The 72,089-nt window shown below is 43.0% G+C and overlaps 1 long non-coding RNA gene across 2 annotated transcripts; it reads right to left on the bottom strand.

The window, feature by feature from the left end:
• Nucleotides 1–29,569: 29,569 nt before the first annotated feature.
• LOC132378319 (uncharacterized) lies at nt 29,570–55,338 on the bottom strand. 2 transcript variants are annotated; one of them, XR_009506967.1, is made up of 4 exons: nt 55,186–55,338; nt 46,421–46,559; nt 44,027–44,200; nt 29,570–35,401 (listed from the first exon to the last, which is right to left on the bottom strand). It is a non-coding gene; the product is annotated as an uncharacterized LOC132378319 (long non-coding RNA). The 2 variants fall into 2 exon arrangements; XR_009506968.1 differs by lacking the exon at nt 44,027–44,200.
• Nucleotides 55,339–72,089: the final 16,751 nt, after the last annotated feature.

Below are 72,089 nucleotides of genomic sequence, written 5' to 3'. Positions count from 1 at the left end.
CACAACTTAGGTTTGTTATGCTACAGATTTCTCTACAGAAGTCTCTATGGAAATTGTATCTATTCTAGTATTAGATCAGCACCGGGCTCAGCCCAGTCAAACCGAGTAGAATCAGAATCAAGTTTATTGCATTGACATAAATCATGAAATTTGTAGTTTTGTAGCAGAAGTACAATGCTGCCATAACAAACCCTTCGTTATATATTTTTAAAAAGTAGTGCAGAAAAAGAATAGTGAAGCAGTGTTCATGAGTTCATGGTCCATTCAGAAATCCAATGATAGAAAGGAAGAAGCTGTTCCCAACACATTGATTGTGGGTCTTCAGGCTCTAGTGCAGAACGTGCTGAAATTGGAGAGGATTCAAAGGAGGTTCATGAAAATGATGTCAGGATTGAACAGCTTGTCATTTGAGGAGCGTTTGCTGGCTCTGGGCCTGTAATCACTAGAATGCAGAAGAATGAGGGGTGACCTTATTGAAACCTGTCGAATGGTGAAAGGTCTTGATAGAGTGGATGTGGAGAGGATGTTTCCTATGGTGGGAGACCGGATATAAGGCGGAACTTCTTTAGTCAGAGAGTGATGAATCTGTGTAATCTGTTGCCACCAGCAGCTGTGGAAGCCAAGTCTTTATGACACAGACATTAAGAGATTCTTGATTGATCAGGGCATGAAGAGAGACAGGAGAAAGTCAGAAGATTACAGCTGAGAGGAAAAATGGATTAGCCATGATGAAATGGCAAAGCAGACTGGATGGACCAAATGGCCTAATTCTGCTCCTATATCCTATGGTCTTGTACCTTCTTCCTGATGGTAGTAGTGAGAAGACAGCACCTCCTGGCTGGTGAGGATCTTTCATGATTGATGCCGACTTCATGAGACAACGCCATTTGAAGATTTTCTTGATGGTAGGAGGCTTGTGCCTGTGATGGAGCCAGCTGAATCTACAAACCCCCTGAAGCCTCTTATGATCCTGTGCATTGGTGCCTCCATGCCAGATGGTCGTGCAACCAGTCAGACTTTGCACCACAGTATATCCGTAGAAACTTGCTAGTCTGTTGTGACCTAGCAAATCTCCTCAAGCTCATAATGAAGTGGAGCTGTTGGCATGCTTTTGTTGTTATGGTATCAATATATTAGGCCACGGATGGATCCTCTGAGATGTTGACAACCAGGAACTTGAAACTGTTTACCTTTTCCACCACTGCTCTCTCTTGTTTATGTTGCAATACCACCCAACCAGCCAATCCACTTCACTCCTGTACACCTCCTCATCACCATCTGAGATACTGCCAACAACAATATAAATTGAACCATTCTTGCAATAGTTAAAAAAAACTCAATATGGAACGGGAAGAGTTAATTTAAATAAATGGTTCAAAAGTCCTCCATAACTAGTGTAAAGTTCACCAGGGTCACAGTGGACAATGAAGACAATTTCATGTGGTATCTCCATCCTCTTCCTCTGTCTTACTTTCTAGCCGATATTTTTCCCACTATCCTTCCCCGAGATTTTGTTTTGTTCTATGGAAGTTCTTTCACAAGCGTGTGGAAGTAAGAGAAGACCATAAGAACATAAAGCATAGGAAAATAATTAGGCTACTTGGTCACCATAATATTTTTTCTTCGCCAGTGCATGTTACTATACGTCTAAAGCTCATATTGGAAATACCGCTTTGATCAGGAGACCTTCTATAGAAGTGTAGTGGAGCGTATATTGATTGGCTATATTGTAGCCTGGTATGGAAACACCAATCCCCCTGAACGTAAAAATCTTAGGAAAAGTAGCAGCCCAGTCCATCACGGGTAAAGCCCTCCCAACCGTTGAGTACATCTACATGAAATGTTGTTGTAGGAAAGCAGGATCAATCATCAGTGAAAGCCTCTGCCCAGGTCATGCTCTCTTCTCATTGCTGCCGTCAGGAAGAAGGTACAGGAGCTGCAGGAGTCACATCACTAGGTTCAGGAACAGTCATTACCCCTCAGCCATCAGGCTTTTAAACCAAAGGGGATAACTTCACTCAACTTCACTTTCCCCATCACTGAAACGTCCCTACAACCAATATTCCCCCCTCCCCCTTTCTTTCTCCCAAGGCCTCCCGTCCCATGATCCTTTCCCTTCTCCAGCTCTGTATCACTTTCGCCAATCACCTTTCCAGCTCTTAGCTTCATCCCACCCCCTCCGGTCTTCTATCATTTTGCATTTCCCCCTCCCCCCACTACTTTCAAATCTCTTACTATCTTTCCTTTCGGTTAGCCCTGACGAAGGGTCTCGGCCCGAAACGTCCACAGTGCTTCTCCTTATAGATGCTGCCTGGTCTGCTGCGTTCCACCAGCATTTTGTGTGTTGTTGTTTGAATTTCCAGCATCTGCAGATTTCCTCGTGTTTGCTACAACCAATGGACTCACTTTAAAGGACTCTTCATCTCATGTTCTCAATACCTATTGCCTATTTATTAATTTTTATTATTTCTTTTCATTTTTGTACTGTTTGTTGCCTTTTGATGGTCGTCGGCTCGGAGGTTCGATGGACTCAGGTCGCTTTCGGTGTGTGCTGCGTCTGCGAGGCTGTGTCAGGCAGCGCCTTGGAAGCCCATAGCGGCGGTATTCCCTTCTGCCGCCAGCGTGGGACGGCGAGTCTGTCAATCTGAATCTGAATCTTTTGCACTCTGGTTGAGCACCCAAGTTGTTGCAATCTTTCATTGATTTTATTATGGTTATTATTCTATTATGGATTTTTTGAGTATGTCTGTAAGAAAATGAATCACAGGGTTGCATATGGTGATATATATGTACTTTGACAATAAATTTACTTTGAACTTTGAATGTTAGGCCTTACAAAGCAACAACAGTCGTCTTCACAATTTCCCCATTAAAGGTATTGAAGACAACTGCTCTATTTGCACTTTAATGTGTACTGACCCGTCTATGATGCTTCCGTTTCCATTGTCATCAAGATTCTTCTACATTTTAATTATGTCCTTTTGTTATTGTCATTGTCCTTTGCCTTTGAGGAAACAGAGGATTCTCACTTGCAGATTTAAGTGATATCTTACTTCAGGAAAAAGAGTCAGGATTGGAGCAGAATTGGGAGAAGTCAGCAGAAGACGTGTAATTCCCTACTTCAATCTACCTTCGGCCTAAAGACAATTGTCTGCAAAGAGAACAATAGGAGGCAGTTCAGAAAAAAGCAAAAACATCTGCTTTTTATTATAGTTAGATGTAGGATTCTTCAGGTAGAATGAAATTTCAATTTCTAATCTTCTATTATTTCATATACAGTACAATGGGGAAAGGGGGATCAGATTCACATCAGCTTTATTATCACAGACATAAATTACCACCCAAGACATTCCTTCTTCTCATTACTATCATCGGGGAGGAGGTACAGGAGCCTGAAGACAAATACTCGATGCTTTAGGAACAGCTTCTTCCCCTCTGACATCAGATTTCCAAATGGTCCTCACTATTTTGCTATCTTTTTGCACCATTTTCATAAGTAACTTTAGTAATTTTTAATGTACTGCACTGTATTGCTGGTGCAAAACAAGGAGATATCAGAATCAGGTTTTTATCATGCTTGTTGTTTTGCAGCAGTAGTACAGCCAAGATAAAAATTACTATGAGGTTCAAGAATAAATAACTTTTGTAATGAATGCCACAGATTTGCCTCCCTCATTTCTGTTGTAAAGGGCCGCCCTGAGGCTGATAATGAGTCTGCACTCTCTGGTTTAGTTGAAGCATCCTCTCCAGGTCCACTCTATCTATGCCTCTCAATGTTCAATAGGTTTCAATGAGCCCCTGCCCCCCCCTCCCAAACACCAGTGAGTACAGGGCCAGAGCCATCGACTGCTCCTTATACATTAATCCTCTCATTTCCAGAATAATTCCCATAAACCTCCTCTGGACAGTCTCCTCTGCCAGCACGTTCTTTCTAAGAGATGGAACTGAAATGTAAATGTATTAGAAAAACAAGTCTTCACCAAATGCTATTTATAGAGATATCAAATAAATACTCTAAAGTTCCGCACAAAATGAACAGCAGAGTGTGTTCAGGAACAACTACTGATCCCCAGCTAACTAGGCCAGGCTGATAGATCAGCTTTCACAAAGGCAAGTCACATCAGAATATTATTAATATTCATAGTAATGGTTACATCAACCGTCACACTAAGAGAAACCACAACTCAGTACTGAAACACAGTAATAGTCTTAATTCATTGTTCATGACAAAACTCACTTACGGTGGAAAATTTCCAAGAGCCCTTAATCTGGTGATCAAACAGCCATGAGGTGAAACATCACTTAGAACCTCTGGCTTCCTCTCAGAAACTGCACTGACACATCTTAGCTATTGCTTGTCCTTTGATTAAAATCACTGCAAAACTCATCCGATCACCATCACATTTTCTGAGAGAGCTTGTTCTGTGGAAATCGCTCGCAATATCTCCTGTTGAGATATTGATTAACTGTGAACCCATCGTCATTGAGAAATAGTGGCTCCATAATTTACTTTGTTGGCAATAAAGTGCTGTACAACTTCTTAGAATCAGGGAGGGCACTAAATAATGGGAAGTCTTGCTTCTATATGAATGCATTGTACATGACATGCAAGTGTAATGGGACTCAGCAGCCTTGCCATCTGACTATCAATGAGAAGCAACCCGTTTTAAGGCAAAGACAGATGCCTTCTTGCATTGTCCTCATTTAGAGTGATTGGATATGGATGAGTGAAACAAAAGCAGCTCATTGATTCTCTGATACAGGTTTGCAAATGGTTTAGCAGGCTCCCCTCTTTGTATGGCAGTGTAAGTCAATTGAAAGCGTTGTAGTTGGACAAGCCTGATAACGTACACATGATAACACCTTCAACTCCCAGAACAGAGCAAATTTACAGCATCCTATCTGAGCTGCGCTGCGCTTTATTCGGATTTATTTATTTATTCAGATTTATTTATGACATGTACATCGAAACATTGAGTATATTTAACAACCGTACAGTATTAACAACCGACACGCTCAAGGAGGTGCTGGGGGAAGCCCACTCTGTTTATTTTACTGACAAATCCAAAATAGCACACACACTCTTGTACGTCCTGACGAAGGGTCTCAGCCCAAAACGTCGATCGACTGTTTACTCTTTTCCATAGATGCTGGCTGGCCTGTTGAATCCCTCCAGCATTTTGTGTGTGCTGCTTTGGATATTCCCAGCATCTGCAGATTTTCTTGTGTTTCTGTGTACAAAACCAGTTTTGGGGGAATAAAATCTCAGAGATGCAGGAAGAGGACATTTGGCCCATCAAACCTCTGTCAGCCCTTGGAATGAGCTATAAAATTAGCCCAGACAAGAGATTCTGCAGATGCTGGAAATCTTAAGCAACACACACAAAATGCTAGAGGAACTCAACAGGTCAGGTATCATCTATGAAGAGAATAAACAGTCTTGGCTTGAAACATCAACTGTTTATTTCCCTCCATAGATGGTGCCTGACCTGCTGAGTTCCTCGAGCGTTTCGTGCGTGTTGCATAAAAGTAGTCCAATTCCTATGCCTTTTTCCCATGTCCTACATTTTTTAATATTTTAAATTATCAAACCCTCTCTTAGTAAATTGAATTAACTCCAATCAATCTTCAAAGTTACATAATTTTAATGTACTTCAATATAATTTAAATGCAAAAATAATTCTTCTTTGTTCCCTCTTGGTTCTATACATAAACTGAGGTTCACAGAATTCAAAGGAAGAAAAGACATTGTGTTATCTTGAATTTACCTTTCAGCCTACAGACTAGGATGATCTATGTTGGCCTCAAATCAAGTTGAATGTATTGTTATATGCTCAAGTAGCATGAGTTATCAATACAATGAATAGCTTGCTTGTGGCACTGTCACAGATTCAAAACGCATACAGAACGTAAATTATAGAAAACATTGAAGAAAAAGACTGTGCAAAACAAGAGCGACACGTACAAACTCCTGGAGGAATTTAGCAGATGACGCAGCATCGACGGAAAGGAATAAAGAGTCACCATTTCGGGCTGAAAACCTTCAACAGGACTGCAAAACAAGACTTCAGTGCGTAAGTGGGAACTGGTTCCACTGTAGAGCAAGAGGTGGTTCAAAGGGTCTCCTTGCTGAGTTAGGCCTAGCGTTGTGCTGGTTGGTTCAAGAACCTGCTTGCCATAGGGAAATACAGCAATTGTTCCTGAACCTGGTTGCATGGGACTTCAGGCTTCTGTACTCGCTACCTAATGGCAGCATGAGACGAGGGTGTAATTCCTCTTCTCTCTTGAGCCATTTCCTCAATCTACCAAATATTTGTTGTGTTTGGCTGTATAAATGTGCAGTCAGATCGTAATAATCTTGAACTTGAACTTGATCTATCCACCTTCACTTTAATTATTTTCATGATCTCGTTTCCCCTGTGTGCCAGGGCAGAGAATTCGAAAGACTTACTGGCCCTTTGCAAGAATTTCTACATCGTGGTCAACAAATGCTGTCCTTGCCAACAGCACCTGTATACAAATAAATTATAATAAGCATTTAAGTGCCATTAAGCTGGAGTTAAATAAATCTTTGAAGAGTAATTGAAAAGGAATAATGGAGAGAGAATTTATTTTTTTGTGGGAGCTGAACAAGGTCTGAAAAGCTGCCAGGTTTGACCTTCACTTACGTAACATGCTCCATTGGCTAAGACTCGTTCACTCTTATTTAAATAAAATTCAAATTGAAGGACGGGGAGCCTTTCCAAATGTTAATTCAAGTGCCGGGAGATGATTAGCTATGTTATGTGCTGAGATTATTTGAGGGCACCCAGACAGAATTTCAAATCTCAGGCCTCACTATACATGTAGAAATGAAGCTGAATGCTCGGAGGAAAGGGGTGCTTACGTACTTGGAAATAATATTATGCAACTTGATAGAATACTAATTCACTGTGTCAGTCGCACAATTGATACACCAGTGGGATTCAATGCTTTCTGGAATTATATGCAAAAATAAAGGGAAAAGAAAATTTAGCGCGAACAATCAAGATAGCATAAGAACAAGAGGCCATGGGGTTACCAATAGACATAGGAGCAGAATTAGGCCATTCAGCCCATCAAGTATGCTTCAGCATTTCATCACGTCTGATCCCATATCCCCTTCAACCCCGTACGTCTGCCCTCTCACCATATCCCTTGATACCCCGGCCAATCAGGAATCTATTAACTTCCACTTTGAATATACCTACGGACTTGGCCTCCTCCACAGTCTGTGGCAGAGCATTCCACAGATTCACTGCTCTCTGGCTAAAACAAGCTCATCTTTACCTCTGTTGGAAAGGGTTGCCCCTCAGTGTTGAGGATGTGTCCTCTAGTTTGGGATACCCCCACCAGAGGAAACATCCTCTCCACATCCACCCTATCCAATCCTTTCAACATTCGGTAGGTCTCAATGAGATCCCCACAAGTCCTTCTAAATTCCAGTGAGTACAGGCCCAAAGCTTCCAAACGCTCTTCATATGTTAACCCCTTCATTCCCAGAATCATGCTCATGAACCTCCTCTGGGCTCTTTCCCATGACAACACATCCTTTCTGAGATATGGGGCCCAAAACTGCTGACAATACCGCAAGTGTGGCCTGACTAGTGTTTTATAAAGCTTCAGTGTTATCTCCTAGTTTATATGCTATTCCCCTTGAAATAAAGGCCAACATTGCATTTCCCTTCTTTACAACAGATTCAACCTGCAAATTAACCTTCTGGAAGTCTTGCACGAGGACGCCAAAGTTTTTCTCTGAATTAGCACTTGAGAGAATGGGGGTATGACTGCAGAGCAAGTGTTCTGTTTCTCAGTGTCAGATGGGATTTCCGGGAGACTACCAGCCTCCCCGATGGCCACACCTGCACCAGGTTCATCGAGATGCAGCTCCTTAGAGACTGTGCTAGGCAACTGGAGCTGCATATTGATGACCATCGAAAATAAGGAATGAACTTACCTTGCCTCTGTCTGTTCTCACCAAAGTCTCGTTGAGCCAAACTGCTCTGACGATAACCAGATTAAGGGTGAAAGGAGAAATATGTAAGGGGAACATGAGGGGGAACTTCTTCACTCAGAGGGTGGTGAGGGAGTGGAATGAGCTGCCAGTGAAAGTGGTGGATGTGGGCTTGGTTCAACATTTAAGAGAAATTTGGATAGGAGGGTTATGAAGGGCTACGGTTCTTGGCAGACTGATATTTCAATATGGACTAGATGGGCCATAGGCCCTGTGTCTGTTCTTTCTTGCTCCGTGTCTCTAAGAGATTCTGCCGATGCTGGCTGTCCAGGTCCTGGTGTCCTGATGAAGTGTTCCAGTCGGAAATGCTGACTGTTTATTTCTCTCCATAGATGGTACCTGACCTGCTGAGTTCCTCCAACATTTTGTGTGTGTTGCTTCCTTTATACAATGGAAAGAACTACACTTAACTCAGTTTAATGTTCAACTGCAAAATGCAGACAAATATGTCCTTTATCAAACCTTAGAAGCAGCAGAACCAGGGGAATGGCCCAGCCTGGCACTACAAAACCTGAACACTGCACAGTTAGGAAAATGCTGGAACTCATGTGGAGGAAACTATTATTGACACACAAGGAGTGATTCATGGAGACATATGCACCTTTAGTACGTAGTGTGAAACAAAAGCTTTATCTCTTGAACCAACTGATAAAACACCCTATGTCAGTCCTGCTGAAGGGTTTCAGCCCAAAATGTCGACTGTACTTTTTTTCCATTGATGCTGCCTGGCCTGCTGAGTTCCTCCAGCAGTTTTTGTGTGGTGTTTGTCATTCATCACCAGATTAGCAGAAAGTTGGGAGAGTTAAGGGGGAAAATAAATCAGCCATTATCAAATGGCGGAGTAGATTCAATGGGCCCAAATGGCCTTACCCAGCTCCTATGTCTCAATGTGCACCTTTTGAAATATGGAGGTGAAAATCGCTTATTGTTTGAAGCATTGACTAAAAGATCAGGAAAAGCTAAAACAAACAACTAACATAAAAGAGGAGAAATTGTCCTCGCATCATTAGCGGTTTGATCTAGGAGAACCAGACTTCAATGGAACTGAATTTCAGATTGGAGTGCTATGTGCAACTCTTCTTGTATCTAAGGAAAAATTTCTCCACCAGACTCGAAGCAAGAAAAAGCATATTAAAATTGCTTGATTAACAATGTTGCTCTAATCAGGGGGCAAATGAGCATTACATTAGATTTCTGAGCGATAGAAAGAAAACTGCCTAGTCCTTGATTTTATTGATGATAATAGATACATTTAAATGTGCACATTAACACTTCAATTCAGAGGTGACTCATGCTAATTAATGAAAAGAAACATTTGGTCAATGACAAGGCATTGAAATGGCTCAGGGCAGCTGTTATCAAAACAGTTTCACAGAACAATACGGCCATCCAGGCACAGCGAAGGCCATTTTGACGAGCTCCCCTTGCAGGGTTGAGGGACATGGAAGAGAGACACACTGAATAGGACAGATGGGCAACCCACTTCCACCTTCCTAAAGCAAGCAAATTGTGAAAGGAATTATTGCTACCACTATAGGGAGCAATACATTAGGGAGGAATATCAGACTCAAATAATGAAAAGCAATTCTGTGCTCGATGGCCAGGGATGTCTACATGGGATGAAGGGAACCCATGGACGTTGAGCTGGAAAGCACCATGGACAAAGACCAGCGAGAATGCAGGTCGAATGTGCCCTGAGATTGGACATACATGTAATTGAGGGCAAGGGAGCCAGTGACACCCTCTAGGTATGTGAGTCCAGAGGTTATGAGTCTGATCATCAGCTAGTCCTGGGATCGAGAGCAAACATCAAAGCCTGATAGTGGGTTGGAGGCCCATTGATAACTAATCTCCTGGAGGCCCAGAGGCCTGTCGTGGGGTGGGAGGCTTGTCTGTGTTGATAGGTAGGTGAGTGGAAGGGACGAAAGGACTTGTTTTGCTGTTGTCAAGGTGTTGCTTGTTGTGCTCTACGTTGTTCTGCTGAGCATTCCGGGCACACTACATTGGTGCCATGAATCCAGATCTAAATCAGTAACTAGCAGCTGCCAGAAATATACCAGGATCAGGATCAATATCATCTGCATATGTTGTGAAATTTGTTGTTATGCAACATCAGTAAATTGCAATACATACATATTAAAAACCATGAATTACAGTAAACAGTATATGTAATGTTCTGGTTAAGATTTCTACTGCTATGCTCTAGGTATTTCATTTTAGTCATTTTAGTCATTCTCTGCAAAAGCTACCTCTACCTCTATTTCCTCCTCTCTGAGTAATTTGGTGAAAAATGGAGGAGGGTGTATCCTGCGGGTTATTTGAATGCGTATAACAGTCACGTCATGTGACAGGGCACCCTTCACAACTTGCTCCATCCTCAGGCAATTTCTCTCGGACTGCCGCCCTCAGGGGTAGCCTCTGCTGCTAAAGTGACCCCCGATGCCACGGAGACAGAGCTTTTGAGGATTGAGATGGAAAACCTTCAAGCCGAGCTGATCGGTGGACATCTGCCAGTGATATTTCCACGGGGAAGCCCGGCCCCTGTCAGACACCTGACGCAGAGGGACGCTGCTGAAGTGGGTCTCTTGACTAGACAGGCAGCTGGTATTTTTTGTTACGACTGTGGAGAAGATGGACATCTCCAGTGAGACTGTGAGGGACAGGAAAATCTTGGGAAAGTAAATCAGCAGTACAGTGAGGAAAAGAAGCAAAACTATGGAAGGACCAGTTAAGCAATGGACTGGTGTATCAGAGAGGATGTGTTCCAATCAGTGTATCAAGGGAAATACAAAAGAACAAAACACTATTCCTGAAGGTTTCCTGCGACCAAGCTCTGATGTATCCATACAGATTGAAGGGGTTTATGCTAGAGCCATATTTGACACATGTTCTGAAGTTACTTTGCTTTATAGATCCTCTTAGAACCGGTATTTGATGTATTTACCATTGTCGCCACTCAGTGCCCTTGATGTTCAGGGGCTCAGTACTGATGAGTACCTGCATGATGGTTACACGTCGTTGAAACTGGAGCTCTTGCAAGCAGGTGTTGGAGTAACTGAGACAATTGACACACCAGTGTTGGTCTGCCCGGACCTGTTTGAAAAGGTTGGACCTTCCATTCTTGTGGGAACAAATGCTTCCATTGAGAGAAGACTAATGGGTGCATGCAGGGAGGGAAATGGAGAGAACTTCTTGAAAACCTTGTCCATTCACCCTGTGTTCAGAGCTGCTTTTGGAAAAGGTGCATGTTCCTCCTAAGCAGGATGAAGGGCAGAAATGAGGAGATGTGTGGCATCCTGGAGAAGTAGCTAGAGTGACGGGAACCCCTAAATTTGCCAGGATGCTCTTGATGATCAGGAAGAAGAGTCATGTTTACCTGCAAGAGCACTGGTAAGACTTGAACATAGAAACATTGAAAACCTACAGCACAATACAGGCCCTTTGGCTCACAATGCTGTGCCAAACATGTACTTCTATTAGAAATTACCTAGGATTACAAATAGCCCTCTATTTTACTATTCTCCATGTACCTATCCAGGAGTCTCTTAAAAGACCCTATTGTATCTGCCTCCACCACCGTCACTGGCAGCCCATTCCACGTACTCACCACTCTCTGTCTGAAAACTTACCCCTGACATCTCCACTGTACCTACTTCCAAGCACCTTAAAACTGTGCCCTCTCATGTTAGCCATTTCAGCCCTGGGAAAAAGCCTCTGACTATCCACATGATCAATGCCTCTCATCATCTTATACACCTCTATCAGATCACCTCTCACCCTCCACCACTCCAAGGCAGGCTCCCCAACCCAGGCAATATCCTTGTATATCTCCTCTGCACCCTTTCTGTTTCCACATCCTTCCTAGAGTGAGGTGACCAGAACTGAGCACAGTGTTCCAAATGGGGTCTGACCAGGGTCCTATATCGCTGTAACATTACCTCTCAGCTCTTAAACGTAATCCCACAGTTGATGAAGGCCAATGCACTGTATCCCTTCTTAACCACACAGTCAACCTGCGCAGCAGCTTTGAGTGTCCTATGGACTTGGACCCCAAGATCCCTCTGACCCTCCACACTGCCAAGAGTCTCACCATTAATACTATATTCTGCCATCATATTTGACCCACCAAAATGACCCACTTCACACTTATCTGGGTTGAACTCCATCTGCCACTTCTCAGCACAGTTTTGCATCATTTTGATGTCCCTCTGTAACCTCTGACAGCCCTCCACACTATCCACAACACCTCCAACCTTTGTGTCATCAGTAAATTTACTAACCCATCGCTCCACTTCCTCATCCAGGTCATTTATAAAAATCACAATGAGTAAGGGTCCCAGAACAGACCCCTGAGGCACTCCACTGGTCACCGACCTCCATGCAGAATATGACCCATCTGCAACCACTCTTTACCTTCTGTGGGCAAGCCAGTTCTGAATCCACAAAGCAAGGTCCCCTTGGTTCCCATGCCTCCTTACTTTCTTAATAAGCCTTGCATGGGGTACCTTATCAAATGCCTTGCTGAAATCCATAAACAGTACATCTATTGCTCTACCTTCATCAATGTGTTTAGTCACATCCTCAAAACATTCAATCGGGCTCGTAAGGCACGACCTGCCTTTGACAAAGCCATGCTGACTATTCCTAATATATTATGCCTCTCCAAATGTTCATAAATCCTGCCTCTCAAGATCTTTTCCATCAAGTTACAAAACACTGAAGTAAGACACACTGGTCTACAATTTCCTGGGCTATTTCTACTCCCTTTATTGAATACTGGAACAACATCTGCAACCCTCCAATCCTCCAGAACCTCTCCTGTCCCCACTGATGATGCAAAGATCATTGCCAGAGGCTCAGCAATCTCCTCATCGCCTCCCAAAATAGCCTGGGGTACATCTCGTCCGGTGATGGCAGAGAATGTCAGGACCACCTCAGGAAGAGATGTTTCCCTCAGACTTCGGACTCTGATTGCACCTCTTTTTCCTGTGACAATACTGTCTAGTTTTCCAGGGGGGAAAGGAAGAGAAACATTCTCCTGGATGGAGGAAGCTGGCATCGAGTCAAGCAAGTTTAGTGACTCACCAATACCCGAAAAATGGGAAAGGAGATGGGCTGAGAAGATGCTGGAACGCGAAGATGTCTTTTCTGCTGGCGAGTCTGATGTTGGTTGCTCTAAGGGGATGTGCCACGCTATCGGAGTGACTGAGGGCGCGCCCTTCCGGGAGAGGTTTCACTGGTGAGCACCAGCAGAGGTCGGAGGTGCTCAGCAGCACCTGCTTGGGCTGAAGGAAGCTAAGTTCAGTCACGGGGTGGGAGGACCTGAGCCACTGGAAGGTGCGAGTGATAGACGGGGGTGGGGTGGCAGCCTGTCGTAGGTAGGAAAGGTCACATGGAGTGGCTGAAGCTGAAGGTCTCAGACAGTCAGGGGACCCCGAGCTAGGCAGACAAAGGATGCACCTGGGAAACAGGTTGTTGTCTCTTCTCATGGGGAGATATGCTACTTGCATTTACAAATGGATTGGTGGTCCTGAAAACACATTTATTTGAATACTGTTGTTAATCATGGTTTAATAAGTTCCACATTCATGAGGACATGACTACTTTTGGTGGGTGGACAGTGTAACGCCCTGGTTAAGATTTCTATCACTATGCTGTAGGCATTTCATTTTTTGCCGTTTTCGGCAAAAGCAGTGGGTCCTGCTGGTAGAACGTTTTGGTTTTGGCTAAAGATAAGAAGCCCTGTTGTTCAGCCAAATGGGATGGAGGGATCTGGAGAAGGTTCTAGAGAGGGTGGGGCAGACAGCGTTTTGTGATGGACAGAGGTCTGGTTCGGAGTCTTCGGGCGGGCGCAGCAGACTGGGACAGAAGGGGAGATGTCGCAGGATGCTGTGCGAAGGAGACGCCCCATTGCAAGAAGTGCTTTGTGGAAGTGAACGGCTCCAAAGAGGAAGGCCCAATACCCCTGAGAGAGAGCCGGTTTATTCGAGATGGACTTCGAGGGAAGTTTGGACTGTGGTGGGTGCTTTCATGCAGACCAGAGGTTCCTGAAGGTCGCAATGAGAAGAAGGCATGTCCTGAGTGATGAGGGTCCTTAATGATGGATGCTGCCTTTTTGAGGCATCACTCCTTGAAGATGTCCTGGATACCGGGGAGGCCAGTGCCCATGATGGAACTGACTGAGTTTACAACTCTCTGCCTTTTATTTAATCTTGTGCAGTAGCCTCCCCATACCAGACAGTGATGCAGTCAGTTATAATGCTCTCCACAGTACATCCGTAGAAATTTGCAAGTTCTCTTGATGGCAGACCAAACCTCCTCAAGCTCCTAATGACATATAGCCACTGCCGTATCTTCTTTGTAACTACATCAATTTGTTGGGCCCAGGCTAGACACTCAGAGATATTGACACCCAGGAACTTGAAACAGCTCACTCTTTTTATTTCTGATCCCTTGATGAGGACTGGTGTATTATGTTCATGTATACCTTGATTAACACCTATTGTGAGGATATTCAACAGTATTAGTGAAACCCCTTTTTACTGGGCGTCTCTGGAAATATAGTTCATTAGCCCCATGCTAATAGCCACCGGACTCCACAGCAAGAAACCCACCTTTCTCAGGCTTCATACGTCAAGGGTGAATACGATTTTGGTCCCTCCGAGTCCCTGAGAGTGGGACGCCTCATCCACCCAAACCCCGGTTTTGAGTGAAGGTTGTGTGATTTACTCCCCCCAGCAATTGCCTGTTGGCAAGGAATAACAGCTTGTACGCTGTGATTAATCAGAAGTATATTTAAAAATGTTAACTTAAGCAAACAGTTAGTAAAGGAAAGAGAAAAAAAACAAGAAGGGCACATTTTTCTTAAACAGTCAAATGTGCACAAGTTGGAGATCATCGTGAACTTCTCTGTCGCTCACACGTTGGATCCTCATTCTGTGTGAAATCACAAACTACCTTCCAAACGTCGCTCAAAATCTATCTCAAATAAATGGGTCTCCCACGGGAGTACTGGTCCTTTCTCCATTCATCTGCACAAAGCACCTTGGCCAACAGAGCCAACATTCTCAGCCATCTTCCTTCCTGTCCCCTCTCAGCTCCCGCCAAATAAGAGGCCTCAACCCACAATGGTGTCCCTCCCAAAACTTCTTCACCCAGCATTCTCCAGAACCTCCTCCCGATTCCACCATCCTGATTGGCTGACACCACATTCCCAAGATGAACAACAAAGCCTTTTATCTCAGCTCAAACCCAAACGGGCTGAAAGCAGAACAGACAGCTCTTACAGAACTGCTAAAATAAAATACCTACAGCATAGCAGTCAAAATATTAACCAGGGTGTTACATTAGTGCAATCAGGCACGTGGTGATTATCAACCGAATTTAATATCTATTTTACTCATTGTAACGATTGGCAATTTCACAAAAAATAATCCCCCTTCTCATCCTACCATTAGGAAGGAGGTACAGGAGCCTGAAGACACACACTCAATGAATTAGGAATAGCTTCTTCCCCTCCACCATCAGATTCCTAAATGGATATTGAACTGATGAACATTACCTCACTACTTTTTCCCCCTTTTTGTACTATTTATTTCATTTAACTTTAAATGTATATACAGTTTTTATTATTATTACATATTGAAATATATTGCTGCTACATAACAAATTTCAAAGATTAATTTATTATTAAGGTATGTAAGTATTATACAACTCTGAGATTCGTCTTCTCCAGATAGCCAGGAAAGAAAGCCATGGAGATCATACAAAGAAAAGCATCAAATCACCCCAAGTTTAAATCACAACAGCAACAAGAGCAAACCCCGACACAGAATAACAGATCACTCACTACATATGCCTGATTCTGATTCTGATCTACACCAGTGTAAAGAAGCTCAAACCTGTGGGTAGGTGGGGGGGGGGGGTCTTTGATTATAGAATCAGTATCATAGAAAAGTACAGCACAAAAGCAGGCCTTTCAGCCCATCTAGTCTATGCCGAGCCATTTAAACAGCCTACTCCATTCGACCAGCACCAGGTATGCTGGCTACTTTCCTGAGGCAGTGAGAAGTACTGTATGAATAGAGGCAATCTTGTGATATCCAACTAAGCAGGCGGATCAAGTGCTCTTGCAATGCCCTACATAAAAGAATGACACCGAAGTTTTATTATACGGCACAAGTACACCAAATGTTTCTATTGTTATTGCTGAATTTACACCTCATGTGTAGTGTCAGCAAAACAATAGAAACATTAACCTTACTGTGTATTTTTAAGTTCCATGGTTCACAGTAGCTATTTCACCTCAACAACACTTTAGTGACTCTTGCTAAGCATACATTATTCCGCACCACTGAAATTATTTATCATTAGCTTTCGGTTATCAAAGGCATTAGAGGCAAATCCAATTAATTTCCAGTCAATTTTCCTCTTAAGATTAGACTGGGAATTGCTTCTATCTAAAAAAAAACTGATTTACAAAAGGTGTCAGAGGAGATGGATACTTACTTGTTAGACATTGCTGAAAGGCAAGCATGAAAAATTATGCAGATTTATGCAGAGTGGGAAGCATCCAAAAAGGCTTTATTTAAATCTGAGTCAGCCCTGGAGTTAAAGGCTAAGATTAAGAGATCTATCTTCAAAATCAGAGAGTTAAAGCTGCATTAGATACAAAGAGAGAAGGATTAGCTTCATTTGCCCCGTGTACGTTGAAACTTTGAAACATACAGCAAAATGAAATTTGAATTCCCTGGCCCTGATCGTCTCATTTTCACTGTGGATGTTCAGTCCCTGTACATCTCCATCTCCCATCAAGAGGTCCTTAGAGCTCTCCGCTGCTTTCTGAACAACAGACACAACCAGTCCCCCCCCCCCCCCCCACCTCTATTCTCCTCCATCTGGCAGAACAGGTCTTCATTCTTAACAATTTCTCCCACTTCCATCAGGCCAAAGGTGTAGCCATGGGTCCCAGCTACGCCTGTCTTTTTGACAACTACATTGAACAGTCCACGTTCCAGGCTTACACTGGCAACGCTCCCCCACTTTTCCTACACTACAGTGATGACTGCATTGATGCTGCTTCCTGCACCAATGCAGAGCTTGTCAACTTCATTAAGTTTGCCTCCAACTTCCACCCTGCCCTCAGACCCACTCAGTCCATTTCCGACACCTCTCTCCTCTTTCTCGATCTCGCTGTCTCCATCTCTGGAGACAGTCTATCTACTGATATCTTTTTTAAAAAACCCACTGACTCTCACAGCTATCTGGATTATTCCTCTTTCACCCTGTCACTTGTAAATACGCCACCCCTTGTCTCAGTTTCTCCGTCTCCGCCGCATCAGCTCTCAGGATGAGGCTTTTCACTCCTCTTTCTTCAGAGAAAAGAGCTTCCTTTCTTCCACCATCACTGCTGCCTTCACCCTAATCTCTTCCATTTCGCACAAATCTGGCCTTACCCCATCTTCCCGCCACCCCACCAGGATGGGGTTCCTGTTGTTCTCACCTACCACCCAACCAGCCTTTGCATCCGGCACATAATTCTCCATGACAACCATCACCGCCAGCAGGATCCCACCACCAAGCACATCCTTCCTTCCCTCCCCACTTCCCTCCTTCTGCAGGGAACTCTCTTGTCCACTCGTCCCTCCCCACTGATCTCTCTCCTGGCACTTATCCTTGCAAGCGGAGCAAGTGCTTCACTTGCCTCTACACCTCCTCCCTCACTACCATTCAGGGCCCCCAAACAGTACTTGCAGATGAGGCAACACTTCGCCTCCGAGTCAGTTGGGGTCACCAGTATCCAGTGCTTCTGGTGTGGCTTCCAGTATATCAGTGAGCCCAATGTAGATTGAGAGGCCGCTTTGTCTGACTCAAAAAAGTGGGTTCTCCCGGTGGCCAACCATTTCAATTCTACTTATGTCTTCCATTCCAACATGTCAGTCCATGGCCTCCTCTACTGCCAGGATGAGGCCACACTCTGGTTGGAAGAGCAACACCTTATACTCCGTCTAGGTAGCCTCCAACCTGATGGCATGAACATCAATTTCCTGAACTTTTATTAATGCCCCCCACCCCTCACCCCTCTCCTTAACCATTCCCCATTCCTGTTTCCCTCTCTGACCTCATCTCCGTACCTGCCCATAACCTCCTTCTGGTGCTCCTCCCCCTTTTCTTTCTTCGATGGTCTTCTGTCCTCTGCTTTCAGCTTCCCCATTCTCCAGCCCTTTACCTCTTTTACCGATTGACTTCTGAGCTCTTTACTTCACCCCTCTGCTTCTCCCAGTTTGGCCTATCACCGACCACCTTGTACTCCTTCCTCCCATCCCCCCACCCTCTTACTCTGATTTCTCCCCTTCCTTCCCAGTCCTGAAGAAGGGCCTGAAACGTCGCCTGTTTACTCCTTTCCATAGTGGCTGCCTGGCCTGCTGAGTCCCACCAGCATCTTGTGCGTGTTGCTCTGGATTTCCAGCATCTGCTGTTTGTGATACAGTGAAAGGAGTTGTTTTTGCGTCAAAAGCCAACGCAGTGCAGGGATCGTGACGGAGGCAAGAGCCGCCACACTTCCACCGCCAACATAGCATGACCGCTCACTCTCCCTCACTGTACGTCTTCGGAATGTGGGAGCCAACTGGAGAAGCTGGAGGGAGCCACACTGTCCCACAGAGAATGTACAAACACCTTACAGACAGGGGCAGGGACCAGGAGTGCTGGAATACAATTGTACTAACCTGCTCCCCGGGAAGCCTTCCAAAAGTCAGCGCTTCAATGTGGATCAGCCCCGCAGTTAAGCTTAATGAAGGCTAAGATTTAAAAATACTGTCGTTTCAAAACTGCATTAGGTACGAGGTCAAGAGCCACTCTGGGCAAGCAGATTTTCAGTGGCAGCAAGGAAAGACACAGTAGGCATCGAAACTGCATGACTCACATCAGTCAGTGTTAAGGTCGACCAGAGAGCGAGAGAAGAGCAGTGTACGAATAGCTCAGAGTTTACACCAACGTCATTGAAGATGTGTAGAGATAGCCCAGTACTTGCCCTGTATATGTCGGGTCACTCCAGGTCAACACTCACTGTCCTTATTGTTAAAGCTTTGTAATCAAGGCTTCCCATCCTAACTGATATCTAAGGATGGCACGATAGCATAGTGCTTTACAGTACTAGCGATCACCAACTGGGGTCCGCTTCCTGCCGCTGTCTGCAAGGAGTTCGTACATTCTCCCCACGCCACATAGGTTTCCTCTGGATGTTCTGGTTTTCACCTACGTCCCAAAGACCTGTGGGTTGGGTTTAGTGACTTGCAGGCATGCTATGTCCGTACCGGAAGAGAGGCGATACTTGCGTGCTGCCCCCAGCACATTCTCGCACTTGATTTAACACATTTCACTCCATGGTTCGATGTTTAATTTTTTTATAAGTCCCTGGTATTTTTCCATGTACACGTGACATATAAGGCCAATATTTTAACACTATTGGAAAAACAGTCATGTTTTAATAGCAGGAGTGTATAAAGACTCCGCCTGTTAAACTAACTTACCAATATGCAGAGAGTAAGGAAGAGCAAGAGGCTATTGTGTGTACACAGTTAGGTGACAATAAAGAATGAACTTGAACGAAACAGTTTAGTGAGCTGTAAGCTGACCCCTGTGGAACTCTGCTAGTCACCGGCAGCCAGCTGGTGTTTGGATGAGGTTAGTCAGAGCAGCAGGATGGCAGCAAAAAGGCACGCCAGTGCTACGTCTGGAGCTTGAGGAGGATTGATGTGTCACTAAAGACCAACAAATTTCTGTGTATGTACCGTAGAGAACGTTCCAATTGGCCAGATCGCTGCCTGGTACGAGGGTACCAATGCACAGGATCGAAAGAGGCATTTCTCTTGTCTCGAGTTGCTGAATAGAAATCTCCTTGATTTGTTCAGCACTGAAGTCTAACCCCCTGACTCTCTCACAAACCTGGAAGTAATTAGGAAAACAGGTACGGGGAGGGGAGTTGTACAAATATACATTCATAGTTGAATGTATATGCAGTACTGAGTAAGTACACTGAGCTATGTGTATATATATGAAGACTTTTGCACAGTACTGTAGTAATTTTATGTATAGCACACTGTATTGCTGCCGGAAAAAAATAGCTATGTTCATAACATAGATAAGTGATTCGTATTTGGATCTGATTTGGACCTGATTTTGATATGGGTGTCTGTTGTGGACTGAGAGTGGGAAGGGGAAAGGGAGAGGGGAGAGAATGGGAAGCCCCAGAGAGACATTCTGTAATGGTCAATCAACCAATTGTTTGGAATTAAATGACCTTACTTAGTGTCTCAGGGCTGGGTGTGTTTGCACACCCCGCCTCTCCCTGCCCCTGGCATTATTTCTCTGCCTCCACATCCCTCCCATGGTGCCCCACACTCACCATTTCCAAAATCCTTTACTCCAGATTTTCAAACTCGCTCCCTGCTCCACATTGACGAATAGGATGGCATGGTAGCATGGCGGTTAGCACAATGGTTTACAGTACAGGAGAGTCAGGTTCAATTCCCACTGCTGCCTGTAAGGAGTTTGCACTTTCTCCCCTTGAATGTGTGGTTTTACTCAGCAGGGTAGAGGATCAGAGAGATCTTGCGGTCTAGGACACTCAAAACTGCTGTGCTGGTTGACTCTGTGGTTAAGAAGGCCTTCAGCAATCATGGGATTGAGTTTAAGTGTCAAGAGGTAATGCTACAGCTATATAGGACCCTGGTCAGACCCCACTTGGAGTATTGTGCTCAACTCTGGTTGCCTCACTACAGGAAGGATGTGGAAGCCATAGAAAGGGTGCAGAGGAGATTTAGAAGGATGTTGCCTGGGTTGAGGAGCATACCTTATGAGAATAGGTTGAGTGAACTCGGCCTTTTCTCCTTGGAGTGACGGAGGATGAGAGGTGACTTGATAGAGGCATATAAGATGATGAGAGGCATTGATCATGTGGATAGTCAGAGGCTTTTTTCCAGAGCTGAAATGGCTAGCACGAGAGGGCACAGTTTTAAGGTTCTTGGAAGTAGGTACAGGGGAGATGTCAGGGGTAAATTTTTTACTCAGAGAGTGGTGAGTGCATGGAATGGGCTGCCGGCGACAGGGGTGGAGGCGGACACGATAGGGTCTTCTAAGAGATTCCTGCTCAGGTGCATGGAGCTCAGAAAAATAGAGGGCTATGGGTAAGCCTAGGTAATTTCTAAGATAGGGACATGTTCGGCACAGCTTTGTGGGCCGAAGGGTCTGTATTGTGCTGTAGGTTTTAACTGTGTTTCTATCTTAGACACCTCGGTTGTATACGTGTGCTTCCTCCAAGCACACAAGAGTTAAGATGCTCTGTTTCTGCAGGAACGTGGCTCTGGGACACCATCAATCTACAGACCATGACCCTCAGGAACTTGGGCTATATTATAATTATTTTCTTACTACTATTAAACCATGTTTTTCTACTATCATAATTCTATGTGCAATACATGCTGTTTTGCATCTTGACCCTAGAGGGACACTGTTATGCTTGGCTGTGTCCATGTGTATGATTGCGTGACAATTAAACTAGAACTTGAATTTAAAGAGTCGACATTTTGGGCCAAGACCTTCCACCAAGAGTCCCGATGAAGGGTTTCAGCCCAAAACATAGAGTTTTTAAAAAAATAAAGGAAAGAAAATGGAGCATTTCAGCATTTGCCTCCCTAAAGCACCCTAAACCAGAAGTGGGAGGAATATCATGAGATACTGTGGCATTACTTTGCTGGAAACAGCATTTATGAAGAAAATAAACAGAGGCTCAGTATATCACAATTAATGTGATGGGAACTTTCACGTACTGTATAGTTTAATCTGAGCCTAGGGAAACCCAGTGATAAAATATTCAAGGAATTTACAATAGTCTCTGTTTTATTATTTCATACATTGCACATTATTGCAAATTATTACACAGTGGTAAATTATTATTGGGTATATTGTTATTCTGCACTTTATTATTAGTTAAGTCTGCAAGCTGCTAAGTGTGTTTTTTAAATGTTGCTGCTGTAGTGAAAGGACGAATGAAGTATTTTATCAGGACCGTCACAGCGGCTGCTGAGAGAGCCTCCAGTGGGCTGTGTACCAACGTGTCTAACCCATGCACCAAAGCCTCTGGAACACACGCCAGGGCCTGATCAACCCTGGCTGGGTCGCCTGGGTGAGGGTGTCTGATGTTGAAAGACCCAAAACACCCGATGAGCCCAGGTTACGGCACTGATGATGTGTCCCAGCACCACCACCATTCTCACCGCGTTCAGGAAGCGAGCGAAGAGGGTACAGTGAAATGTTCATCTTGCATACTGTTCATACAGATCGAATCATTACGAAGTGCAAGATAAAAATAATGCCAAAATGAGCACAAAAGCTACAGAGAGAGCGTAGGTAAGCAATGAAGTTCAAGGTCACAATGAGGCAGGTGGTGAGAGTCCATTTTATTGTACAAGAGATCTGTTCAGTGGTATGGCAACAACAGGGTAGAAGCAGTCCTTGGGCCTAGTGCTTTCGACTTTCAGGTTTCTGTATTTTCTGCCTAATGGGAGAATATGCAGCACTATTGATGCACCATCAATAGCTCTCGGAGATGGAAGGCAAACGATAGGCTTTTATTAGCTGCAAGAAACCACCGCACAACATCCTGGAGACTGAGGGTGGGGGGGGGGGGGAGCAATGCCTCCAACCACCTTTATACAGGGGTCTGTGGGAGGAGCCACAGGAGCAGTCAGCAGGGGGGCATGTCCAGACAGGTATATGTAGTTCACCACACCCATCAAAAGGCTTAGGTACATACCTAAGGGTGCTAGGGTGCCTAAGACTTTTGCACAGCACTGTTGTAATTTTATGTATCGCACTGTACTGCTGCCACAAAAAAGCAAATTTCATGACATATGTGAGTGATGATAAACCTGATACTGATATGGGTCTCTGTTGTGGACTGAGAGCGGGAAGGGGGACAGGGTGAGGGGAATCACGATTGGGAGAAGGGGAAGGGAGGGAGGAGGGAGTGGGAAGCACCAGAGAGATATTCTGTAATGATCAATAAACCAACTGTTTGGAATCAGATGACCTTGCCTGGAGTCTCTGCACTGGGCGTGTCGGCACACCCCAGCCCTGGACCTACTTCTCTGCCACCCCTCCCGTGGCGCTCCACCCTAGCCATTCCCAACATCCTTTGCTCCAGCCAGATTTACAAACCCTCTCCGGTCCACACTGGCAAATACCGTACTGTGAAAAGTTTTAGATTTCCCAGCTATGTCGATGTGCCTAAGACTTTAGCACAGTTCTGTACTTGAGTGTAACGACGATGAACCAGCCTGAAAAAAGAGCAGCTAAATGGCCAGGAAATTACATCGGAATTAAAAAGGCGAGCCATATCCAAAACTTCTACAGGTGAAGCATATTTGGAGTGTTTGATGTTAATAATGAAGCAGCAAGGGCAAGTTAAATCTTTGCCACTGGCAGTCATTGCAGTCTCCAGAGCAACCCTACTGGAAGCTGACAGGCAGAAAGAAATTCCCTACGTTGCAAGTACATTCATCACCTCGAATTGACTGAGGCTGGAACCTTCCTGAAGGAGCTGGCCTTTCAAAGATAAACTGGACATATTGAATGCCACCCAGTGAAAATTCATTGATTCTGACATTCTACCATGGTCAGAGCCTGAGGCAAAGGAACTGAAGTCAGAGGCAGAAATTGTCAGCGAGAGCTTCTCAGAGAGAAAAATAATTGAACCTGCTAAATATTCTCCACAGCAAACGTCCACTGTGTCAGTGTGAAAACAGGGTGGACCTGTCAGGAACTGTGGAGATGACAAGCTTCATCCCACAAGTTAAAGGATGGGCTCTGACCTTGAGATCTTGAGAAAAGCAGGGAAAGACACACGTTCACTCAAGTATGAAGACGAAATACAGAGCCAAGGGCTGATGATGGATCATCTGAACACCTTGTCTCCTAGTGTAGTGTGAATTAGATAGTGAACGGCAGAGACTCCTCGAGGGGAGGTTTCACGCTCCCCCAGAGAGAGGGCATTTCCCAGGGCATTTCAAAGATTTAGTTAAATTATCTTCAATTACTCTAGTGGGAATGGAGAGGAGTCTGCAAGTTATACCAACAGATTTAAATTGATCCATTAATCTCATCCAAGCCTTCAGGGCTGGTGGGGTTTTTGGGGCTTACTTGCATTACATTTTTGATCTTTGGTGGACACTGTTTTGGTCGATCTCCATGTGTGGTGGCATGCACTCAGCAGGTTTAAAGTTAAGTATGATGTTCTAGCTGAAGATTTTTGATAAGGTAGAATGCAACAGGGGCGATGTTCTGCATCAGGCCCACATACTGTTGTCAGTGCATTGTGTGGATAGGATCAGAATGAAACACACAATTACAATCATGTGATTGTCAAGATGTATGAGCCACACTGCGGTCTAACAAGAACAAACTGCAATCATTTTGTGCAATGTGCTTTCATGATCACCTTCTTCCCCTATGCAATCTGATTTCTGAATGGCCATTGAACCAATGAACGCTACCTCACTGCTTTTTTTATTTTTATTTTTCCATTACCTATTTAATTTAACTATTTAGTACACGTATACTTACTGCAGTTCACGTTTCTCTCTATCATTACACATTGCATTGTACTGCTGCTGCAAAGACAACAAATTTCACGGCATATGCCAGTGATATTAAACCCGATTCTGATTTTTGTCTTGCAACCCTGGAAGACAAGCCAGCACATTGCCAATTTATTTCCCCTGATCCACTGCAAGATGTGAGCAAAAGGAGACTAGGACAGTATCAGCTTCATATCCCTGAGATAAAATGAAAATGTATTTTGTGGTGTTTTCATCTAGACCCAGTTCCCTCCAGAGCACCAGTTTATATCCTTCTGTTCCACCGCTGCCTCTTACCTTCACTCATCATTCTTTAAAAGGATGTTTTTGGGACAATACTTAAAATGTGGAGTGCAGATGGTTAATTATGCTAAAGATTATTATCAGTGCGCCATTTATGTATAAAACAACTGGGTCCCTGAATATAATTAAAGCTTTCATGAAGAATCACTTCATTTACAAAAGGATCACTCACATAAAAGGCTCCTTTGCAAATCTGACCTTATTGGGCATGAAAATGACGCACCTCAGGAGAAAGTACGTGACGGGGAGCCAGACATTTTTGGAGAATCGGCGATCCCCAAAGGAGGCTGACAGCAGTCCCTAAAGAGCTTGTGGTTCACGGTGTCCTCGGGGCTTTTATGTTTATTCATTTCAGCTCATCCCCAATGGGCCCTCCTCAGTCAGCACTGCTCCAGCTGTCAGGCACTGAAGGCCATTTGCCGAGGACATTTTAACATGAGCGTTGTTCAATGTCAGACAGCAAGCACTGAAGCTGGCGTGGATTTCGGTGCTAGCTTATGACTGTCACATGCACCAAGACACGGTGAAGAACTTCCTGCGTACTCTTCACGTGGAGCAGATCATGGCGCAGCACTAGGATAAGGTGAAGCAATGACATCGCAGATTCAGGTCCAATTCCCGCCACCTCCTGTAAGGAGTTTCTACGTTCTCCCTGTGACAGTGTGGGCTTCCTCCTGGTGCTCCGGTTTCCTCCCACAGTCCGAACACATACCGGTTGACAGATTAATTGGTCATTGTAAATTGTCCCGTGATTGGGCTCGGATTAAATCAGGGGATTTCTGGGTGGCGCGGCTCGAAATAAATACAGAGTAAAAGCTCATGAGAAAGTATGGTGCTGGTAAATGACAAAATGTAAAATCGTAGTGAGGAAACATAAAAACACCATGTGAGCCTCTTGAATAAGGAAGCACGTCCAGCATGGTCAGGACAATAAAGAAATAGGCAACTTGCGTCACAGTTCCGCAACTGGAGAATTGTAACTGGCTACATTTAAAGACCAATTATTGTATCTTCCAAGTAATGCCCACATGCTCTCTTCTCAACCAGCATTAAGGATTAAAAGGAAAGGAGGAGAGAGAAGAAAACAGAACTGATCCCTGTACTGTGCCACCCACAGGCTCTTCGGCAGGAAAATGAAGCATTGCAGAATCCTCTGCGTATTTCCTTTTGTTATTTACTGGATACTTTTAATGGTTTTATGTGTTTACAGTTTGGAGAGGCCACTGAACGTTCTCTTGGGTACACAGAAGACAGACCCGCACAGTACAGGAGCTCCGGCCCACAACATTGCACCATGTTCAGTCTTAATACCTCCCACCATCGTAGCCCTCTACATGAGTGTAACCCCCTGGGTCACCTCTGGCTGGCTCAGCTCGTTTCGTCTAGGGGGAGCAGCCTTCGGCCCGCCAAACTGGGTAATCAGCTGGTGTGGACGCTGTGTGATGTCCCCGCCTCGCCCAAAAACAGACAGTACACCATATGCGATTAAATGAGTACAATTTATAAAGGTTACTATAACTAAGTGATTAATAACAATACAGTATATATGAAGAGAAAAATTAAAGAAAAGGCGCCAAACTTATCAAAGTCCAAACCACTTCGTGCACAACCGTTGGAGCTCAATTTCTGAAGTCTTCTGGCCACCATTCGATCCCCTCCGAACTCCTCGACTTGCAGCTCAGGACCCTCCGAACTCCTCGACTCGCAGCTCAGGACCCTCTGAGTGGTCAACCAAGCACATCTAGCTTCATCCTCCCCTCCTCAGAGTACCTCCCGGCCTCGGACCCCCGCTTGGGGTCCGTTCCTCGCCCAGCTTACAGCATTGCGTCCTCTCTCTCGACCCCCTCACGCTGCCGATCTCCCCAAAAGCCCGTCAACAAAAGCTTACAGACTCAGAAGAAAGAACATTAATCCCCATTTGGTTTACAACGGAATACCATTCTCGTTATCAGTAAATTTTAACAAACAAGCTTCCAGCACTCTCTCACAACAAAGAAACATTCCTGCTTTTAACAAAACAAAGAAACCCTTTCCCAACAGTAACAACGAAAAAAGAAGAAACCCCCTTTACATGAGTATCTAAGAGTCTCTTAACTGGGGCTAATGCCTCCGTCTCCACCACCACACCTGGTGGCACGTTCCACACACCCACCACTCTGTGTAAAATCCTCACTCTGCTTTCCCACAAACTCTCATATCAGCCATTTGCGCCCTGGGAAAAAGGCACTAAGAAGAAGGGTCTTGGCCCAAAAATGTCGACTGTTTACTCATTTCTTTGGATGCTGCCTGGCCTGCTGAGTTCCTCCAGCGTTTTGTGTGTATTACCAACTGTTTATACCTCTTATGCTCTTACACACGATTCATGATTGAAGATTATTTATTGTCATTTGTCAGTATATGAGTGTAAAGGAGAACTAAATGATTGTTACTCTGGATCCAATGCAGCATAAAGAACACAATAAAAAAACAAAACAAATAAACATAATAAATATAAAAGCCATCCCATAAAACATGATGTACAAGAAATTGTTTGTGCCATATATACATACACCTCTATCAAGTCCTCTCCATCCTCTTCTGCCCTAGCTTGCTCAACCTTTCTTCAGAAGACATGCTTTCTAGTCCAGACAGCTTTCTGGCAAATCTCTTCTGCAACCTCTCGAAAGCTTCCACATCCCTCCGATGACGAGGTGACCAGAGCTGAACACACACGTGTTGAAAATGGACTGACATTGCACCAACAGCCGAACCTAATCTACCCTTTGCACTCAGTGTGTAAACTGGAGTTGCCAACTAGCTATCAGCCATGTCACATTCTGACAAAGATAACTTGCATTATTTAGCAGTTAAAATGCAAATAACTTGCTCTCATGTGTTATGCATAAATTTTAAAAGATCAGTAAACCATAATAATTAAGATTATTGCTACTGCATGATTGTCATGATTGCTTCAGGGTCAGCATCATAGAAAAGTACAGCACAAAAGCAGGCCTTTCAGCCCATCTAGTCTGAGCTGAGCCATTTAAACTGCCTACTCCAATTGACCTGCATCGGGACCATAGCTGTCCATGCCTCTATCATCCATATAACTATCCGAACTTCTCTGAAACATTAAAATTGAACTCCACTGGCAGCTCATTCCATGCTCTCATGACCCTTTGACTGAAGAAGATTCCCCTTAAGCTTTTCACCTTTCATCCTTAACCCATGACCTCTAGTTGTAGTCCTACCCAAACTCAGTGGGAAAAGCCATTTACCCTATCTATACCCCTCATAATTTTGTATAGCTCTGTCAAATCTCCTCTCAATCTTTTACATTCCACAGAATAAAGTCTTTTGTTCATGTTAACAACATATTTGTTTGAATATTGGCTTCAATACCCACAAATAAGGAATAATGTGAAATCTCTTGTTTTCAAACATTTCAATACTGTCAATTATAGAATGTTTTGGGCTAACTGAAAAATGAAGGGCCTGTGATAAATGATACATTAGAAAATTAATGTGGTGAGAATAAAGCATTTACAGAATCATTAATGTATTACTTACCACAATTTTCAAGGCACTGGAATAGCTTTGTTTAACAAATCTGGAGTAATCTCACCCACGGCGCCCATAAGCTACTATCTCAGGTTTGATTTTCAATTTCCATCCGAACTGGGTGTAAACTTACGAATGCGGCAAGATTTGGAGGTCAGTTTCAGATCCAGATCGCAATTTAATTTAACCAGTCACTGACAACTGAATAAAATCAAGGTACAGATCACTCTCTGTGGAAATGGCTTTACTCTTTGGTAACAGTTTCTTATGAAACGGTTAAATAAACTTCAGAATTTTCTTTTCCACTTATTATTATGGAAGAGAAGGTGAGGAAAAGATATGAAATCTTGGAGGAACTCATCAGGTCAGGCAGCATCTATGGAAAGGAATGAACAGTCGATATTTCGGCTGAGGCCTTTTTATTATTTATTCTTTCTATCTTTCTTCTTGCACATTTAGAACAGTGGTGATGCCAGGCAGGAGAGAGGAATGCTCTGCTTGTGGGATGCGGGAAGGTAGGGAGACCTCCAGTATCCCTGTCAACTATGCCTGCAAGAAACGCATCCAACCGCAGTTTCTAACAGGCTGCGGTAAGGAGTTGGAGCTGGAACTGGATGAATTCTGGATCACTTGGTGGAGGAAAGGTGGAGGAAACTGGTAACTGAGAGGGAAGGGGATAGGCAGCCAGTGCAGAGTTCCTCGGTGGCCACCCCCCTCAACAACAGATACACTGCTTTGTATACTATTGGTGGGGGGGTGGGGAATGACCCAGCAGAGGAAAGCCACAACAGTAAAGTCTCTGGCAATGAGTCTGTCTCTGTGCCTCAGAAGGGAAGGGCGAGGGGAAGAGGCAAGCTGTAGTGATAGGGGATTCATTGTTTGGGAGAACAGCAAAGAGGTTCTGTGGATGAGAACGAGATTCCTAGGTATTATGTAGTCTCCTGGGTCCTAGAATCAGGGACATCTCAGTTAAATTCCACAGAATTGTTAAAAGGGACAGACAGCAAACCAGAGGTTGTGGTCCACGTCAGTACCAATGGGGGGGGGGGGGGGGGGGGGGAGGTGACGAGGTCCCATAAAGTGAATTCAGGGAGCTAGGTGCTAAGTTAAAGGACAGGATCTCCAGGGCTGTGATCTCGGGATTGCTACCCATGCCACGTGCTAGTGAGGCCAGAGCTAGGAAGATCATACAGTTTAAACTGTGGCTAAGGAGTTGGAGTAGGAGGGAGGGCTTCAGTTTTTTGGATGATTGGGCTCTCTTCCAGGGAAGGTGGGACCTGTACAGAAGAAACAGTTTGTACCCGAACTGGAAGGGGACCAATATCCTGGAGGGAAGGTTTGCTAGTGAGGTGGGGGGGGGGGGGGGTTGGTTAAACAAGAGTTGCAGGGCTATGGAAACCAGAGCAGCAGAACAGATAGAATGGTTGTGGAGAAAGATGGTGTTAAACCTACATACAAAGTCAGGAACTGAAAGGATGAGCATGGTAGGTCTACTGTTCTGAGCAGCATATATTTCAATGCAAGAAGTATTGTAGGAAAGGCGGGTGAGTTTAAGGGCTAGGATCAGCACCTGGAATTATGCCATTGTAGCCACTAGTGAGACTTGGTTTCAGGAGGGGCAGGACTGGCAGCTCAGTGTTCCAGGGTTTCATTGTACTAGATGTGATAAAGCACGAGGGATTAAAGTGGAAGAGGTGGCATTTTCAGGAAAAATGTCACAGCAGTGCTCAGACAGGGCTGACTGGAGAGCTGGTTGAGTGAGGCTTAGGGGGTAGAAGAGAGGAATAAGAAAGGTGCGACCATACTAATGGGATTATATTACATAGGCCACCAAACCGTCAGCAGGATTCAGAGGAGCAAATCTGTACGGAGATCGCAAGAAACATAAGGTTGTGATACTATACGGTTTTGATTTTTTTCCATATTGACTGGAACTCCCATACTATAAAAAGGCTAGGTGGGAAAGAACTTGACAAATGCATTCAGAAAAGTTTTCTTAATCAGTACATGGAAGTCCAACCAGAGAAAAGGTGATATTAGCTCTCCTATCGGGTAATGAGACAGGGCAAGTGACAGATGCTTGCGTAGGGGAATATGTTGCATCCAGTGAACGTAGTACCATTAGCTTTAAGGTAGTTATGGAAAAGGATAGGTCTGGTCCTCAGGCTGAGATTCTAAACTGCACAAAGGCCAATGTTGATGGTATCAGAAAGAATCTGGCAAGTTTTCAATCAAGAAACAATCTGGGACGGGCTGTTTTCTGGCAAAGGTGTACTTGGGAGGTGGAAAGCCTTCAGAAGTGAAATTTTGAGAGTACACTTTTCGTATGTTCCTGTCGGAATAAAAGTCAAGGATTACAGGTTCAGGGAACTTTGCTTTTTGAGGGATATTGAGGCACTGGTTAAGAAAAAGCAGGAGGTTCACAGCTGGTATAGGCAGGTGAGAACAAATAAGTAACTCGAGAAATTTAAGAAATGCAAGAGAGCACTTCAGAAGGGAATGAGAAAGGCTAAAAGAAGACATGAGATTGCTCTAGCAGACAAGGTGGAGGACCGTTCTAAGAGCTTCCGCAGATACATTAGGAGCAAAGCGATAGCAAGGGACAAAACTTGTCCTCAGGAAGATCAGAAGGGTAATCTACGCGTGGAGCCAAAAGCAAATGGGGAGACCTTTAATGGATTCTTTGCGGCAGTATTTCCTCGGGAGATGAACACAGAGTCTATAGAAGTGGGGCAAATCAGCAGTGAGGTAATGGACACTGTGCAGATTACAGAGGAGGACGATTGCTAACCATCGGGAGGATAAATCCCCAGGCCCTAACAAGATTTTCCCTCAGACCTTGTGAGAGGCTAGTGCAGAAATTGCAGGCTCTCCAGCAGAGATACTTAAAACATCCTTCACCACGGGGTGAGGTACCGGAGGATCGGAGGATAGCTCATGTTGTTCCATTGTTTAAGAAAGGCTCTGAGAATTAGCTAGGAAATTACAGGCCGGTGAGCCTGACATTAGTAGTGGGAAAGTTATTGGAAGGTATTCTAAGGAATCAGATATTCAAGTATTTGGATAGATAGGGATAGTCAACATGATTTGGTTCATGGTAGATTGTGTCTAACCAATCTTATAGTTTTTCAAGGAAGTTGCCGAGATATTTGATGAAGGCAAGGCAGTAGACCTTAGCAAGGTCTTTGAAATGGTCCCCCATGGGAGGTTGGTCAAGAAAGTTCAGTTGCTTGGCTTTCAAGATGAAGTAGTAAATTGAATTAGACCTCGGCTCCACGGGAGAAGATGGTTGCCTCTCTGACGGGAGGCCTGTGACTGGTGGTGTGCCACAGGGATCGGTGCTGGGTCTACTGTTGTTTGTCATCTATATCAAAGATCTAGGTGATAATGTGGTAAACTGGCTCAGCACATTTGCAGATGACACCAAGATTAGGGGTGAGTTGACGCCAAAGAAGACCGCTAAAGCTTGCAGCGGGATCTGGGCCAGCCGGAAAAGTGGGCTGAAAATTAGCAGATGGAATTTAATGCAGACAAGTGTGAGGTGTTGCATCTTGAGGAGAACAACCAGGGGAGGTCTTATACGGTGAGCAGGAAGGCACTGAGGAGCGTAGTAGAACAGAGAGATCTGGGAACACAGATCTATAATTTCTTGAATGTGGATTGACAGGTAGATAGGGTCATAAAGAGAGCTTTTGGCATATTGAATTCATGAATCAATGTATGGTATTTGTACTTGCATTAATCTTACTTCTTACATCCAGCGGAGTAGACATCTCTTATGCCGTGTCTCTGTTGCATAGGAGTTGTGACGTTAAGTGGAAATTGTATAAGACATTGGCAAGGCCTGATTTTCAGTATTGTGTGCAGTTTTGGTCACCTACCTGCAGGGAGGATATCAATAAGATTATAAGAGTGCACAGAAAACTTACAAGGATTTTGCCAGGTCTTGAGGAACTGAGTTCAAGGGAAGGGTTAAATAGGCTGAGACTTCATTCTCTAGAACATAGATGATGGAGGGGAGATTTCAGACATATACAAAACGATGAGGAGTATAAATAGGGTAAAGTCGAGCAGACTTTTTCCACTGAAGTTGGGTGAAAAGGTCATAGGTTAGGGGTGAAAGGTAAAAAGTTTTAGAGGAACATAGGGAAACGTTCCCTCTAAGGTGATAGTATGTTTGTATGCACACATCTTTTGCTATAGCGCACAAAGGGATTTAAAAGGCACACAAAAGGCTATCATCCTCTCCCTCGTTGGCATGTTAGGAATATTTCATGATCATACACAATTACATTTCCTTTTCCGGATCCTGATGCGAACGGTGTGAACAACATGGAGTTTGCGATGACTTGTCTGCAGGTTTTAGAAATGGCTTAGTTGTACGGTTTATATTGAAGAAATTATTGATTCACTCCGTCAAATTCCAAAGAGGCAAAAGAACTGCTAGTTCATTTAAAGCAGAATGACATCATCCTTAGAATGAACTGCCAGCTCAAGCAATGGATGCAGGTCCAACTTCAACATTTACGAGAAATTTGGATAGGTACATGGATAGGAGGGGTACGGAGGGCTATGGTCCGGGTGGAGGTTGATGGGGCTAGGCAGATCAATGGTTCAACATGGGCTGGATGGGCCAAAGGGCTGTTTCTGTGTTCTATTACCAAAATAAAAATTCCAATTAACAGATAATTATTAGTTAGACTTAAAGAAAAACTTTGAAAGTATAGCACAATTACTTACATAATTTTATCATTTGGAAACATCCATGGAATTCCAAAATCTTTGTACAACTGTAAACTTGACTGCTTTTTAATACCTTCTCCTTTTCAACTGATGACAAGCCAAGAAACAGTTGCATTCCTAATGTTCGTTAGTGGCTTACTACGTTGAACTGAGGTATAAACTTGATTGCCTGGTGTGCGTAGAGCACAATATAACTTTGAGTGTTTGTATGTTTCCATACAAAAAAAGATGTAGGAAGTTAATCTCACATATTTACTTTCAGTTCACTCCACCAGTCCCCATAAGGCTACATCTCTCACGAAAATGATTTACTATAAACTTGATCACTGCCAAGTGTGGATCATTCACAGGAAAGCAGATCAAAACAACGAAGATGAAGTGATTCATCAGTGTTGTTTGGGTTTAGTTTTCACATTAAAAGATTGTCTCTTTGACGCTCTAGTGTGGCTAGCCTGCTGCACTTCAATATTTTTGCATTTGCTTTCCTTACCACCAATTCAACCTACAAGAGTTAACCATTAGGGAATCCTGAGACTCCGAAGTCCATTTGCATCTCAAATTTCTGAATTTGCTCCCTGTTTAGAAAAATAACCTGTGCCTTTATTCCTTCTACTCTGAACTGCATTCCATCGGTCAATTCTTTGCATATTGCCCTAACCTGTCCCAGTTGCCTCATCCTCCCTTGAAAATGCCAAATTCCCCTCACCTTCTGAGGAAGTAGAGGCATTAGTATGCTTTCTTTGCCATGGTGTTAATGCAGTTGGACCAAGATAAATTTTTGATGATATTTATACCTTGAAGCTCAAAGTTACCAGCCATCTCAATTTCATCACCATTGATACAGACAGGCGTGTGTCCTCCACTCACTTACTGAAGTCTATAACAAGCTCTCTTTTTTTTGCTGACATTGAGAGAAAGGTTGTTGTCTTGACAACATGCCTCTAAGCTCTCCATCTCCTTATTTTAGGACCTCCTGCTCCTTCTCCTTGGGCTTGTCACGGTAGTGCAGTGTGTATGCTTTACAGAGCCACCTGTAAGATCAGGGTTCAATTCCCGCTACTACTGTAAGGAGTTTGTACTTTCCCTCCGTGACCGCGCAGTTCCCTCCACATTCCGAAGAAGTACAGTTCGGGTTAGTAGGTTGTGGGCATGCTGTTTGCTCTGAAAGCAGGAAATCCTTGCTGATTTGGTTTGACGTAAACGTTGCATTTCACTGTATGCTTCAATGTACATGTGGCAAATAAAGTGAATCTTTCTCTTCGTATTCTGAGTCATTGTTTGGAATCCAGCCCACTATGGTGGTGTTACTTGCAAACTTGTAAATGGGGTTGGAGCAGAATTTGGCCACATTGTCATTGAGGGCAGAGTACAGTAAGGAGCTGAGTCTTTATGAAGGTTATAATCACTCCCACTTAATACTAGTCATTAATTACTTGCAATCTTTCAGGCCAGGCAGTTGGAACTGAATTTGCTTTATCCCTGGATTTAGCAGAGAGTTCAATCACACCTCGTAATATGAACATCTTGCTGAGTAAGTGGATTATTGGCCATACTTCATAGAATGTAGCCGGATATTCTTTTACTAGATAAACGTAATAGATAAATGCGTTTCTAGTTTCATTTATATGGGAAAAATCCCAGCCAAGCACATAGGCAAACAACTGAACACTTTGATTGCACCAAAGAAGTTTTATAATCTCTTTTATTTTTATTTTTAGAGATACATACGTACCCTTCCAGTTTAGCGACCCACCTATTTGGCCCTAGCCTATTCACAGGACAATTTACAATGACCAAATAACCTACTAACTGGTACGTCTTTGGACTGTGGGAGGAAACCGGAGCACCCGGAGGAAACCCACGTGGTCACGGAGAGAACGTACAAACTCCTTACAGACCACAGCAGAACTGAACTCTGAACTCCGATGCCCCCATTGCGCTAACCACTACAATTTGCTAGCAAATTGACTTCTTTACAACCTAACAGATCATACCATTAATCTTCTGTGAATAAATATCATCATATGCATCAATTAAAAAGTGAGCAAATATATTCACCATGGAGACAATCCCTGCTGGTCTCAACTTTCCATATGAAAAGGATTGTATTCCCAAAGGAGCTTCCATCAAGAAACAATGTTCCAATCTGTCAGACATGAAAGACAATGGATTTCAGCAAGGGATTCAACAATAACAGAGGGACTATACACATCAGGCTTTCCGGCCCTCAAATGATTTAGAAGTCTCATTTGATTTGCAACAGTTTTGTCTGTATCAGTACACCACTGGCAGATAACAGAAAGAATTGACCTCTAGTTATCTAGGGCCTAAAAATGATAGTGCATATGCATAGAAATTCAAATTTTTTCTAAGTTTCCTATGAGATGCATTTTTTAAGTTACGTGCATTCTTATTCCTTAGCGCAAGAGATTCTTCATTTGCTGGAAATCCAGAGTACCACACAAAATGCTGGAGGAATTCAGCAGGTCAGGCAGTGTCCATGGAATGAATAAATAGTTGCTGTTTCGGATAAAGACCCTTCATCAGGCCTGGAAAGGAAAGGGTAAGATGCCAGACAAAGAAGGTGGGGGGTGGGGGGGAGAGAAAGGAGGAAAAGCTAGAAGGTGATAGGTGAAGCAAGTTGGGTGGGGAAGGGGGGAAATAAAGTAAGAAGCTAAAAAGTGATAGGTGGAAAAGGTAAAGGACTGAAGAAGAAAAAAGGAATTTAATATATAGGAGAATGGACCACGGGATAAAGGGAAGGAGGAGGGGGGCCGGGGGAGGTGATAAGATAAGAGGTAATAGGGGGCTAGAGTGAGGAAATGAAGAGGAGGGAAAAGGAGAGAGAAAAAATAGTGAAGTTGGAGAAATTGATGTTCATGCCATCAGGTTAGAGACTACCTTGATGAAATATGAGGCGTTGCTCCTACAACCTGAGAGTGGCCACATGGCAGAAGAGCAGGCCACAGACTGACATGTTGGAATGGGAATGGGGACTGGAATTAAAATGGATGGCCTCCAGAAAATCCTGTGCAAATAAAAGATAATACTGAGAATGTGAGTTGTAAAGGGCTCCTGAAAATGGAAACTGTAGATCATAGATCATTTCAGAGTAAGGACCATTGTCCTCATGGATCAAATAAATAGGTTTGTAGATAAGACTATAATTAAACAAGTACGGGAGAGAAAATTTAAGAAATTGAAGGAGAAGAGAAAAGTACTGACATGTTTAATAACTGTGTGGGAAGGGGCGATATTTTTACCATTACTTGTAAAAATGTTACAACTATTGTGAAGAAATTTCAGTGAAAACTATTGTCGTTCCCTTGTCCAAGTAAACATACAAAGATTTTAACAAAGCAGATACTGGAGAATTGATTAATGTGCTGGCTTTCTGATAGATTGAGGATGAATCCATTGTTTATAGATACTGGCATACAGCAGTGACCATGAAAGCAGACTTTATCATCAATGATGTTATATTTCAGGGCATTGTTGCCTCGTCAGCCAATTCCATCATGTACATTCTTTAACTAACTAATCAAAAATTTTATTAATTTTTCCTAAATCAGAGCTTTCACTTAAACACAGTATTCTGAAGTGACTCCAGATCGTCCCTTGACTGGAGTTGTTTATGCATAACTGTGACGGAATCAGAGCCACCACAATATCAGATGAAATGCAAATGTTTAAAACAGTCAATCTTGTCTCAGGAACCAAGGTACTAGAAAAGACAACTGACAAAAGCAACATGGTGTACAGGATCACCTTTGGAGACGGCAACAAGAACTACATCGGCCAGACTGGACATAAGCTCTCAACTCATTTACGGGAACACAAGTTGGTGGCACGGAGTCATGATCCACCGTCGCTAATCTCAGTGCATGAAGATCAAGAAGGACACCATCTTAACTGGGACACCACCAGTTTCTGGTGCAGGCAAACACAAAGCGGGCACGAGAATTTTCAGAAGCATGTTCTCTTCTGATAACTCTGTAACAAAAGTATCAGCATAGACCCCATCTCTGAACCCCAAAGAGGCAAAGAAACACAAGCAAGTAGAGTTCAAAGGTTTAAGGGGTAGCCAATCAGGACTAAGGCAAGCCAACGGAAGCCTGCATAAGTGCAAGCCTGTATAAATAACAACAACTGCACACTGAAGAGGTCACCTCTAATGCTGATGAAACGTCTGCAACTAATTGCCAAGCTTGGCAAACACTAGAACGTCAAACAAGTCAATCTGCAATATCAAAAGATCTAATCAAGAAGCATATATCTATGGGAAACTAGACCTTGACTTGAGGAAACCCACAAAGTGAAACCATCAAATGACTGCATATGTGTGCGGCCTCTTCTGCAGCAGTATAGTGGTTAGCACAATGCTCTACAGTGCCAGCAACCTAGGTTCACCTCCCGCCGTTGCCTGTAAGGAGTTGTAGGTTCTCCCGTAAGGTGTATGTGGTGAACTACATATGTTTGTCTGGACACGCCCCCCCCCCCCCCCACTGACTGCTCCTGTGGCTCCTCCCACAGACCCCTGTATAAAGGCGATTGGAGGCACGGCTCCTCCCTCAGTCTCCAGGATGTTGTGTGATGGTCTCTTGCTGCCGACTGCTCTCTTCCAGCAAATAAAAGCCTATATCTCGCCTCACGTCTCCGAGAGTTATTGATGGTGCATCAGTGTACCCGGAATAAATCTGCGTGGATTTACTCCGGGTGTTCCAGTTACCTCGACAGTCTAAAGACGTGCTGATTGGTCATTGTAATTGTCCCGTGATTAAGCTAGGGTTAAATTCAGGGTTGCTGGTCAGCACAGCTCAAAGGGCTGGGAGGACCTATTGCACACTACATCTCAATAAATAAATTGTTAGTGAAGACATTTGAAAATCAGCCAAGAGGCACAACAAATTAAAGCTTGTTGGTGCCGGAGAATTAGAACCTAAGCAAAGATTAATAAGAGGTTTGAATCTGTGGGTTTCCTTAGCAGGTCATGTAACCATGGATACCCCGGTCCACTCCTGCCTGGCAGCTTACTGCAAAGAGGTCAATTCATGTCACGTTTAAGCTTGGAGATAATTAGCAATCAGACATTTGATTCATCTTTTAATTTTGAGCAAACCTGGTGACCTTTCATTCAATATTTTCATATGATTTAAATTTTCTTTTTTTAAAACTTTTTTAGGTGATTTTTTTTCCTTCTCCGTGAAGTTTCAGATTTGACCAGAAGGATTTTTCCCCTTTTTTTTGTTATTATATCCTCAAAATGGACTGCCCAGTCTTTTTTAATTTTGTTTTAGGTTAGTTTAGTGGGGTTTTTTTCTTCTCAATAATAGAAATTTTGAGTCTTTTTTATGAATTGTTAAAAGGAATTATGGCTCCTTTTATATATTAGCTCAATATTATACTATACATGATTTTGACAGTGTACACTCCTTTGTACTTTTATTGAATTATGTTTTTGATATAACTTCTCTGATTTGTATTTACCCTTATTTTTTTAAATCAATAAAAAACAGATTGAAAATGTTAGGAGGTCAATCCAAGTTCAAGTTTATTGTCACTTGACTGTATATATATATATATACAACCAAACGAAACTACTTTCCCCCGGACAGCTCACAGTGCACCTGCACAACATATATCTCACACAGCACATAAACCAAAATATTCCACCATATATAAGTGAACAAAAATTAATTCAAACTGCATGCAGTAAAATGCAGTGAACAGCTCGCTGTCCTAGTGACGAGACCTCGGCGGTGGCAGGGTATTCATTAGTCTCACATCCTGAGGGAAGAAGCTGTTGCCCAGTCTGGCGGTCCTAGTCCTGATGCGTCAGTACCTCTTTCCTGATGGTAGTGGGGCAAAGAGATTGTGGGATGGGTGGCAAGGGTCCTCAACAATGCTTTAGGTCCTTTTTGGTCAATGCTAATAGTAAATGTCACTAATAAGAAAGAGACCTTGAGGATTCACCTCCCACACTCAAAATCTCCAATATGATGCAGCAAAGGTGGGCAGCCCTTAAGGCTTTTACTATCTCTGCCATTACTTGTAAACTCCAAGATGAACCTCCCTTTGGACGGTGGAGTTGCCTTTCGCATTGTACGATATCGATCCATCCCTTTTAAGTTGTCTGACAGAGAGCAGAACACTTTTATCTGTCTTAAGCAAGGAGTGGCACCACCTGGGGTCTAAGTTGTGGTCACATCATGAGAAGTAGTCTCCAAGCATGGCAATCATTCAGTTCCCAAGATCCAACAGCCTGTCTTCTGACTGATAACTGTGAATGGAGCCAGCAGAGGCTGACATTTCTCTGGAAGGCAGAATTCATGATTCCACTGATGACTTTTGTCCTCGCAAGTGCAATTGCTTGCACTACCTTTACCACTCATCTTCTTAGTACTGTTTATTTATTGATTATTATTACAATTATTTGTGTTTTTGTATTTGCAGCTTGTCTTTTTTTGTACACTGGTTGTTTTTTTTGTCAGTCTTTGTGAACAGTTTTTCATCGATTCTATTGTATCTCTTTGTTCTACTCTGGATGCTCACAAGAAAATGAATCTCAGGGTTTAGTATATGGTATATACACATACACTGATAATAAATTCCCTTTGAACTTTGTAACAAAACCAGCTGGTTTGTCACTTGACTGTATATATATACAACCAAACGAAACTACTTTCCCCCGGACAGCTGGCCATGAAATGTTGATGTTAGGAGATTCGGTGAAGGTAATGCCATTGAGGTGGCAGGAGGCAGACATTGCCTAGAACCTGCAATTATTACATGGTTCTGTCCATAGATACAGGCAGAGATTGTTGTATCAACAATTTCTTTCAGAATTAATTAATGCAACAGTCTGTGCCCATATGCTCGATCTTCCTAATAGAAATGAAAAGACATTAACCTGACTCCTCCACCCAGAGCAGTCTCCCTGATACTCCTCCTCCCTTTTCCCCTTCTTCCTCGACTTTCTCTCCATCTCGCTGTGCTGCTGCAGTGTGACGGTCATTTTGGGAAGAAGTGGAAACTTGACTGGCAATATAATTTAATGAATAACGGTTAACAGAATAAAATGGAATTACCAAATGACTCATCAGGAAAGTTTCCATTTGCTGTATTAGAGATGTTATATGTTACAATTAATAATGATTGAACCTGCAGATACTAAGAAAGTAGCTGGCAAACCATAAAAATACTTTGTGGGAATTGCTCGATAAATCCAACTTTCATTTTCTCTATTAGAAAGATGAATACCATCAATATAACCAAATTTTAATCCAACAGGTTTGCCTAACTTAATGATTCTAAAACATGTATTTGAATTTTGCTATATTTAAATGACCTTATTGTTCCCTGAATGCACATTTAGGCATTAATCTTAACACTTCCAGATTTGGTTTCAAGTAATGGCAGAAATCAAACTGTATTTTAACTTTTTAATGAGGAGTTTCTCAATGCAATATCACACTTTTGAAGTAATTTCATGGCGAAGTTCGTACCACGAAAACATTCCAGCATAGTACAGGCCCTTCAGCCCATCATGTTGTACCTACTCTAAGATCAATCTATCCCTTCCCTCCTACATAGCCTTCCAGTATTCTATCACCAATGTACCTGTCTAAGAGTTTCTTAGATGCCTCGAATGTACCCACTTCTACCACCATCCCTAGGCAGTACCCACCACTCTCTGTAAAGAATTTACCTTTGGCATTGACCCTATACATTCCTCCAATCACCATAAAATTCTGCTCCTGAATTAGCCATTTCCATCCTGGAAAAAACTCTGTCTATCCAATTGATCAATGCCCCCTTATTATGTTGTACCTTTATCAAGTCACCTCTCAGGCTTTGGTCAGACTGCACTGGGAGTACGTGAGCAGTTTTAGGCACCTTATCTACGGTAAGAAAGGATGTGCTGGCATTGGAGAGGGTCCTGATTTGGAAAATGTCATGATCGGGAATTTTCTCTGAGTTTACAACTCAGAAATTGTACCCAAATATCTAGCAGTTTGTAAAAATGCCTCCCCAAATCCTCCCAATCTGAAATTAGACACAAACAGGCATAAATGTGCAAAAGTCAGTGAAATAGCTCCAAGATTATTATCTTTTTTTTTTGAGTTTTAGAATTTAAAATTTTATTTTATTCAATTTGGCTTCCCATTCCCATTCTGACATATCTATCCATGGAGGAACAACACCTCATTTTCTCTTTGGGTAGCCTCCATATCGATGGAATAAACTTCAATTTCTTCAACGTCGCATAATTTCTCCCCCTTTCTCTCATTGTCTCTTATCCCATTCTCCATTTTGGTTACCCTCTCACCCTTGCACCTCTCCTCACCTGCCCATCACTTCCTTCTGGTTCCCCTCCTCCTTCCTTGCCTTTCATGGTTTACTAATTTCTCCTATTAGAATCCTTCTTCGATAGCCCTTTACTCCTTCCACCTATCAACTCCTATCTTCTTACTTCATCCTCCCTCCCCCACTTACCAACCTTCCCATCATCTGGTCTCACCTATAATCTGCCAGCTTGTACATCTCCCCCTCCCCCCACCTTCTTATTCTGACTTCTGCCTCCTTCTTTTCTAGTCTTGATGAAGGGTCTCAGCCCAAAATTTAGACTGTCTATTCCTCTCCATGGATGCTGCCCGACTTGCTGAGTTCTTCCAGCATTTTGTGTGTGTTGCACTGAATTTCCAGCATCTGCAGAATCTCTTGTGTCTTTATCATATTTAATCAGCTGTTACAGTAACTTATCCTCCAGAGAAGCATAACCATTCTGTGATTCGGGGACTTGCAAGCCTCAATGACTCAGAGAGCTGTGTTGGCTGGATTCAGGGCTTTGTGCTTTGGCTCTTGATAGGGTCACCCATTGCAAACAGGTCAAAACGTACAGGCCAGACTCTACCAATCTCTAAGAGTGGTCCACTGGTCCTCCAGGTTCAGGGGTTCAGCTCAGGGCTAACAACCCTGGCTGGTAGAACAAAATTGTTATGGAAACAGCAATATGTGAGTGGCTGAGGGCAGGCAGAGATGTAGGGTCTTCATTGCTGCCCTAAACGCCAGTGCTGTAATGGACTGTAAATAACTAATTAGTAGAGTAGCTTATGTTTTTTTGTGTAGTTTACATGTTGCAGCAAAGATGCTTCTACTGAATTAAAATAATGCAGAATGGGTCTCAGTAAGGACTACCTGAATCTGGCACTGACTGAGTAGGAGCCATGCATCAGTTCCCTATCTGCTCTGTACCCTGTGTTGTGAGTTTATTATGTTTAGTATGGTTACCAGCCACATGAGAGAGGACGTGGTTAAATCCAAAGGAATAAGCTACGTATTCATGCTTTGTTTTGTGAAATATTCAGCAGAGGCCTGACGGAGGCCGTATCTTTTGCTGACCACCTCGTTACACTTAATTTACATTTGGGCACACTTAAGTTTCATCATTTCAAGATTGGATGTTTGCTAATTGCTATTGGAGTTTTTCGAGGATGTAACCAGGAAGTTAGACAAGGGAGATCCAGTGGATGTAGTGTACCTCGATTTTCAGAAAGCATTTGATAAGGCCCCACGTAGGAGATTGGTGGGTAAAATCAAAGCTCAGGGCATCAGGGGGAAGACATTGACATGGATAGAAAACTGGTCGGCAGATAGAAAGCAAAGGGTAGTGGTGAATGGGTGTTTCTCGGAATGGCAGATGGTGACTAGTGGGCTGCCACAGGGCTCGGTATTGGGACCACAGCTGTTTACGATTTACCTGAACGATTTAGATGAAGGCATTGAGAATAACATCAGCAAGTTTGCTGATGATACTAAGCTGGGTGGCAGTGTGACATGTGATGAGGATGTTAGGAGTATTCAGGGTGACTTGGATAGGCTGAGTGAGTGGGCAGATACTTGGGAGATGACGTTTAATGTGAATAAGTGTGAGGTTATCCACTTTGGGAGTAAGAACAGGAAGGCAGATTATTATCTGAATGGTGTAGAGTTTAGTAAGGGAGAAATACAAAGAGATCTCGGAGTCCTTGTTCATCAGTCACTGAAGGTGAATGAGCAAGTGCAGCAGGCAGTGAAGAAGGCTAATGGAACGTTGGCCTTTATTACAAAGGGAATTGAGTACAAGAGCAAGGAAATCCTCTTGCATTTGTACAGGGCCCTGGTGAGACCACACCTGGAGTAATGTGTACAGTTTTGGTCTCCAGGGGTAAGGAAGGACATCCCGGCTATAGAGGAATTGAGGCGTAGATCCACAAGGTTAATTCCTGGGATGTCCAGACTGTCTTACGCAGAGAGGTTAGAGAGAATGGACCTGTACATGCTGGAATTAAGGAGATTGAGAGGGGATCTGATTGCAACATATAAGATTATTAAGGGATTGGACAAGATAGAGGCAAGAAATATGTTCCAGATGCTGGGAGAGTCCAGTACCAGAGGGCATGGTTTGAGAATAAGGGGTAGGTCATTTAGGACAGAGTTAAGGAAAAACTTCTTCTCCCAGAGAGTTGTGAGGGTCTGGAATGCACTGCCTCGGAAGGCAGTGGAGGCCAATTCTCTGGATGCTTTCAAGAAGGAGCTAGATAGGTATCTTATGGATAGGGGAATCAAGGGATATGGGGACAAGGCAGGAACTGGGTATTGATAGTAGATGATCAGCCATGATCTCAGAATAGTGGTGCAGGTTTGAAGGGCCGAATGGTCTACTTCTGCACCTATTGTCTATTGTCTAATAAAGGATCTAATACATATCTTTGACTTTTGAAGCAGTTACCAGTGGAGTTGATGGCTCGTCATACAAGTGTAAAAAAATCAGTGGCGGATGCGAGCGGTGGCAATTCGACTTGGTTAGAATTGGCTGCTGTTGACCCTATGGAATTCCCTCCTTTATCTTGCCTGCAAGCAGCGTCACTTTAGGCAGTTTGATGTCAATGTAATCAAAGAAGACCTGCAAATTGATCATAGTTCATTAACAATGATAGCAGGAAACCCCCATTCTTCAAGGTCAAGAGGCTGACTCGTTTGTGGAGGAAGGTAGGAAGTGTCCAGCTGTGGTTGGGGGTTAACCTGCATTAAATTCAAAGCTGCTTTGTGTGGGTGTGCTTGACTGCGGCATTGGAAACGAAAAGAAACAACTTCAATGTCTTAGATTTCTCAGTTTCAGCAAAAGCCAAGGTCCCATACTGGTGATGCAGAATGCTCTTCATGGTACATTTGTAATGGTGTTTTATGTAACATACCAAATCTTCCCAAACTCCTCATGAAATATAGCGGCTGTCTCGGCTGCTTTATAGCTGCAGCAATATGTTGCATCCAGGCTAGATCCTCAGAGATCTTGACACCCAGGAACTTGAAATTGCTCACTCTCTCCATTTCTGATCCCTCCATGAGGATTGGTTTGTGGTTCACCATTTCTGAAATCCACAATCAACTCTTTGCTCTTAATGATGTTGAATGCAAGGCTGTTGCTGAGACACCTCTCAACTAGCTGAATAATAGACCCTCCATGATAGTATGGCAGAACCAACTCGATGAGTTGAATGGCCTAGTTCTGTTCCTTTGGACAGAGTCTTAAATCCATCACTTAATATATGTCAAAAGTAAGTCAAGACATAACATTAAGAAAAAACAGGGGAACAACTCCATCCCTTATTAAGCCTGAGATCTTTAAAATGTGCCATGACTCAGATGAAACAATCAATCAAGAGAATTATCTTTCAACACCATGATACTATGTAGATACTTTAGTGATCTTTACCATGACCAATTTTGCAAATTTTTTCTGCTGAAGATTGTTAAATTATTGATCAAGTTTTGAATATGTTGCAAAACAATCAAGTAATATTTCATTAAAAAGAGATTAATATTTCTGAACAAATATTTTAAAAGTGGATATTCATAATACAGGTTCATTGTTCTGAAATGCAGATAGGTTCTTCGGAGCTATCCTCCATCCACCACCTAACGCTGGCAATAACTCAGTATACAAGAGTAATCAATATTTCCACATCATTTTGTGAATTTACAACAACAGGACAAGAAATGTTCAAGGAAATTTACAACTGTTGAACCTTTCTGACTCAGAAAAGATTACTTAGAAAGCTAATTACCATTTCATTCCCAGATAAAGATCAGCAACACATCTTCATGTGAACATTTTTTTTCAATACAAATAACAACTGGAAATGTGAAGTAAAACAAACTGCTGGAAAGTGTGAAGAAACAGAAATAGTTACTAGCTTTAATCTGCCTGCTGTGTTAGAACATGGAACGTAGAAATTTACAGCACATTACAGGTCCTTGGCCCACAATGTTGTGTCAACCATGTAACCTACTCTAGAAACTGACTAGAATTTACCTACCCTCTATTTTTCTAAACTCCATGTACCTAAAGGGCTCTTAAAACACCCTGTTGTATCCAGCTCCACCACCACTGCCGACAGTGCATTCCATGCACCCACCCCTCTCTGTGTGAAAAACCTACCTCTGACATCCCCTTGGTACCTATTTCCAAGCATTTTAAAACCATGCCCCTCTTGTTAGCCATTTCAGACCTGGGAAAAAGCTTCTGGCTATGCACACGATCAATGCCCTTCATCATCTTATACACCTCTATCAGGTCACCTCTCATCCATCGTGGCTCCAAGGAGGAAAGGCCAAGTACACTCAACCTGTTCTCATAGGGTACACCCCTCCAATCCAGGTAACATCCTTGTAAATCTCCTCTGCGCTCTCTCTGGTAGTGTTCTTCCAGTATTTTCTGTTTTTATCTCTCTCCACAATGAATTATTTATAGAAAATGCCTTTTCCTATAAACTAAAGTTAAATATCACTTAACTATAAAATCTGCCAGGAGTGAAGGCAAAATATTTTTTGAATTAATATATCAGCTTTGGCACAGTAGCAGTCTCTCAGTTGACAACAGTAATGGCAGATAAATGTCCCATGATGGATGTGACACCTTGCGAAGGGCAGATTTGGAATATCTTTTCCATGCAAGCAGATAACATGGGGGGGGGGGAATGTTTTATCATCAGTTAGACAACTTATTGTCAAATCTTTAGTATGATGTTTTACTGCTACCATTAACTGTTCCTTTAAATTCAAAATGTACTTTCACTCTCAGTTAAGATAAACTCACATTTGTGAAAAATGTATGTCTACTTACAAGTTGTAGATGATCCTGATGTTGACGAATCCGATAATATTTCTGGAACCACAGTATTTCCACCCAACAACAAATCTTACAGGACAGCGACAAACAGTTCCATTTAATTCAGTGCAATATCAGTGAAGTGAAGCAGACGCTTTGAGGGAAAGGGTAAATGTATATTTTTGTGAGCTGACAATTAACATAATAATTCTTAGAGAGCTTAACATTATACAGGACACAGAAATAAAAACAGAAGATGCAAGAAATGTTCACCACGTATCTATAACAAAACAGAGTTAATAGTTCACTGAAAGTAATGCACACAAACTACTGGAGGAACTCAACGGGTTGGGCAGCATCTACAGAAAGGAATAAAGTGGCGACGTTTCAGGCTGAGACCCTTCATCAGGAAATCACTTCTACCCCCACTTATTAACGCAAATATCCAATCAGCCAATCATGTGGCAGCAACTTAATGCATAATAACATGCAGGCGTGGGCAAGAGGTTGAGTTTTTGTTCAGACTAAAGCTCAGAATGGGGAAGAAATGTGATGCAAGTGATTTTGACAGTGGAATGATTGTTGGTGCCAGATGGGGTGGCTTGAGTATATCAAAAACTGCTGATCTCCTGAGATTTTCACATACAACAGGCTCTACAGTTTACAGAAAATGGTGCAAAAAAAAACAAACAAAAAAGTTTCCTGAGTGTCAGCTCTGCAAGCAAAAATGCTTTGTTTATGAAGGAGGTCAGAGGGGAACGGCCAGACTGGTTCAAGCTGACTGGAAGGTGACAGTAACACAAATAACCATGACTACAACAGTGGTCTACAGTGAAACATCTCTGTATGCATAGCATGTTGAACTTTAAAGTGGGTGGGCTACAGCAGCAGAAAACCACAAACATACACTAAGTGCTACTTTATTAAGTACAGGAGGTACCTAATAAAGTGCCACTGAGTACATATTATTAATTTCCAGTTAGATTATCAAAATATCTAAATATTGACCTACAATTTTCCTTGAGAACATTAGATTATTTTGGGGGGTTAACAGATATAATCAGGATATGTCAAAGTTGGTGGAACATGAATTGCATTTTGCATTCAATAAAACTCCACAACTGAAGCAAATTTCACTCAATTTGGCAATGGGTTTGAGAAAGTGGTTTTTCCCTGGTTATACTCCCTGACTCTTCCCCCGTTGCATTGACAACTGCACTGGTGCTGCTTCATGCACCTTGTGAGCTCATCAATATTGCCTCAAACTTCCAACCTGCCCCTTAAATTCATTTGGGCCATCTTTGACACCTCCTTCCCCTTTCTTGGTCTCTCTGTCTCCAGTCTGGAGACAACTGTCAACAGATATTTTATATAAACTTATTAATTCCCAAAGTTGTCTCAGCTAAACCTCTTCCCACCCTATCACCTGTAAAAATGCAATTCCCTTTCCTCAGTTTTTTCACTTCTGCAGATTTCCATTCCAGGACATCAGAAATGTATTCCTTCTTTAAAGAATGGGGCTTCCCTACCTCCAGTACTGATCCTGCCCTCGCCCACATCTCCTCCATTTCCCCTATATCTGCACTCACCCCATCCATCTTCCCACCACCTTAATAGTGATAGGGTCCCTCTTGTTCTCACCAACCACCCCATCAACCTCTATATCCAACACATTATCCCACAGAACTCCAAATGGACCCTACCTCTAAATATATTTTTACCTCCCCCCGCCCTCCACTTCTTGCAGGGATCTGTGATTTCCTTGTCCATTCATCTCTTCCCACTCATCTCCCTCCAGGGACTTATCCCTGTAAGGAGCCGATGTGCTACACCTGCCCACTCACCTTCTCCTTCACCTCCCAAACAGCCCTTCCAGGTGAGGCAACACTTAACCTGTGAATCTGCTTGGGTCATCTGTTGTGCCTGGTGCTCTCGACAGGGCCTCATCTACACTGGAGAGACCCAACGCAAATCGGGGGACCACTTTGTCGAGCATCTCTGCCACATGTGGGAGTTTCCGGTGGCCAAACAATGATTTTCATTCCCATCCAACATGTCGATCCATTCAAGATGAGGCCACCTTCACGGTGGAGAAGCAGTACTTTATATTCCATCTGGGTACATCCAAACTGATGATATGAATATCGATTTCTCCTTCACATTGACAAAATACCTTCCCCCTTCCAATATTCCCCACCCTGACCTTGCACTTCTTATCACCTGCCAATTACTTCCCCTGGGTCCCCTCCTTTTTCCTTTCCTCCTATTGTCTACTTTCCTCTCCTATCAGATTCCTTCTTCTCCAGCCCTTGACCTTTCCCACACACCTGGCTTCACCTATCACCTTCTAGCTAGCCTTTTTCCCCCTCCACCCACCTTTTAATTCAGACTCCTCCCTCTCAGTCCTGCTGAAGGGTCTCGGCCCGAAACGCAGTTGATTACTCTTTTCCATTGATGCTGCCTGACCTGCTGAGGCCCTCCAGCAATTTGTGCGAGTTGTTTTGGATTTACAGCATCTGCAGATTAGCTTGTGTTTGTAGCTTTTCTTTAGTTATGACTGCTAAATAATAAAATACTTATTGCCAATCACACCCGCTGAGTTTGAACTTGCTTTCTGCACGTGGTTATGTTGATGTCAACTTACCCAACAGCAATGGGTAAACATTTACAATGCTCCAGTGAAACCAGAGAACTTGCACATCAAAACTCTTTCCCCTTTTGAAACAGGTATATAAACTCATGAGGGGTATACTGTAAATAGGGAAAATACAAGCAGAACTTTTCCCTCAGGTTGGGTGAAACAAAAACTGGAGATCATAATTTAAGGATGAAAGGTGAAATATTTAAGAGGAACATGAGGGGGTATCTTCTTCACTCAGAAGACAATGGAATGTGAAATGAGCTGCCAGTAGTTCACCGTCAATATTTAAGAGAAATTCAGATAGGTTTATGGATGAGAGGGGTATGGAGGACTATGGTCTCAGTCAGGAGTTCCCAACCTGGAGTCCACGGACCCCTTGCTTAATGGTATTGGTCCACGGCACTAAAAAGGTTAGCACCCCTGACTCTAGGTGTAGGTCAATGAAACTAGGCAGGTTAATAATTTGCAGGGACTGGATGGGCTGAAGGGCCTATTTTTCAGCTGTAGTTTTCTATGACACTATGATTCTATTTCTTAGCTCCTTCACCGAGCTTGCTCTGAATGCAAAGCAAGAATTTATATAACAGCCTAAGAGCATCTGAAGATCAGGAATTCATTAACCCCATATATGCTAAATGCATCAATGGAGGAGGATTACAGAAGAGATACTCTTTCCCAGGGAGGTGGCAAAGGAGAGCAAAATCAAATTTCTTGACATTCTGGTTTTATGATAAACAGGGATTCAGCAGTGGAAACCTTGAGCAACACCCACAAAATGCTGGGGGAACTCAGAAAGTCAGGCAGCATCTCTGGAAATGATTAAACAGTTGGCATTTCATGCCGAAGCCCCTCATCAGGGTTTGTCTTGGCCAGAATCTTTGTTTGTTTAGAGTAGACCCATCCATAGGTGGTGCAAGATTTGGTGAGTTCCTCGCATATTTTTTAATGTGTTACTGATACTATGACGATCATCTAGGTTTGATTATATATTTTAATCACAAAATAAATATATTTTTATTATACTTTTATTCCTCTACTTCACTAGGAATTTGTGAAGATTTGGCATGACATCTAAAACTTTGAAAAACTTCTATAGATGTGTGGTGTAGAGTATATTGACTGGCTGCATCATAGCCTGGCATAGCAACACCAATGCCCTTGGATGGAAAAGCCTACAAAAAGTAGTTGATATGACCCAGTCCATCATGGGTAAAGTCCCCCCCCCCCCATCATCATTAAGCACATCTACATGGAACTTCACAGGAAAGCAGCTGCTATCATCAGGGACCCCCAGCACCCAAGACATAGAAACATAGAAACATAGAAAATAGATGCAGGAGTAGGCCATTCGGCCCTTTGAGACTGCACCGCCATTCAGTATGATCATGGCTGATCATCCAACTCAAAACCTTATACCTACATGCTCTTTTCTCACTTCTGCCATCAGGAAGAAGGTACAGGAGCCTTAGAACTCACACCAGCAGGTTCAGGAACAGTTATTACTCCTCAGCCATCTGGCCCTTGAAACAGTGGGTGACTTCACTCAACTTCAATTGTCCCATCATGGAACCATTCCCACAACATGCGGGATCACTTTCAAGGACTTTGCATCTCATGCTCTTGATAATTATTGCTTATTTATTTATTATTATTATTATTTCTTTATTTTTGTGTTTGCACAGTTTGTGGTCTTTTGCACACTGATTGAAGGCCTAAGTTAGTGCAGTCTTTCAATTAATCTATTATGGTCATTATTTTATAGGTTTGTTGAGTATGCCCACAAGAAAAATGAATCTTGGGGTTATGTATGGTTACATATGTGTATTTGATAATAAATTTACTTTGAATTGCATCACCTGCTGAGTGTCTCTAAGATTTTTGGCTCCTATTCCAGATACACAGTATTTTGCATTTGATTTTGTTATATTGCCATTTGCTCAGAGACAAGAAACTGTTGGATTCCTGTGTGTAAGAGAGATTGTGCATCACTGTTTATGTATAAAACTTCATGACGAAGGCAACTGAATCATTCCTGTATCATTTGACAATTTAACAAAGACCATTTGACAAGTTTGGAGAGAGAGTGGATTTTTTTTCTGGTTGTAGGAGGAATGTAATTGACAGCATTTTTTTTGTCTCTGGAGGAGTGAAGCAGGCAAATTGACCATTCTTATCACATCCTGAGATCATCACACACTTTGCCCTTCAAACAAGTATACGTCTTGAGGTGGATTTCTGACGCTGACTGGTCTCTGATACACCTAGATTGAGGGTTGGCTCCATATCAGGAAGATGTGCTTGAAATTGAAAATGATGCAATCTTCTCCTAATGCTTGAGTTCCCAATGTTCTTTACACCATCGGCCCCTACCATTAGCCGAGGACCTAAAGTATCAGTCCTCCAGATCCAGTTGATGCAGAGAAGATCTGATGTAGATTAGACAAATGGACTAGGGGTTCCTAGAACTGCATTTCCAACTACAATAGACAGTACCAAAGGCCCAAATTCAATTCTCTCCTCTGTCTGGAAGAAATAGGGGCATTTTCCCCCTGATGTGTAGGGTTCCTCCTAGTGCATCAGTTCCCCTCCACATTCCAAGGACATAGGGGCTAGTAAGTTGTAGGCATGCTATGTTGGTGCCGGGATTGTAGCAACACTTGTAGGCTGCCCCCAGCACATGTTTGGTCTGTGTTGTTGGTCGTTGACACAAATGACACATTGCACTGTATGTTATGAGGTTGGAATGAACACGTGACAAGTAAAGCTAATCATTTTTAGAACTGCATTTGTTTCTGAAAGTGTGTGAAACCGTGAATATATTTCTCTCACTTTGGCAGGGAGGAGTGCCAACACATTCACTTCCCCAGGCTAGCTTGTCAGTGGTGGTGAAGCTAACTCAGATTTTATGCCAAGTCAAAATTACATCCAACCGTGAAAATCTGAGTAACGTCACCTTGGGAGCACGTCACTGATGGTCAAGGGAAGGCAAAGGTTTTGGCAGCCAGATTTGTTCATTTTCAACAGGTTGTTGGGTTTATGTTTACTGCACAGCTAAGTCTCCATTTTACAGGGTGGAGGGCAGGTGAGCTCCTACCAATAAACCACTCGCCTGAAAAAATGAAAAGACACCTCTTGCTGACGTCCAGATTGTGTTTGACCAGCTGAAAGCTCTCCTTCGCGTGGTTATGTGCTTTTCCGAATTTACAGTGACAGCATTTTCTACAAAAACCTTGACATTTCCTGGGAAAATGAATAAATTGCACATCCATATCAGAATCAGGTTGATTACTGTTGCCATATTTGCTGGTTTTGTGGCAGCAGAACAGTGCAAGGCCTAAGTAGTTACGATGAGTTACAGAGAATATAAATAATGAAAGAGACAAATAATGAGTTCATTATTCCGGGGGTGTTAAATATAATCTTGGTGGTGATAATATGGACTCTTCTCTGTCATGGATAATGAGCCCATTAAGAGTTGCAACAACAGAAGCTGAAGATCATTGCAATGAATGGAGGACAGAAGCTCGAGATAGGTGATAATTGTCTCTTTGAGAGTTGGAGGCTGTGAAATCCATGGAAGTTTCTGGCTGTCTACGGCTTCTCAGGGATGCCACAACGATTGGGCAAGACGGCCAATTTGTAACCGGGGAACCCCCCCCCCCCACCCCACTCCTAAACATTGGCCTTTCCCAAAGGAACTCCATAGCTGCATTTGTAGATGATCATTGGACCCTTTGCCTAAATTTCTACTGGAATGATACTGCTGTGGAGGTTAATAATTAACAGAAGCCTCTCGTTAAGACAGCTATACACTCAAATTTCTGGAGGATCTCAGCAGGTCAGGCAGCATCTATGGAAAGGAAATAGTGTCAACATTTTGAGCCCAGACCCTTCTTGAGGACCTTAAAGAGAGCTTTTGGTTTCATTATGTTAGAGAATGAGGGAGTATGAGAATGCCAATAATTCATGTTAATGGAGTTGGTTATAACCACTAGTTGTGTGAAGTCATTAATTTTAGAGAATGAGAAGTACGAACAGTGAAGAAGCAGTGTTGGCCTGTTACCTTGCTTGGTCTAATCAGGACATTGGCGTTCTTTGCCATTGACCTGCGGCCCCAGTGTGAGGGAAGCAGCTTCTCTCGTCATACTATGAATTCAAGATGACCTCCCGTAATCTCCCAGTAGTCAATGTTCAAAGTTCAAAGTACATTTATTATCAAAGTATATATGCTGTACATTATACGACCTTGAGATTCATCTCCTTACAGGCAGCCACAAAACAAGAAACCCAAAAGAACCCATTAAAGATAAAGACCAACTAACACCCAATATGTGGAGAAAGAGGAAAAAAACACAAATCATGCAAAAATAAAAGCAAGCAACAGCGTTCAGAATGAAAGTGAGTCCGTAGAGACAAAGCCCAGAGCAGGCCCACAGCCTCGGCTGCAGTTCATCACACAGTAGAGTAACTTGTGAAGCTCGCTGACATGAAGCCTGGAGCAGCCGGGGCAGGCCAACAGCCTCAGCCTCACAGCAGTGAAGAGCAGAGCAGAATAGCCCTGACCATCGCCTCCAGGCCCAACACCCAGCCTTTTCAATTATCTCCCTTCTTTGCTCTACATCGCGGAGTGCCTGTAGGTCAGGCATATTAACAATAATTTATTTTGTTTTCTGTCTGCTTTCAAGGTTCTACTCTGATATACATATGTGGATGTATGAGCCTCCTCTTGCAGACCTATTAGATTGTCACAATATTTCAGATCATCAATGGTAATTGTTAATTAATTAATTTACCCCTCTTTGTTACCAGTGTCTTCTCCAACCAGCCACTATATTTTTCACCCATACGTGATATTTGTAGAAGTCTAACTGTTAGTTTCTACTTCCACCTTCCTTTCCAGTCCTGATAAGACCATAAGATAGAGGAGCAGAAGTAGGCCATTCGGCCCATCAAGTCTGCTCCACTATTCAATCATGGGCTGATCCAATTCTTCCAGTATAAGATCATAAGACAAAGGAAGGGACTCGGCCCAAAACATCCACTGTTCAATGGTTTATTTAATATCATTTAACATATTTAATTCCATAGATGCTGCCTAAACCTGCTGAGCTCCTCCAGCATTTTGTGTGCATTTCTCCTACTTCCTCCCGGATGCCAGGCATTCACAGCTACCCACTGCTGTCATGTAATATGGGTGCCATGTCACTGAAACACTGAAGGCATGAAATTAAACTGAATTTACAACGTCACTGCTAACTAGCTGCAATTTGAAGTTCTGTACTAACAGTGCAACATTAATACAACCAAGACCATAAAACATAGGAGCAGAATTAGGCCTTTCAGCCCATCAAGTCTGCTCCACCATTCCATCTTGGCTGATTTATTACCTCTCTCAACCCCATTCCCCTACCTTCTCCCCATAACCTTTGATGCCCCAACTAATCAAGAACCTATCAACCTCTGCTTTAAATATATCCAGTGACTTGGCTTCCACAGCCTTGCAAGGCAATTAATCCTACAGATTCACCTTCCTCTGGCTAAAGAAATTCCTTCTCACCTCTGTTCTAAATGGACGTCCCTCTATTCTGTGGTTGTGCCCTCTAGTCCTAGATTTCCCTCACTAAACCCAAAGAATTTCAAGTCATTGTGCAAATCAAGATTAGGTTTTTATTCAGAGTGGTGGATGCCTGGAATGTGCTGCCTGGTATGGTGGTTGAGGCAAATAAATTAGAGGCTTTGAAGAGACTTTTGGATAGGTACATGGATGCGAGGAAGATGGATGGATATGGAGATGGTGTAGGTAGGAGGAATTTGTGTCTAAGTGTTTTTAATTTGCTTTTTTAGCTGGTTCAGCACAACATTGTGGGCCGAATGGCCTGTACTGCAGTGTTCTCTGTTCTCAGTCATCTATCTGTCTGTGAGTGAAAGATATTTATGGGAGCAATCTAATGAAGTCCTAAATTGCTTCAGGAGAAATATAGAAACAAATATTGCTAAATCCTTTTATGAAAAGGAAATACCAATCTAGTTACTAGCTAGCCTGTCTACAACGTTACTAAATAAGCACTTGATCACAGATCTTAATTTTAAAAAATGATTGCATTACCTCATCTGTATGAAAGTTAAAACACCCACTGACCTCGTTATTGTTGACCCTTCCTTAACTCAGAGTCCCATCTGTTCTGACGACATAAATCAGGTAACTACAGAATCCCACTAGGCTTTATAATTTATATCATGTCAGCGAATAATGATCATACTCTGTTGCTGCTGCAGTACCTGCTACCTCAACAAGCCGGGTGTTGGATTGACTGGATGTGAGAGCATGCAAGAATGTGAACAGCAGAGAAACAGGTCATAAATCAACCAACAGTTAGACATACATGAGCAATCCAGCCTCTTTACATTCCTGCATACAAAGTCATCTTTTCTGTAGTCCTCCAGTACTGTGGTTCAGCTCTGGGTTTAACTCTTTCCTAAACTCCTGGATTACACAAGTTAAATGCAATCTCCAGCTACCATCAGTATCCAGGAAGAGTCACTTTTGTCTCTCAAATAATATCTGCAGTGTCCTGTACACGTCTTTTAAAATCCCGCAGTGTGAGCTGATAATTAAAGTGATGAACTGAAAATGCATGGCAGTTGGGAAATGCTCGAAAGAATTATATGATTGCAATTTCCACAATCAGCCTGAGTGACCAACAAAGTTCAAAGTAAGTTCATATTCGAAATACTTTTGACCATTCGTCAAGGGCACTAGGTTAGGAAACTCACTATGCAACTCTTCATTAATCAAAGCTCGCATTTATTGTGGCTGCACAAATATCAACGTAACTATATTGACCCCAAGCCAACAGCTTAGCACATGAATTCATGAATTCTGCTGTTCCCTTTGTTCCAATACTCACTCAGACCACTTTTCCAATTTATAAGACCAAACCTGGGGATCTCCCATTGGCCAAACAATTGATCCTTCTTCTCCCAGCTCTTGGCATGAGAGTTCTTCCTAGCAAAACTAGGTCTCTGAAGAGAGTTACAGCTATCTTGTTTCCAAAAACTTCTGCTTTTATTCTTATTCCTTACTAGTTTAAATGTTGCATTTCAGTGTTATTGGCAATGGGTCATCTGCCTGACCTTTACCACCTTATTATTGGCTCTGGTCCAGCCCAACATCCATTTATTGCCCTTCTTCCACAAGTGACAACTGACATCTGATAAGTTATGCTTCTTTATTTTAAATCAGTTACAAAACCAGTAAGCAGTTTGAATCACTCAGGGTAGACAAGACCCCAGCAGTCACAAACCTGCCAAACCTAGCCAATTAACACCTCACAAATAACTTCTTATTTGGAAATGACCTCTAGTCCAGCAGATTACCTGAAGCATCATTGTATCTACTTTAAAACACCGAAAGCCAAGTAACTGCAGCTCACAAAATGGAGGATGCAGAGCAGCTTCACAAAATGGCAGCCTCCATTCCTTTGAACTCATAGCAAGAACAAAGACAATTGGTTTGTCTGCTTCCACTTTCCTTGATCCATTCAAGTTCAAAGTTTTCTTCCTTATTTTAATTCCTTTATGACTAGCAGTATGTATATATCACCATATAATCTTGAGATTCATTTTCCTGCAGGGATTCACGGCATAACAAATAAAATAGAAACAATAAAAAACTACACACAAACTAAAACTGACAAATAACCTATGTGCAAAGGAGACAATTAGTGCAAATACAATTAAAAAAATAAATAATCCTGAGCACAAGTTGTAGAGTCATTGAAAGTGAGTCCATAGGTTGTGGAATCAGTTCAGTGCTGAGGTGAGTGCAGTTCTTCACACTGGTTCAGGAGACTAAAGGTTGAGGGGTAAAAATTATTCCTAAAGTTGGTGGAGTAAGACCTAAAGTTCCTGTACCTCCCTCCTGGTGGCAGCAGTGAGAAGAGAGCATGACCTTGATGGTGGGGGGTCCTTGATGATGGATACTGCTAGTTGTTTTACGCTAGTTACAACACTGTACTATGCAAAATATATATATTTTGCCAAATATAATTTGGCAAATATATATATTGCTAGGGTGCCAAAGACTTTTGCACAGTGTTGTATTTGTCAACATGATGCGGAGAGCAAGTTTGGGAATCTGGCGGGACCAAAGGATATTGGGAATAGCGAGGGTGGAGCACAGTGGGAAGGGTGTGGGGCAGGTGGCAGAGAAGCAGTGTCAGGGATGATGGGTGGGGGGGGCGGGGTGGTGTGAGTGCAGACACACCCAGTCCTGTGTTACCAGGCAAGGTCATTTGAATCTAAACAATTGGTTTATTGATCATTACAGAATGTATCGTTGGTGGCTCCCACTCCCTCTCCTCTCCCTTCCCCTTTTCCCAAACATAATTCCCTTCTCCCTGCCACCTTTCCACTCTCAGTCCACAGTAGAGTCCCAGATCAGAATCAGGTTGTCCTGTAGGTCATGATTTTTTTTGGCACAGTGCAATGCATAAAATTATTTCGGCAGTGTGCAAAATCTAAGACTTTAAGTGCCTAAGACTTTTGCACAGTACACTATATACAGTAGTTTATAAAAACACTTTCACTAATGTATTAGCAATATTGAACCTAAATACAGAAAATCCACTCAGAAGCACCTACAAAGGAAAGTCAAGTTTTAGATGAATGAAGTGTCCTTGAAACCAAACATTAGCTCTAACTCTATCTGTCTTCACACACGCTGCCTGACCTGAGTTCCCTCACCATTATCGGTTTCTGTTCCGATTTTGACCATCTGTAACACTTCGGTTTTCTCTTGATTACAACATTGGCTGAGTTGTCTGTGGCTCAACATATTAATCACTTTCGAGATTCGGGATTGTTGAATGTCACTTCTGGTACAAAAGTGTAAAGGAGAACAAAATAATTGTTACTCCCGATCCGATGCAGCAAATAAAAACACGAGGTAAAGACCACAATAATTTAAAAAGCACAGTAAACATAAATACGTAAAATAGCTTATATACATGGATTAACTGCATGTCTATAAAGTGTCACTAGGCATAGGAGTGTCTGTACATAAGGTGACTGACACCTAAACTGACATTTTAACACTAGATTAACATTTTGGCTGACCTCCAGTGGAGAGAAAGAAAGATCTGTCCATACTGGGCTGAGTGCCCTTGTCCTTGCTCAGTAGGGAGCTGAAATCACAGAAAGGGAAATATCAATAGATTTTACATCGGCCTGTAATGGGACATTTCAGCTGCCTGCAATTCTGAGTTCATTCGAATACATTGGATTAACATAACCCTCCACCACTCAGTTTCACCTCACTATCCAAAGTGAATTTTCAAGAATGTATGATGCAAGTAAGATCAGGTATATTTATTACAGATTAGGAAGATTGGGCCACGGGATATATTTTACCCCCAATCAGAATCAGAAATAATAATGGAATCGTCTCATTCCTTTTCTGGAGTTTTGTGTGATTACATGAGTAACATGGCGGGTCCTCTTGGTTTCTCCACAGATTAAATATGAAGGCAGCTCTGTAATGAGGGGTTTAGCTCATCGCTTTACTGCGCCAGCGATTGTTATGTTTGTGGTACTGGGGAGCTGGCTGGCCATGAATAAAACACACGGGAGACATAGAGGTGAGGAACAAATGTTGAGGTGTTTGTTTTACTTGTAACCCATTTACCCAGATGCCCTCTCCTATTACGTTCAGTACATGCACGGACAAGCTCTACAGCAACCCATAAGGGTCCAAATAAACATCAGCACATAACATATCGACCTTGCCCCCATTTTAAAGATTCCTCCCCCTTCCCAAACACAGACTAGCTGCTGAACTAGTAACCTTCAATGGAGTAATAATCAAATTCAACCCACAACAAAATCACTCTTTTTTTGTCTAAACTAGGGAAAGAGGATAGGCTGTCTCCATTCCCAGACATAACCCTCATTCTTATTCTACCCCACGTGCTGAGGGTTGATCATTAAACTAGAGACTCAAAATTCGTGTTACCATGTCCATAACTTTAGACAGAACAGGGTCAGTATGTGTCGGTTTCTAGATTGTGCCACAGTTTTCAGAGCTGTAGGTACTTCCCTGAAGTAAAAGATCTCTTCCAGGATTGGCTCTGGAGCCACAACAGCTGGGGAAAGTCCATCGGCATTCGAGTGGTACTTGGACCTCCTGTACCGACGTGCAGATAGTCACAGAGCCCAATGTTGCATTCAACTAGCAGCCAGGGAAGGAATACCCCGTATGTGGACCAAATATCGATATCGGGGGCGATGATTTGTTAGTAGCATAAGTCATCAACCAAAGAGGAATTAATGGAATTTCTTAACTCCAAAGAAAACTACGAGTGGTTCCCGTCCTTGATGTGAAAGCGATTGGATGCTCTTCACCTGCCGACATAATGTGTGTGTTAGCAGCCCCCACACCATAGGGTGATGCGTCACAGGCCAACTGTATGGGCAATGATGGGTTGAAGTGTGTGAGTGCTTCAGATAGTGACAAAGCTGTTTTGGCCTTTTTAAAAGCCTCTTCACAGCGATTTGTCCACTGCCATTGTGTTGATTTGTTTAAAAGCTCATGAAGTGGTTTCAGCATGTTAGCTTGGTTAGTAACAAACTTTATGTAACATGTTATTAGTCCAAAGAAAGATCTTAACTGATCTCCATTCTGTGGTGATGGAGCCTCCACAATTGCCTTCACCTTGGATGATGCCTTGTGAAGCTTTGATATGTTGATCACATAGCCCAAACATTAAATCAAAAGTTGGAAGTACTCACACCTGTCCTTCCAGACGGACCCTTAGCCCATATTCCCTGAGACTTTGTAGAGTGGCAGCCAAGTTTTGTGGGTGCTCATGCTCATTTTCCCCAGAAAGCCATTCAGATACCATTTTCAGCCCTGTCAACGCGCTCGAGATCTGGTCCATTGCTCGTTGGAAAAGTGTGAGAGCTGAGGCAATGCCAAATGGAAGCCTTCGGTATCTGAATGTTCCTTTGTGAATCACTGTGGTCAACAGATCCAGTGACCCCCATTCCACATGCAGCTGCAAGCATGCTTGACACCTGTCAATCTTGCTAGACGTCGGTTCCCTGGCCAACCCTGCAAAAAGGTCGTCAATGAGGGGAGGAGGGTATTGGTCAGCCATTAGAACCAGGTTAAGGGTTACCCTGAAGTCGCCACAAAGCCTTGAAGACCCATCCCTGTTTAGGACAAGAACCTCTGGAGTTGCCCATTTACTTACACACCAGCTCCGAGACCTTACTCTGGACCAGTCTTTCCAATTCAGCTTCTGCCTTTGGTTTGAGGGCATACGGAACTGGTCTTGCCTTCAAGCATCTGGGTGTTGTGTCGGGCTTAATAGTGATTCCTTTCATACTGCCTAGATCCCATTTGAATACTTCTGCATGTTTCTTCAATACCTTTTGTAGACCAGTCTCCCAGCCATCAAGTACGTTTCGTACCAGCTGAGTTTGACCTGCTCCAACCATGAGCAGGCCAGAAGCACTGGATGACTGCCGTTAACAACCTTCTCTCTCTGTTCGTTAATCTCCACTGTGACACGTACAGTACTACTCCCCTCACCAGAACAACCTCATCAGTTTAAATATTAAAAGTCAACCTTGCCCCTTCTGGGGTGAGATGCTGCAATTCCACCTTGTAAATTGTCTCTGACATCAGCAATACTTCAGCACCCATGTCTGCCTGCATCCCTGTGGCTCCATCCAGCTGCAGGATTATCCAATGGCCGTCTCTGTGTCCTGAAATAGTAAAATAGGCAAAGCTTCTTCAACCATACAGTGAGACTCACTCGGTCTGTTCTCAGTGTGTTCCATCTTGCTCACATGTTGCTTTTTGTTTTTCTAAAACTCATTTTTCTTTTTTACAGTGTTTTTGGTAGACAGTGTCTTCTTACTTTTACAGGCACGTTCAGTATGTTCCTTTTGGCCACAACCTCAGCAGTCTAATTTCTTATACCAACATTATTTTCCTGTATGCCCAGCTTTGCCACAATGACAACAGTGATCGCCAATAGGTGTCTTATTCTTAAAGTCAGTAGAAACTTTATGAACTTGGGAAGACGCACTTAATAGCTGTGCTTCTTTAGCTGCCATCTCCATAGATGTACTCATCTTAAATGCCTTCTGTAATGTCTGTCTTCTGCAAACGAAAGCTTCTGAATTGCCTCACTACACAGACCACATATGAGTCTATCACGTCACTATCGTGTCATCCAGCGACTGCTCAGAATCACAGTGTTCAGACAATTGCTTCAGCACCACCACAAACTGTGAAATAGACTCGCCTTCCTCTTGATTCCTTTTTAAAAATCTAAACATCTCAGCAATATCAAAGGTAGGTGGATAGTGGCCCTTTCAGACTTTAACTATGTCCTCATAAGGCTTAGCACCAGGCTTAGCAGGTTGCACTTAGTAGTAAATTAAATGTTAAACCGCCCAGCACAGTTAGAAAAGTTGGAACACAAATATCATCTGAAGTTTGATTTGCCAGAGGAAAATATTCAGATCTTTCAATATATGAAACCCATTGCTCTGTTGTTTCGTCATACAACCCCACAACTCCAAACATTATCACCATTTTCAAAAACAGTCACGTTCCAGAAAACTTAACTAGTCTTATCTGTCTGTCTGTCTGTCTCTCTCTTATTTGTTTTACTGAACTGTTCCATTCTCATTCTCCCCCCTCAGGTTCTTCACTCACCACACTTCCTGTGACATGCATCGTCTCCTTTTCATTCCCCCACATTACACAGAGGTACACCACCAACATTGCACATGGACCTCTCTTACCGAAGGGAACAAAGCGATAAATATCACATAAGGACTTGATACCTCGTCGCCAGTTGTTTGGTATTGGGGAGCCGTGAATAACACACACAAGAGATGGAGAGGTGAGGGGCAAACATGCATCTGTTTATTTTACTTGTTGATCATCTACCCAGAATTCCCTCTCACTCTATGTCAGTATGTAACACACAGGAAGGTTTAACAACAATTCTTAAGGGTCAAAATATAGATGAAGTCATAACAGCAATGATCAATCTGGGTTCAATTCCAGTTGTCATCTGTAAGGAGTTTATACATTCTCTCCACGATGGCATGGGCTTCCTCCACATGCTCCGGCTTCATCCCACATTCCAGAGATGAACAGTTAGGGTCAGTGAGTTGTGGGCGTGTTCTGTTGGTGCTGGAATCATAGTCACACTTGAGGGCTACCCAGCACAATCCTCGCTGATATGATCTGACACAAATGACACATTCCATTGTACATTTCAATGTTTCAAAGCACATGTAACCAATAAAGCTAATCTTTAGCTTTCCCATGCCATTGGTGACAAATGGATGCAGTGAGGCACAAGTATTTATTCATCTGGTTATTTATAGCTACGCCTAATTCTGCCCAAACATACAAATGTGCAGCTTAGGTCCAGTTTGTAATCCAACTTCAGTGTCAGGATGTTTGCATCTTATTTTGAGTATGTAGAGTCACTGGCCTTGCCCATTCCAGTTTCCATCCACTGTCATGACAATTGCCTAGCTCTCAACCAATATTTTTAAACACATCACTTAATCCCCTCAAAATGGGTGGTTTGGGTCAGGTCCAGGTTAAAACGTTAAAAAACCTCAGGTCTCAAACAAACTCACTTCAAACCAACCCACACGTCCAGTTTAAAGTACAAGAAATAAGTTGCCAGTGTAATCCTGGCATGAGGGTCAGAAGAAACATTCAATGGAGCTCTGTATCTTCACTTTAACAAGGTTTTTAACTTGAAACCAGGGCACCATCAGACATAGGAACAGAACAAGGCTATTCATCTCATCGTCCACTCCACCATTCCATCATGGCTGATTTATAATCCCTCCCAATCCTATTCTCCTGCCTTCTCACCATAAACTTTGATGCCCTTACTAATCAAGAACCCATCAACCTCCACTCTAAGTGATTTAGCCTTTACAGACATTTGTGGCAACGAATTCCACAGATTCACCACCCTCTGGCTAAAAAAATTTCCCCTCCCATTCTAAAGGGACACATCTTTCTATTCTGAGGCTCTGCCTGCTAGTCCTAGACTCCCCTACTATGGGAAACAGCCTCTTCATGTCCGTTCTGTTTAAGCCTTTCAATATTCAATAGGTCTTGGCCCAAAACATTGATTGTTTATTTCCTCCAGCATTTTGTGTGTGTTGCTCATGATTTTCAGCATCTGCAGGATCTCTTGTGTTTCTGAACTCAGGTGGTAATGGTTCCCCTCTCCTCAAACAAAAACACCTGCTGCGAGGAAGTGAGAAGGCCTGAAGCCACAAGTTTCTTCTCAGTTCTGCATGTGGACCAAGGAGAGCAGTTGAGTTTCCTCTTGCCCGAAGCAAATGCCAGCTTACAATATCTGCACAACCTCCATCATAACTCCACAAACCATTACTAACATTGATTCTCCTACCATCATTGAGCATCCCTTGAGTATCTCTTCGCTCCTCTCTTAAGCCCAGTACCTCTACTGGGACATAGTCCATGGCCCTCTGTCCTGAGCCAGTCTTTCACACTGTCCGCATGTGTAGCCCATCTTCTTAGATCCTTCCTCTCTCAGGGATGAGGCCTCTGGAGATTCTGCTGGCATTTCAGAGGCTCTAGGTTCTTATGGGATGGGCTCGCCCACCCCATGCCCAACCCTCCTCCTTTCACAGCCAGGCATGGTGGAGTTGCCCTTGAGTATCCACGTCCCAAAGCAATCCACTATTTCCCCTGCTATTCCAAAATTTCCTCGACCACACTCCCATCCCTGCTCTTATCTCCATCCCTGTCCAATCTCTCACCGAACCCTTATCGTTTTCAGCCTCCCTGCAGTTAGTTACTGTCATCAACCTGATAAAATGGCCTCATTCCTAAAGAGTTGCCTTTTGCAGCTGAAGTTCCACTCAACTTATTCCACTTATGTCAGTCAGACCAAATTCCTAATGAAGCAGTCTGTTTAAAAGCATATGCAAAACTGAAGAAAAAATTCAGCGTTGAAACTCCAAGTTACACAGGTTCTCACTGTCACTATGAAATTACGCTCCAGTGAATTTTGAGGCCATTTTTTGTCCATACACAATTTGTTTACCTTGTTTCCTGCAGTGACCACACTGCGCTACAGTCCTGATGAAGGGTCTCGGCCCGAAACGTCGACAGTGCTTCTCCTTATAGATGCTGCCTGGCCTGCTGTGTTCCACCAGCATTTTGTGTGTCTATTGCTTGAATTTCCAGCATCTGCAGATTTCCTCGTGTTCGCACTACAGAACTGTTCTTTGTTAGATGTAGGATGCTTTAGAAAGTCACGAGGATGCGAAAAGAATGACAGATAATCTTTCTGTTAGACACTTTTCACAGGCTGATCTACAGGCACTTCCAGAGCCACAGAAAAGATCAGCCAGCACTTGATGAGGAGGGAAATTTTTAAGACCATGGTGTCTCTGCAATGTAATGTCATAATGGAGTCTGTCAAGGGCCCAGAGGAATGTCTTTCTGCATTTAAAAGGGAAAGCATGCAAAGGTCAGCACTCCAGTGAGGAATAAACGCCAGCTGTCTGAATGAGTGTCCAGTCATGTGGCTGGAGCTGGCAAACTGCCCAAGCCATTCTGGCCATTAACTTTCATCAAAAATTCATACAGTCTGGAGCAGAATTTATGTTTCACAAGAGATGAGTCTCATCTATATCCAACAATATTTTAAAATGATGATATATTGTTGCTGGGTGAATAATTTAACCAGCAACACTGGAGAGATACAAACACTCCAACGGGTGGTTCGGACGGCTCAGCTTCGGACCTGGTTTCAAGTTCCAGTCCTCGCTGCTCAGGGTGCCCTTGTAACATCATTTAAGACCCACCCCATCCCAGACACTGTCTGTTCGACCTCCTGCCATCTGATAGGCGATACAGAAACATCTTAGCCAACACAGAAAGACTGAGAACAGTTTCTTCCCAATGGCTGTTGTGCAGCTGGATATAGCCACACTCCAGCTTGCCAATGGTCTTAGAGTGTTACGGACTACCAAAGTCACTTGTTGCATCTAAATATGGGATTCGTCTGCATTTAAGCCATACTGTACACATTGTAAATATCTGTTTTGCACAGACTGGAGTAGCACTGCAATCTTGTCTTGAGCAACCACAATAAAGTTCTATTCTATTCTTCTATTTTCTCTGGGATTAGAGTCTCTTTAGCCACAGGATGGTTAATCTCTGGAGATCATTGCCTCAGATAACTGTGAAGGCCAAGTTACTGGGTATATTTAAAATGTAATTTGATAGGTTCTTGAATTGCTAAAGATGTCATAGGTTTTGGGGAAAGACAGGAAAACGAGGTCGAGCAGGAAGAGAAATCAGCCATCATAGAATGGCAGAACAGATTCGATGAGCTGAATGTCCCAGTTCTGCCTCTATGTCATACGGTCTAATAGCCTACTTACAAAGAAACTTCTTTCATTCCGCTCCTGAGTAGCCAAAAGTGGTCTGTACATGAATTAATTTAATGTGGCCAACTCTTGCACATTGACTACCACAGGCTTCACAGAGCAAAGTCTTGGCCCGATGGCAAGGAGATTCAGGACAATCAGAGAACAGGCTCTGGTGCTAGCATACATGCACAGAATCACAGACATGCAAGCATTCTCTAACTCCACAAGCGGGCAACTGAGGAAGGTCTGAAATTCTGTAGAAATCCTGAGCTACTCTCACAAAATACCGGAGGAAATCAGCAATATCTAGCGAGGGGAATAACCACGTAACGCTTCAGGCTGAGAACTTTCTGTCCTTTTCCTTTCCAGTCTTGATGAGGGATCTTGGCCCGAAACATCAACTGTTTATTCTCTTCCAAAGATGCCACCCGACTGGCTGAGTTCCTCCAGCATTTTGTGTGCATTGCTGTGGAAAGTGCAAAAGCAGATTTATTATTAAAGTATATTCAGGTGTTTCCCCCCCCCCCCAACAAAGGTAGAGCATTCCTATGAAACCTTTCTTAAGCTGAAATGGTGTAAACCGAAGAACCATTAACTTATATGGGAAAATTTTTCATAAAAGCGGAAATCCTCTTTGTAATGCGAAAACAGGTTACTGATGTAGGTCTTTTGTAAAAGCGAAGTGGCATAAAGCGAACATTCGTAAAGCGGGGGACACCTGTATATATCACCTGATATTTATTTTCTTGCAGGCATTCACAATAGATCAGATAAATACAATAGAATCAGTAAATGACTACACACAAAGACTGACAAACAACCAATGGGCAGAGAAAGACTGCAATAATTGTGATGTAGAATATACTATGAAGCATCGTTCCTTGGTGGGCAGAAATCGGCTGCCACATTATGTACATTCCCCTAGTAAGTAGACTATAAAAGGACTTCATTGGCCCAAGTTGTGTTGCTCATGACAAGTGTTTTAGAGGTATAAGTCTTTCTTTCTTTCTACAGCTTTTCCTGCTTCAAGGCTAATTAGCTACGCACAGCCATTTCTCTATAAAGGTTCTATTAGTGACAAGGAGCTAACTGATTCAGAGGTGGGAACTCCAGTGATGCAACCTGAATATAAAAGATGTGTTTTCACTTTGCTTCATGTTCCAAAACATCCACTCTGTGAGCGAGGGAGTGGGGGAATAGGTCAATTCCATACACAGCACCTGGAGCCACTGGCACCAATGATGAGGGGAAAACAAATCCAACATAGACCAGTATTAAACTGCAATTAAGCGGGTTAAATTCCAGTTCACCTTCATTGTCATCTGACTGTATGTACATACAACCACAAAAAATAATGTTACTCTGGACCACGGTGCACCCACAAAACATAAAACTAAATATTACCGAAAATAATTTTACAAAATATAGTTCAAAGCCCACAGGTAAGCAGTAAACAGCTCACTGGCGGAGTGACAAGACCTTGGCGGTGGCAGGGAAATACTGTTTCCAGGCTAATTCCATATTCACAGCCAGTTCTCTGTAAAGGTCTCATTAGTGACAAGCAGCTGACGGATTGAGAGGTGGGAACCACTTTAAGTAGGCTGGCCCACAGTAATGGCTTTCATAGTTATACATATTGTCTACTGCATTACACGGAGCATTCAGCTTCTCTTGCTGCTCTTTGAATTCTAATTGTGCATGTCCCTACTACAGCAGGGTACAAATTATGGCTAGAGTTTTTAAAAGGTTTCGTACAAAGTACCATGTTGGTAAAAGCTTGCTGCACCATGCGTAACACAGCCTCAAGAGATTCTGCAATATGCTGGAAATCCAGAGTACCACACATACTAATTGTTGGAGGAACTCAGCAGGTCTAACACATCTAGGGAAAGGAAACACAAAGGGTACTGCAGATGCTGGTGTCAAACCAACACGTACAACCAGCTGGAGGAACTCGGCAGATTGGGCAGCATCCGTGTGTGGTGAACTATGTGCCTGTCTGGACACGCCCCCTGCTGACTGGTCCTGTGGCTCCACCCACAGGCCCCTGTATAAAGGCGATCTGAGGCCTGACGCTCAGCCTCAGTCTCCAGGTCATAGTATGATGGACACTCACTCCTGGTTCCTTCTTCCAGTCAATAAAAGCCGATATCTCGCCTTACGTCTCAGTGTGAGTTATTGATGGTGCATCACCGTGGAAACGAGCAGTCAACGTTTCGGGCCAGAACTCTTCGCCTGGACTGAAGAGGGAGGGGGCAGGGGCCCTATAAAGAAGGTGGGGGGAGGGTGGGAAGGAGAAGGCAGGTAGGTGCCAGGTGAAAAACCAATCAGGGGAAAGATCAAGGGGTGGGGAAGGGAAAGAAGGGAGGGGATAGGCAGGAAAGCTGAAGAAGGAATGTAAGGGGAAAGCACTATGGGTAGTAGAAGTAGGCAGAATCATGAGAGAGGTGATAGGCAGCTAAAAGAAGAGGCAGAGTGAAGGTGGGATGGGGGAATGGAGAGGGAGGGAATTACCAGAAGTTGGAGAATTCGATTTTCATATCAAGGGACTGGAGACTACCTGGATGGTAGGTGAGGTGCTGCTCCTCCAACCTGAGTTTGGCTTCATTATGGCAGTAGAGGAGGCCATGTGTGGACATATCCGAATGGGAATGTGAAGCAGAGTTGAAGTGGGTGGCAACCGGGAGATCCTGTCTGTTGTGGCAGAAAGGAATAAATAGCCAGTGTTTCAAACTGAGACCCTTCTTCAGGATGTCAACAGTTTATGCCTTGTATGAAACAGGAGCAGGAGTAGACCATTTGGCCTATTGAGCCTCCTCCAACATTCAATAAGGTCATGGCTGATCTGGCTATGGACTCATCTCCACGCCATAACCCTTAATTCCCCTACTATGCAAAAATCTATCCAACCTTGTCTTAAATATATTTACTGAGGTAGTCTCCACTGCTTCATTGGGCAGCGAATTCCACAGATTCACCACTCTCTGGGAAAAGCAGTTCCTCCTCATCTCCATCCTAAATCTACTCCCCCGAATCTTAAGGCAATATCCCCTAGTTCTAGTCTCACCTACCAGTGGAAACAACTTTCCTGCCTCTATCTTAACTATCCCTTTCATAACTTTGTATGTTTCAATAAGACGTCCTCTCAATCTGCTGATGATACTGCCTGTGCTGTTGAGTTTGTCCAGCATTTTGTGTGTGCAGCTCCATATTTGTACACATCCTCCCCTCCTCTTGTGGAGTGGAATCCCTCCCTTCACTCCTCCCATTCTGCTGCTGCTATTTTTGCCTTAAATACAGCCAATACTTCCATTACTCCCCTAGCAAAGTTTCAGCAGTGAAATGGAGAAGAAAAACTGGGCTAATAAGACCATTAGACATTGGAGCAGAATTAAGCCATTCAATCTGCTCCACCATTCTATCATGGCTGAATTTATTAACCCTCCCAACACATTCTCCTGCCTTCTCCCCATTACAGCTGATGACCCTCCTAATCATTCAACTCTTGACTTCCAAATGAATTCCATGGATTCACTGTGTCTGGCTGAAGAAAATACTGTTTGTTTCTGTTCTAAAAGGACATCCTTCTATTCTGAGGTTGTGCCCTCTGGACCTAGAGTGGACACAGGGAGGAAACATCCTCTCCGTGTTCACTTGTTACCTGGGTTTCAATGACATTCCCCCTCATTCAGCACAATAGAATCCATCAAATATAGAAATCGAATGAAAGCAGGAAATGTTAGAAATACTCAAATTGGAAAGGAACATGTTAATGTTTTGGTGTAGGCCATTTGTCAGGAAATGTAATGGTTGATGACGCAATTTCAAATGAAATACATTCGATTTTTCATCCCATAATCCTATGTCACATTAATAATTAAACTTTTGAGTGCTTTTGATTGGGTATAATGACCTTTTTTGTGTTGCAGAATGCAAAGCAGGACCCTGCAGGGCAAGAGAATAGACAGGTCCTGGCATCATCCATCTTATATGTTCATCTTGGAGCTAAAGAGTGCTTAAGGCCAATCGCTGTGATGCAGTTGCCATGGCAATGGGAAGCACAGGCTTAAAAAGTCAGCTCTGATAAAGCATCCCACCCATAATGTTAACCTCTCTGATTCTTTTACGTACTACTACGATAGAGAAATGAAATATATTCAAATGCTCAAAATCTGAAAGAGAATTAAATCAGAAGCAGGTATAAATGGGCAGCAATTTCTTAGTATCTATAAAGGGGAAAGCTATGTTTTTTCAGATGTTCAAAGATAAAGCGTAAGATATCCTTTCATTTGCTACTGCTTAGAGAGTGGCTGAATTTCCTGACATATGTCAGACCTATAGTAATACACCAGATTCTGATCCTGAATATTTCTAGCATTTCTTATGCTGAGCTTTTCTCTTTGGAGCAAAGGAGGAGGAGAGGCGAATTGACAGAGGTGTAAAAGATTAGAAGAGGCAAAGATAGAGTGGACAGCCAATGCCTTTTTCCCTACGATAGCAGTGGCTAATAACAGAGCACATCTTTTTAAGGCAAGGGTCCCCAACCGTTTTTTATGCCATGGACCCCTACCATCAGCCTACATGGACCCCAGGTTGGGAACCTGTGTTTTAAGGTGAGCAGAGGAATGTTTGCAGGAGCTGTGGGAGGTAGACTTTTTGCATAGAGAGTGGTAGTGCCCAGATTTCGCTGCTGGGGATGGTGGCAGAGTCAAACACATTAGAGACGTTTAAGAGAGTCTACATAGGCACATAGATGTAAGCAAAACAGAGGGGTGGTGTCAATTGATTGTGAAGTAGGTTAAAAGGTAGGTACAAAATTGTGGGCTGAAAGGCATGTACTGATTTGTATTGTTCTATGTTCTATTTCTGCTTTTATTAGTTCTGTTCAGTCGATAGCCTGATTGGAATTATAAACTTGCTCAAAATGTCCATAAGTGTTGTTGCGGGGGACTTCCACGCTAGTTTTCAACGTTCAAATTACTGGGTTGGTCACAAGACTTTCAGATGGAGACAGGAGATTACCAACCCAGTAGCATTCACTTGTAGCAAAAAAAATCATAGTAAAGAAAAACGATACAGAAATACAAGACGAGATACTTTATCAGCAAGGAAAGCTCTGCCTGTGATAAATTTCAAGGACCGAGAGAGTGAGACATGCTGACTCTTGCGCATCAATTATACTGCTGCTTGTGTTATTCTAAGATTCATATTTCCTGCCATTTGAAATTTACTCATTGACTGCCAATAGAAAAGGAAATTGCATGTAAGAAATTCCTAAAAGCAATGTCATTTTGAATAACCTTTCTTCAAAGATCCTCTCTACCACTGCCTTTTATTACTGAAACTTAATGAAAAGAACAAATTGGTTTTTACATAGCACCTTGCTCATCCTGACTTTAAAGCCAATGAGTTAATTTTAAATGTAGTCAAGATGCCAAGTAAATAATCATGACACCTTACCCATGACAATGTACAGCAATAAGTTTAAAAAATTGTCACTGGACATAAGATATACTTTGAAGATAATTTTTAGCAGATGGATCTGCATAATTTGTTTTAAAAGAAGGAAATACAGGCAGAAACAAAAGAAAATTTCATAATAGTTGCAGCATTGTAGTGTAGTGGTTAGCACAACGCTTTACAGTACCAGTAACCAGGGTTCAATTCCCAGAGCTGCTTGTAAGTAGTTTGTACGTTCTTCCCGTGACTGCATGGGTTTCCTCCCACAGTCCAAAGATGTACCGGTTGGTAGGTTATTTGGTCATTGTAAATTGTCCCGTGATTAGGCTAGGGTTAAATTGAGGGTTGCTGGGCAGCGTGGCTCGAAGTCCCTATTCCATGCTGTACCTCAATAAATAAATAAGTATGGCTGTTTTTAGACCATAAAACATAGGAGCAGAATTAGGCCATTCAGCCCATCATGTCTGCTCCAGCATTCCATCATGGCTGATTTATTGCCCCTTTCAACCCCATTCTCCTGCCTTCTCCCCGTAAGTTTTGCTACCCTTGCTAATCAACAACCAATCAACCTCGCTTTAAGTATACCCAGTAACTTATTTTTCCTGCATTCCGACCAAAATAATATACATTCTATCCTAAAAACTGAAAAAAAAATATCTGAAGGCAATACAAGTTCTAAGCATAGTGATTCAAGAGAGGGCATGTTTGCAGTAGAGTACAACAATCAGAAAAAGACATACTGTTTAAAAATCCTTTGAATGCTTCAGTGGGTTGGAAGAATGAGACCATAATTTCAAATTTATGTGTGGCAACAGGCACTTATAATATTTTATATTGTAAACAGTGGCATTTATATTTGTTTACAGCTTCCTGAAACAAAATCAGGGAACATTTCCTTACTCCTACCCCCAACTATGCAACCAGCATGTCATCTCAATCACAGCAAACCAGTAAGACCATAAAATATAGGAGCAGAATTGGGCCATTTGGCCCATCGAGTCTGCTCTACCATTTCATCATGGCTGATCCAATTTTCCTCTCAGCCCCAATCTCCTCCCTTCTCCCTGAATCCCTTTGTGCCCTGACCAATCAAGAATCTATCAACCTCTGCCTTAAATA

This window comes from Hypanus sabinus, chromosome 20, assembly GCF_030144855.1.
Source record: "Hypanus sabinus isolate sHypSab1 chromosome 20, sHypSab1.hap1, whole genome shotgun sequence".
In the NCBI taxonomy this organism is placed as follows: Eukaryota; Metazoa; Chordata; class Chondrichthyes; order Myliobatiformes; family Dasyatidae; genus Hypanus; species Hypanus sabinus.
This window is presented reverse-complemented; position numbering and strand designations above follow the sequence as displayed.